The sequence below is a fragment of the Diabrotica virgifera genome, chromosome 3, assembly GCF_917563875.1.
Source record: "Diabrotica virgifera virgifera chromosome 3, PGI_DIABVI_V3a".
Classification (NCBI taxonomy): Eukaryota; Metazoa; Arthropoda; class Insecta; order Coleoptera; family Chrysomelidae; genus Diabrotica; species Diabrotica virgifera.
In genome coordinates this window covers 220,791,462-220,863,550 of record NC_065445.1, presented here as the reverse complement: position 1 = coordinate 220,863,550, position 72,089 = coordinate 220,791,462, and positions in this window count along the sequence as shown.

The window sequence follows — 72,089 nt, the reverse complement described above, 5'->3', positions numbered from 1 at the left end:
TATTCTACATTTTACTTCTTGTGAGTGATCCCATTATTCATGGTAGTAAATCGTATTAATTAATGTGTGTATTATTTCATATAACAATACGAAATATAACCTTTTATACATATATCAATGCACTACGCTTATGGACGATACAATATAAAAATTTATGTTACCCACCACATGTTCGAAGAATGTCAACTTATCAAAATCAAACAACATACAAAATCGTTACTTGGAAACAGCCATAAAGTCTTAATCGGTTGACTACAAGTCGCTTCTTTTATTGAAAGAGATTTCCGCATTTTTTTTACGAATTGAACCTTCTACATTACTAAAAAGATAAGTTGAGTGCGTTAATCATTATAAAAGCTGCATTTCCAGCAAAATGTGTGGCAATCTTTGTGACTCATTAATGTTTAAATATAGTTTTAAGAGTTTTGTTAAACACGTCTTCATAATGAGCTTATCTAGAACTATAACGGCATTTACAACAGGTACAAGAGTAGACTTAAGTTGCCTTATTTTAACAAATTTATAAAAGAGAACAAACACTTGTAGATTTTGATACTGCAGGTCCCCAAATTTGTAAAAATTCAATTATTAATAATTAGGAATTTTTTAGGAAAACCCACCCTTTTTTTCTTCTGATTCTGACGACGTACGCTATGCTGCGTGTAGGTGTTCATGCTGGTTTGTAAGAAATGTAGCGGCATAGAAGAGAAGAAGGTAACCCAGAGATGAAGTTTATTAGCTTCACTGTAAAGGGAGCGTTCAAGTACTACGTATCGCAATTTTTGAGGATTTTTGACCCCCCCTCCCCCGCATGTAACGCACCGTAACGTTTTTCTGTACCCCCTCCCCCTACCTAAACGTTACGTAACACCCAAGTGGCCATTTGAACCTAAATGGAAAACGAGGTTGCGAAAAGTACCGGAAACTCGGTAAAAGAACTTTGTTATTATTTTAATGGCATTTGAGGTAATAATAAAAACTTACAATCATCATTCAGCCTTAAATTTCCACTGCTGAACATAGGCCTCCTCCCCTCGTTTCCAACCACGTCTATCCTGCACCGCTCTCATCCAGTTTTTATTTAGCTTTCTTAAGTCGTCAGTCCATCTTGTAGGCGGTCGACCGACGTTTCTCTTGTCTTCGCTTGACCTCCATTCCAATAACCTTTTTGTCCATCTCCCATCTGTCATTCTGGCAATGTGTCCTGCCCATCTCCACTTTAACCTGGCTAGCCTTTCGATGACGTCAGTCACCTTTGTTCTTGCAGAGTTATTCCTAACATTGAGCGCTCCATTCTTCTCTGCGTTACTCTTAGTTTGGTAGCCGAGGCTTTAGTTAAGGTAAGTGTTCTGATCCGTACGTCAAGACTGGGAGGAAGCACTGATCAAATACCTTTCTCTTTAGGCATGTGGGCAACTCACTTTTAAAAGTTTCTCTCAGTTTTCCAAATGCTGCCCACCCAAGAACGATTCTTCTATTCAGTTCATGTGTCTGGTTATCCCTGCCTCTCGTAATTTTATGTCCCATGACATGAAATATATTCAAAACTTACAATAATAATCTTTTATTAATAATTTTACATTTACATTTAATTTACATTTACATTTTCCCTACTTGTCCCCATCCTTACATAAATTTTTGGTTTCATTCTTTATTGTTCTTCTCATGCATTCTTCTATTTTATCTTTTTTAATAAAAGCTTAAAATAAAATAACATATTTATAATTTCAACATTTTATTTTGCTTAGTAAAAATTTTTGTATAACGAATAATATACGATGTTACCAGTAGTTTCGGAAAAATAGTGAAAAAAATGTGTAAAGCTTTTTGTTCTTCAACGCCCTGTATCGTGAAATCAAAATTATTTAGTAAGCAAACCCCAATTATTTTTTAATTTTTCACCTATCCTAGAGATCGTGTTACCTTTCTCTGGAACACCTTGTATATATATAAGAAGGCACTTATGAAATAAAATTATTTCTGTCCTTCTTTTAAATAATTTTAAAAAACACTGGGACAAGTAGATTTTCATATATAAAAATGTGTGCTTTTTAAACATAAATTTAAATGTACAGGGTGATTCATGCAAGCCTAGCGTAGTCCATTATCTTTAATTTTAATTAAACACCCTGTATATTTTTGTTTTTAGAAGCTGCTTAACAACCTAATCTCAAAAATGTGTATTATGTAGGGTCTATTATGAATAATGCAAGGTGAAATTTTGAAATTATGTATAATTTTCGTCAAGATGTTAATCACATAAAACTTTGAAATTAATAATTCAGGAATCACACTTTAAATAAGGGTATTATTTTTTTTATATACTTTCTAAACTAAGTATCAATATAGTGGGTTTTGTATTTAATGCTTTTTATTTAAAGACATTTTTAAATAATTTGAAAATTTGCGTACATATTTAAAACATTAATGAATACCTACCTACTGCTGAAAACCATACTGCATGTTATGGACTTAAATTACCCATTTCATTTTCACCAAAATATAAAGTAGGTACCTACCTATCTATTCATCAGATAAACCCATAAATAACTCCGAGGGAACAGTTCCGGATAGTGGAAACATAATGGTCTTTTGAAAACAAAACAATTCTCAACGAAAGAATCCCTTTAGGTTAGGCGCTTGACATCATTTTGACTTGACCCTGAAAATCCTATGTCGCTAAACCATCAAATATAATTTAGGTGAAGTGAAACGAAAGAAGATTATGCGCTGTTGGATGTTGGGCTTTGGGTTGTATAATATAAATGAGAAATGGTTTACATTTGAGCAATGAATTTTTTTAGAGTTTTCGGTTGATTTTATACAGTTTTCAGTAGATAAGTAGATTGGAGTTCAAATCAGTAGGTTTTATAAAGTTTTCAGTAGATCGGAGTTCAAATCGGTAGGTCTGCTGAAAAATCAGTAGACAAATCATAATACAATTCAGGGGTCTATGTAAAACATAAAAGAAATTATGTAGTTTTTTTTATTTAAGTTAAAAAAGAATGTTACGTAACGCGCTGTTCGAACCCCCCTCCCCCCCATGTAACGCGCCGTAACGTTTTACAAAACCCCCTCCCTCCCAAACTGCGTTACGTAATACTTGAACGCTCCCAAAGGGGGTTCGGACAAATAATCCCCGGACAAATAATCCCGGACAAAAAATCCCCACAAATTATCCCTGGACAACAAATCCCCGGACAAAAAATCTCCGGACAAAAAATTCCCACAAAAAATCCCGGACAAATAATCCCCACAAATTTTTTTGGACCAAATATCCCCACAAAAAATCCCCAAGAAATATTTGCTGCCTAATAGTTATCTAAAAGTTTTCCAGAAATAACAAATTTCGAATTCCAATTCCATGCTGAAAACTTCAAATTTTACATGACAAAAGAGTGTGAGTTTTTTCAAAAATCGTGGAAGATATGGGGAATGAGCTAAGGCCCCGTTTTCATGAGAGGCGCTTAACGCGCGTTTTGATAACGCGCGATTACAACTACATACAATTTACTGAAGACCGTTCGCATGCTAACGCGCGTTTTAGGTCATTAAGACGCCCGGTTGGCATGTGAACGGTCTCAAGTAAAATGTATGTAATTGTAATCACGCGTTAAGCGCCTGTCATGAAAACGGGGTCTTAGCTCATTCCCCATATTTTACACGATTTTTGAAAAAACTCACACTTTTTTGTCATGTTTAAACAAATAATGTTAACAAAAATATAACACAAATAAAGTTTTCGGCATGGAATTGGAATTCCAAATTTGTTAAAATTTCAGGAAAACTTTTAGAGAACTATTCGACAGCAAATATTTCTTGGGGATTTTTTGTGGCGATATTTTATCCAAAAAAATTTGTGGGGATTATTTGTTCGGGATTTTTTGTGGGGATTTTTGTCCGGGGATTATTTGTCCGGGGATTTTTTGTCCGGGGATTTTTTGTCCAGGGATAATTTGTGGGGATTTTTTGTCCGGGATTATTTGTCCGGGGATTATTTGTCCTAGCTTCCTGTAAAGACCTTCTTCCGCGATGTGTACTGTATTTAGTGCATCTAGGGTTGATTTAAATGCATAAGCATTTGAATTATTGAGATACTTTCTTTAGGAATTATTTTTGAGACAAGAAGCAATTTGAATTTATGCGTGTTTCAAAAATATCTTGCACATTAAGTTACTTATCATTTGAACTTTATTTCTCCAAATCTCCAGACACAATAGCAGAAATTATCTACTTCATAAATTAAATATTCTATACTATACCAATTTTCCGCATGATTCGTTTGTAAACAATTCTATTTTGCTATGCTACTTTGTTACTTCTTAAAACTGAACTGTACTCTGTAAGCCCTGATGAGAAAATGTTTTCATTATTTCCATGCACAGTAAGTACCCATAACTTCTGTATTTCTTTGACGGTCATGCAGTATATTGTTGTATGTTGTATTCCATGGTGTGGTGTCATAATGGTAAAAAACTGCTGTCAGATATTTGTACAGCGGAGACTAATATTTAAGATCGTTTTCTTATGAGATGATTTGACTTTTGACATTTTATGAGTTGTAGGAAAAATAATTCGAACATAAATTTCGCATTTGAATTGTAATTGTTGTCGACATGTAAATATTGTTATATAATTTTATGGGAAAAGGTTAGAAAATTAATTTATGTCAAAGACCACGAGATCATAGATTTTCATCGCCCTGTATATGGCCAAAAAATTGTAAATAGTATTAGTTAGTCGTAAGCAGTGTTTCATTGAAAGTGAAAATCGTTCAGTATTAATGATTCTATGAATGGACTTATACAATTAATACAGTCGGATTAGAAAGTACATGTATTCGCTTAGAAGGAAATAAAAGACGGTAAACACAATTGTTGAATTTTAGAATATCGGTTTTTTTATAGCATGTAGAAACACAAAAGTAATTTTGGTATTTCCTGGAATTTGACGAAACGGAAAAGTTGTATACAAAAATAATTTGTTCTGAAGAAATGAAAGTAGGGATGTAATGTGAAGAGAGGACGTTTTGTGATTAGCGAGAGAGACGGATGGAAGGAGAATAGAGTGTGTGAGTCTGAGTTTGGGGAGAAAAAAAGTTTCACTGTGTAATGACGATCTGAAGAGAGCAGTCCAGTTTTTTGAAAAGTAAGAAGTCTGTGTAAAGTGGTGAAGTTGGCGGCCGTGTAAGCAGAATCGTGTTGAAACGAAATCGTCGATCGAGTTGAGAAGTTAAATCTCCTTGTGTCCGAAGAGATTCCTGTTTCTGTCTGGAACGAGTAGTCGGTTGGTATCAATTTGCACAAGATATCGAGCAGAGAGAAAACTGAGGAGAGATTTCGAGCGAGTGCTGTTCGCAGCATCCGAGGGAGACGTGTGGGAGAATCGAGGACTACACAATCCATGAGAAGAAGTAAAGTTCTATAGCATAATTTAGTCATTTATAAATTCAAAGAAGAAATAAGTAATCTATTCAAAAGGTGAAAAGTAAATTTTGTTTTTTTTATATAATAGTAAGAACAATCTAACGAATTATTTAAATGAAAATTTTGTTAAAAAAAGGAGATAGCAGAATTAAAGATTAATTTATTAGATAAGAAATAGTTGCAACAAATTTGAGTTTAAGCATAGGTATATTTAAATCTTATATTTATGGTATATTGGATAAATAAATAATATTTATAGAATTTATATGACATTGAGTATATTTATTTTCCCTGTTTTGTCCTGGATGAAGTAAGCAACTAGAGATACTAGGAGCCTCAAACCAAAGGTAATACATTAAAATAAATTAGCACTGAGAATAAATTTTATTGGAAAGTTTTATTTAATTTTGGTTTTGTTTTCCATAAGTAGTAATTAAAATAATTAATTAATTAATCAAAATAAGAATATGCTGATCAATCTCATAACAGAGAGGAAATACAGAGCATAACAATACATTTACTTTTATTCACTTCATAGTTTTTGAGATAATTAGTTAATTGGTTTAATCATTCAAAATTTTCCTCGACGTTCAATACTTTCTCATTCCGTTCTGGATTTGTGTCGTTATACCTTGACTTCTGTTTTTTCTGTTTAATACCCTTCCATATATGTACCTCACGCCATCATGTTCTAAGGTAAGTTTTTCTCCTTATCCATAAAAGTTTATTCAAAATTATTCTGTCAAGTATCCACATTTTTGTTGTCTCCAGCATTTGATTAGTTTTTGGTCTTCCTTTAGGCGTTATCGGTCGATAGGCGTGGGATTATTATATTCATTTTTACAACTGATGATTTGCGGGTAAAGATTCCAAAATAAAATATTGATGGAACTGTAAAAACCAAAACCATCTCCAGAAAAGCTTAGAAAATCTATCTTTAAAGACGAAAAAAAATATCACCAAAAAGTACCTATTTTTTTTAACTAAGAGGAGAAAGGCATTGGAAAATTCTACCAAAATTAAATTTTAGCTAAGAACATAGTAAATAGTTTCAACTAATCAAAAATATACAAACTGTTCCAACGAAAATGGGAAACCAGCAGCTTCTTCAAAATAAAAAAAAAAAACACGTCAAATTTTAATGGGGGGGGGGACGAATTTTCATGTAAAATTCATGCCCTCAAATGTAACCCCCTACTGCCCCGCATTGACCCCAACTTTTTAAAGTGAAAACTTCTTTAGGGACGTTGTGCGATTTTTGGATAGAGGAGAAAGCATTGAATTCGCGACCGTTATCGCGACCGTCATCGCGACCGTCATTGCGACTGTCATCGCGATCGTCATTGCGATCGTCATCGCTTATGCTACATATTATGTGTATGTATATATAAATTGTGTATAGGTATTTAAACTTAAAATAAATGTAAAACCTATTTTAGGATGGGGAAAAAGGATTGATTTCGCGACCATCATCGCGACCGTCATCGCATCGGCAAAATAAATTTTGTACATATAAATATAGGTATAGTATGTGTATGTATATATAAATTGTATAGAAGTATTTAAATTTAAAATAAATGTAAAACCTATTTTAGGATGGGGAAAAGGATTTATTTCGAGACCGTCATGGCCACCGTCATCTCTTCGGCGGAATAAATTTTATACGTATCTATATTATGTGTATGTATACACAAATTGTATAGAAGTATTTAAATTTAAAATAACAATGTAAAACCTATTTTTGGATGGGGAAAAGGATTGATTTCGCGACCATCATCGCTTCGACGAAATAAATTTTGTACGTACATTATTATAATCTACGTATAATTATAGTAATATTATTATTGAAGTGAAAACTTCTTTAGATGGGGAAAAAGTATTAAATTAGCGACCGTCATCGCGACCGTCATTGCTTCGACGAAATAAATTTTTGAAGCGAACACTTCTTTAAGGACGTTGTGTACTTTTTAGATGGGGAAAAAGTATTAAATTACCGACCGTCATCGCTTCGGCGAAATACATTTTTGAAGTGAAAATTTCTTTAGGGACGTAGTGCACTTTTTAGATGGGAAAAAAGTATTAAATTAGCGACCGTCATTCCTTCGACGAAATAAATTTTTGAAGTGAAAACTTCTTTAGGGACGTGGTGCACTTTTTAGATGGGGAAAAAGTATTAAATTAGCGACCGTCATTCCTTCGACGAAATAAATTTTTGAAGTGAAAACTCCTTTTGGGATTTTGTGCACTTTTTAGATGGGGAAAGATATTAAATTGGCGACCGTCATTGCTACGACAAAATAAATTGTTGACGTGAAAATTTCTTTAGGGACGTTGTGCCCTTTTTAGATGGGGAAAAAGTATTACATTAGCGACCGTCATTGATTAATTTTTTTAATGAGTGCTTAATTTTTTTTAATAGCAAATGTGGTCGAGTGGCACATCATTTGAAAGGTTACTTTTTTCTCTAAACGACGCTCTATTTTTTTTTTAATTTACGTAATAAGTTTGCTGAAAAATATTGAACTGACTATGGACAAACCATAGGTATGCCTCACTTAAAGGATTATTGGTCGGCCCAAAGAGAGGCGCAACAAAAGTGTATCACCAACCCAACTAAAATACGGGACATTTAGGCGTCCCGGGAAACTTTTTCGGGACCCTGAGTGCGATTGGACAATCCCGTTTTTAAGGGAAATTTCGTCACCCTACCATAAAGGCACCAACCCACCAATGAACAAGGAAAATTGGTTATAATATAAAGGAAGGAGAAAAAGAGGAACATTTTAAAATATTTTAAAAATATGTTTGAAACAAATAGATCGTACTGATAATTTCCAAATATTTGTTTATTTTATACATACTTTGGAGAAAGATCTCTAATCAATAACTTACCCGAGGGTACGCCTATTAGCCCAATAAATGACCGTTTTGGAGTGTAATTTTCAGGGGCAACTCCGAATTGCATAAAAATTTGGATTTATGTTCTACTTACCCTCAACTTCAAAGTTGAATTTGTCCCATTCGTTGCTTTTACTTTGGGGGTGTCAGTCACCCCTTCTTAGGGGGTGAAAACCGCGTGTTTAAAATAAGCCCGGAAATGGATAAATTGACCGATTATAAGCAACTTTAGTTCTATAAAAATTTTTACCTAAGTCAAATACTTTTCGCGTTATTCGCAATTGAAAATGTTGATTTTTCGACAAAAAAACTACGTTTTCAGACCGTTTTTCGCAAATAACTCAAAAAGTAAATATTTTATCGAAGAAAATATTCTTAGCAAAAGTGTAGCTTATAAAAAAAACAAAAAAAATGGTGTATCAGTAAAGTATATAAATTGAGAAAAAGCAAAGTTGTAGCTCATGAAAAATACGTTCTTATTCGTCTAATTCCAAATCGAATAAGTCAACGCGAAATCACCGAAAAATTAAACACTTTTCGGGAAAAGCTTATTAACATTTTTAAAGTACCTAAAAAAAGATTTATATTTGTTTTTTACAAAAGTTTTTAGCACCAAAAATAAACGAGTTACACTGAAAAAAAAGTTGGCCCCTTTTTTTGGTAAAAAAATTGTGAAAGCCTCTCTCTATTTAGCACCCTAAATAAAATTAATCGTTACCGCTTTACCATTTATTTTAACTGTATGTATATTGTTTATATGATCTGTAAGTTTGATTGGCTTAAAGTGCTTATTTTTGAAAAAATTTGGTTTTATAGTAAAAAAAAATTTCTAAAAATTTTTTAAAAATATCCTTTTTTCAAAATAACTTAAAAAGTATTAGTGATAAGAAAAATCTTAAAGAGTAAAAAAATATAGGTTTTCTTATTATAAATATGTTAGTTTTATTTTGTTTTTCCGCAAGACAAAAATTGGTTAAGATATGGCTGTTCAAAATTTGCATACACTCGTGATTAGTGACCCGTTCAAGCTTTTTTAACTATAACCCTTTCAAAAATAAGCACTTTAAACCGGTGAAACTGACAGATCATATAAAAAATAGATAAGTAAGTAAATTGTTTGTAAAGCGGTTGCGATTAATTTTATTTGAGGAGCTAAACACGGGGAGACTTGCATGATTTTTTTTACAAAAAAAAAAAGAGGGCCATCTTTATTTTGAGCATAACTCGCTTATTTTTAATGCTAGCAACTTTTATGAACAATTCAAATAAAGCTTTTTATAAACACTTTAAAAAAGTTTAAAGAGGTTTTTCCCGAAAAGTGCTTAATTTTTCGGTGATTTCACCTTGAAATATTCGATTTGGAATTAGACGCACAAGAACGTATTTTCCATGAGCTACAACTTTGTTTTTACTCGATTGATAGACTTTACTGATACACATTTTTTTCAGTTTTTTAGTAGCTACATTTTTGCTAAGGATATTTTTTTCGATCAAGTATTTACTTTTTGAGTTATTTGCGAAAAACCGTCCGAAAACGTAGTTTTTTTTTGTCCAAAAATAAACATTTTCAATCAAAAATAACTCGAAAAGTATTGACTTACATAAAAAAATCTATAGAGCAAAAGTTGCTTAAAATCAGTCAATTTATCCATTTCCGGTCTTATCTTGAATATATGTTTTTTCACCCCCGAGAAGGGGTGACTGTCACCCCCCAAGTAAAAGCAACCAACGGCACAATTTCAACTTTGAAGTGGAGGGTAAGTAGAACCTATATCCAAATTTTCATGCAATTCGGAGTTGCCCCTGAAAATTACACGGTATCGCCGAATTTCCCGTTCATTTACTGGGCTATATATCTGCCAATATTAATTGTGATAACTTATTTCTCATTAATTTGGAACTTTTAGAGAGCGAGGAAGAAAGTTTATAGAAACTTATTTAAATATTTCTACTTTGTAAGCGTTTTTCATACATCCAGTTCAGAACTTTCTCCCAATACGAAATAAAGTGTAAGTACTCTTAGAGAAAGGTGCAATAGTTATGATATTTTGTCTGCATCAGAACTGAGCTCTCAAATACCAGATGTCACAATGCTCTTCCCTGATTCCTGCGGCACGTTTCTTGTATTTACACTGTTTTCAAAACATCTGTCTATTTTACATCCACAAATCATGAGGGAACAGAAATTTGTAGAGATCAATCTATACCACGTAAATGGTGTTATGTTACACTTAAAGGGGTCCCAGATAATTGTGTCTAGCATGTTTGATTTTATTGATGTAATGAATGGGATACTAGAAGGGAAGTATGAAAGTCAAATAAAATCTTGTTATTGTTTTAATAAATATCCTAATACTGGTTGTTTAAAAGATGAAATGAAGTACTGATTATGATGTCCACTGATTATATATTTTACTCACATTTCTTGATGACATTTTATATTATTAATATACAGGGTGAGTCTGTAATTTGGAATAAATTCAATATCTCCAATACTAATTGCTTTTTTGAAAATTGCTCAGACCCGTAGTATTTCAAATTGTCCTTTTTGACATACAACAGAAGTGGAAGAACAAGTGAATAAAGGAAAAAGAGTCGCAGGTTGCCTGAATGAAACAATATGAAGAAATAAAGATATCGGAAAAGAAATAAAAGGCAGAATTTACAAGATAATCATCAGAGTAATAATGACATACGCGGCAGAAACACAACTTGACACCGAAAGGTCAAAATGATTAGTTGAAACAGACGAGATGAAAAACCTTCGAAAAATCGATGGTAAGACACTATTGCTTGATTTCACCAACGATACCTAAATATTTAAGAATTACCTAAGTGGATTTAGGTACTTCCTAACTCTAAAACGGATTTCACCATACCATAAGAATTGCCTAAAGCGCTTAAGCATTACCTTACATTAGGATACGGTTTTCGATCTCCCTAAACTTTAGGTATTACTTATCGGTGACAGTCAGGTTATATTTTTACAATTTTGACTAATGTACTTGTGACGTTTGTCAATAATTTGTTTCTTACCTTAATTTTTCTGTTATTCTGTAATATTAGGTATATTAGTGGTAATTTTGTGTTATCTTTTATATTAATAATATAATGTGTTGGAAAATATAGAAAATCGTTTGGAGTTTCTTACAGGTCTATTGTCAAAATTATGTAGTCTACCTACTACCTAACAAAGTAGTGTTGTGTTTCAAAAACCCATTCATGATATCACTAAAAGTCTATCATTAAAAATTAATAATAAAAGAAGCAAATTTTAACATGGTATTTATTTTAAAATTATTTCATTAATGACAATTTACCTAACTTTCATTTTTCGTCATAATGTGAAATTTACAACTCTTTTCTTTTCCTCCATTTCACTGTACATATAAATACAAATAACATACAAAACTTAACAAACTGAATTCACAAATAACTATAACTACTAAATAAAATAACTATAACAGTAGGTACAAAACTGAATAAAACCAAAAAGTAAGATAATGTCATCTTATTCTTCTTTTTATTTATCAAAAATAGTTCAAACGTACCCGAATTAATACCTAGGAAAGAATTTCCTAGATAAACAGTTCTTTTAGTTGTGAAACGCTATTGTTCTTAAGTACTGACTTAGGAAGTTCCTATCGATAAGAATTACTTAATAAGGCAATTGTTTAGGTATCGTTGGTGAAATCGGGCATAAGACTATGGGACCGTTCAAGTATTACGTAACGCAGGTTGGGGGGGGGGGTCAAAAATCTTCAAACATTGCGTTACGTAATAGTTAAACGCCCATTACAGTGCGTTACGTAGGGGGGAGTGGGTCAAAAATCGCGTTACGTAATACTTGAACGCTCCCTATGGGACAGAGCTGGACACTGGCGAGGCGTGACTTTTTCTAAAGTGTTACCAAGACCCAGAAGTAAAAAAATCTTATTTAAAAAAAATTATTTTGAACCTCCCAAATATAAGTTTTTGTTTTCAATCCTGTGGGATAAAACTAAACAAATCACTATTCCCAAATTATAGATATGTATGTAATTATGTATACAGTCCCTGGCCATATTATTATGACCACCTATGAATTTTTACAAAAATCCACTACTCCACTAGGTAAGTTTTGTTTAAAATATTATTTGTAAATTTAGTTTTGTTATGCAATGTTAATGTTATGCATTAACTATAATACATTTAATAAAAAACAACAATAAAATATTTGAAAATATTACATATTTATATTTTTTTTAAATATTTTTTTGAACTTCTGACCTTAATTAAATGGAAAATATTTGGGAGCTTTTAAAACTAGAAATTTCCGATGAAAAGGTCACTAGCGAAATTGTTTTGATTAGAACGAATATATCATTGAAACCACAATGACAAATTAGAGCAAAAAAAAATTAACTGCATTCAAAGTATGCCAAGACGGGTACTAGCGGTAATCAATGTTAGAGGGGGCTCAGCAAAATATTTAAAAAAATGCAAATATGTGATATTTTCAAATGGTTTATTGCTGTTTATTATTAAATGTATTATATTTGATAATAAACACCAATAAAACATTTAAAAATATCACATATTTTTATTTTTTCAATATTTTGTTGAGCCCCCTTTAACTTTGATTAGCGCTTGTATCCGTCTTGACATAATCGGAATGTAGCTAAATTTTTTTTGTTTTAATTTGTCATTGTGGTTTCAATGATATATTAGTTCTTTAATCAAAACAATTTAGTTAGTGACCTTTTCATCGGAAAATACTCGTTTTAAAAGCTCCCAAATATTTTCCATCTGATTAAGGTCAGAAGTTCAACAAAATATTAAAAAATATATAAATATGTAATATTTTCAAATGTTTTATTGGTGTTTATTATTAAATATAATATAGTTAATGTATACCATTAACATTACATCACAAAATTTAATTTAAAAATCATATTTTAAACAAAACGTACCTAGTGGAATAGTTGATTTTTTGTAAAAATTCATAGGTGGTCATAATAATATGGCCAAGGACTGAATATGTAACAGGTATAACAATAAATATGAAACAAACTAAACATTATTCTACCATAAAATTAACATAAAAATGAACAAGTAGGAAAAATATTTGAAAACTATTGTTTATATTTTAATTCTTCCATTTTCAATAATCTCATTTTTTTCTTGAAAATTATATATATAAAAAAATATATACAAGGAGAATGACTTTTCAAGTAGTTGATCAATTACGCAATATGCAGCAACACTCTTCCATGTTTAAATGCACACACACTGTAATCTGTAATAGGTACTAAAGCAACGTTACCAATCCTCAAAATGGTTACAATACTGATATGCACCGCGTGCCACCGCGCCGTCTCTAGATCCGTCGCTCCTTCAAAATTTTCGGAAACGAGCTATTTAGTCCCGCGCGATAGCGAGGTTCCTCCTTCCTCTTGCGTTACCACTGCCAGAATTGGTAACAGTATATTATAACGTGCCATGGATTCACATATCTCGCCAATATCTTCGTGCGTCTAGTTGGCTATTTACTGAATTAGGTAGATACTATTAACAAATATTTCTGTTGGTAAAAAATATAGATGGAATTATTTTATAGTAGTCATAAAATATTTATTTGCAAGATTTTTAACTGTTACCAATGGTAACAGTGGTTACATGGACGCCTCGCCAGTGGAGCTGGAAGTACAGATACACGACGAAGATGGAAGGTGGAGAACATTAACAACTGAGTAAGAAACAGGAGAGTAGAATGGAATGACCACATAAGCCGAATGACAAAAAACAGAGTAGTAAGAACGGCGAGAGACGGTTCGCTAATAGTAATAGGAAGACGATCAGTGGAAAGACCACGAAAAGGATAGAACGACAACTTACTGGTGGCACATTGAAAAAAACAGACAGAGTTATGTCTACACAAAAAGAAGAAGAAGAATTATTAATGCCCAAGGCCCGACAAAATAATACGATAAAAGAGGAGTTGTTTGAGTTAAGTGCGTGTAGAACTAGTCTTTTAAGAAAATACGGCAACGATGCGATAAAATGACAACGACAAATTGGATGACGTGCGAAAAATTTTCGAAGCAATCACATATCTACTATATATTTTATGTAAATTCGAGACTGTTCTCGAAGAATAATAAATATGTCTTGTGTGCAGAAACTCTTGCATATTTAAATGAAATTGGCTCCTTAATCGTCGCTTTAGTGCATTGTTTTGGTCATATATTCCATTAACGTAAAATCCTAAATACTTTTTATGATATAAGTTATAAGTGTAATTTATAATCATATAACCACGGACCTTACAGTTAATTTTTCCCATATTGCTTTTTATTCCATATTCCTCATTCCAACTTTTTTAGTTATTGTAGAACTATAGAAAGAAAACCTACCTGTTTTCTGCCAAGTGTTCGCAGCCGTTTCGAGTTTATTCTTAACAATTTAGTGTTAGTGCAAAACACGGGATTTTTCGATTTTTTTGCACCTCATTAAAAAGCTAATAATAGTAGGGTGGCCTTGGATGCTAATTATTACTAATGCTAATATTAGGTCCTAAAACCATAAACAGTTAAGTTTTTCATTTTAGTGGGGATTTTCCAATTTTGAATTTAATTTTCCATTTCCAAAAATCGCTTTTTTCGATTATAGCGCCATCTATCCAGAGTTCGAAAAAATGTTTTGAATAAAAGTAAAAATACTCTGTTACGCTGATGACACCGTGTTAGTAGCAGAGTGCGAAGACGACCTACAAAGATTACTGCACGAATTCAATATTAACGCAAAATAAATGAATATAAAAATATCAGTCCAAAAAACAAAAAGCTTAGTAATAGCCAAAGAACCAATAAGATGCAAATTGGAATTAGACAGTCAAATTATACAACAAATAATGACTTTCAAATACCTGGGAATTAATCTATCTGCCGTCAACAATATCGAAGAAGAGATAAATAGACCAGGGTAATAAGCTAGATATAGACCATGTTCGGGACGGACTGGGAAGTTTCGCCGTCGCCGTTTCGCCGTCGCCATTTCGCCGTCGAGCCACTTCGCCGTCGGCCGTTTCGCCGTCGAGCCAGTTCGCCGTCGCCATCCCGGCATTGGTTAAGTTTACAAGAACGTAATAACATACTAATTTTTTATACTAAATGTCGCAATAACGTGATAACATACTAACTTTTTTATACTAAATGTCCCGGAAAATTCCCGGAAATAAACAATATTGAGAAAAGGGATTTCAATTTCAATTGTTTTTACTGTATAAAAAATAAAAAACTTCATTATGCAAAAGTGATAAGTGATAGTATATAATCGTTCGAAAACCATTGAAAACTTAGATACAAGTAATGATCATCCCGAAATTATAAGTACGAAAGCTAACAACGAAATGGCGACGGCGAAATGGCTCGACGGCGAAACGGCGACGGCGAAATGGCTCGACGGCGAAACGGCGACGGCGAAATGGCGACGGCGAAACGGCGACGGCGAAATGTCCTAGACCCGTTCGGGACACTCAAAGATCCATGTAGCTGACTACTTTTTTAGTTATTGTATACCTATATGATGAAAACCTACCTGTTTCCTTCCTAGAGTTCGCGTCCGTTTTTTAATTATTAACAATTTAGTGCAAAAATCGCGATTTTTTCGATTTTTTGCACCCCATTCAAAAGCTAAACAGTTGACATAAAATTACAAATATTAATATTTTAGAACATTAAAAAACCTTCAAAATGCCGATTTTTGAAAGTAAAAAAGTTAATTTGTTGCTGCGCAAACTGCAAAATTAGTGAAATTGGTTATTTGTTAATAACTTTTACTAAAACTACCTTAGAACTTTAGTGTTTCACTCAAAGTTGGGTATTGGGGTACTTAACAAACCCTCAAAATTTGAGACCGATTCATTAATTAGTTTAAGAGTTATGCTATTTATTTATCCCAGAGACCTTTATTTTGCAATAACATAAGACAGAAAATAATGAAGATAGGGAAATTCTGAGTATGCCAAATGAAAGTAGAAAACTGATACTATCAAAATGTACTAAAAAACGATAAAAAGATTATCTAATATAGTCAAAAATCCTAATGCTAAATTTGTGAAATTTTGTAGTTTAAAAACATTTAGAATAACTTTAAAAATATTGTCTGTAGAAAAAGTTATTTTACATATTAGAAAAGCTGGTATTTTACACGAATTTTTAAAAATGTAGTTTAATTGGTGACTAGTCGTGGTAACTGAAGGGGGAGCTGGGAGCCGACAAATTCGAGTTTAAAAACTATAAAAAGCAACTTAAAACTACTATCATTTTCTATATCTCGGGATCTACTGAATATATTTTGATCTTTTTTTTTTTAATTTGTATATAATTTTTCTGTACATTACAAATATACAATTTGTCTAGACATTTATTAATTAATAAACAGTCTAATTTGTTTAAACAACTTTTGAAAAAATAATTTTTCCCAAAAATCCATGATTTTAATCATACTACTATCGTTATTAATCATAGAAAAAGTTAAGGTATGCTTTAATAAATAAATTATCTTCAATAAATAATTATCTAATAAAAATCATTTATTTATTAAAGTGTACTTTAACTTTTTCTGTGATCATTAATGATAGGTACTATAAGTAAAAAAATAGATTTTTGTAAAAAAAATATTTTTTCAACAATTGTTTAAACAAATTAGACTGTTTATTAATTAATAAATTTATAAACAAATTGCATATTTGTAATGTATGTAAAAATTACATAACAATTAAAAAAGAAGAAAGATCAAAGTCCATTGAGTTGATCCTGAGATACAGCAAATTATATTCGTTTGAAATTGCTTTTTCGGTATTTTAACTCGCTGGATTTGTAGATTCCCCCTAGTAATCGTTTGCACTACATTTTTGAAAAATTGTACAGGGTGCTGTGAAGGTATAATGTTTGTGCAAATTTCTTAAGAAAAAATACAAATCCCATTTTTTAAAATGACATTAATGAGATTCCTTAATTATTATAAACAAATTAGCTGTGAATTAAAAAATAACATATGGCTAACTTTGTACCAAATGAGCCCAGGCTAAATTTCTTTATTTGAAAATTCGTGTTAAAGTACTATCTTTTCGAATATATAAAAACATTTTTTCTACGGACAACATTTTTAAAGTTATTCTAAATGTTTATAAACTACAAAATTTTAAAAATTTGGCATTAGGATTTTTGACTATGTTAATTATTTTTTATCTTTTTTTAATACATTTTGATACTATCACTCTTCTACTTTCATTTGGCATACTCGGAATTGCACTATCTTCATTATTTTCTGTCTTATCTTATTGCAAAATAAAGGTCTCTGGGATAAACAAATAGAATAACTCTTAAACTAATTAATGGATCGGTCTCAAATTTTGAGGGTTTGTTAAGTACCCCAATCTCCAACTTTGGGTGAAAGACTAAAGTTCTAAGATAGTTTTGGTAAAAGTTATTAACAAATATCAATTTTCACTTATTTTTCAGTTTGCGTAGCAACAAATTAACTGTTTAACTTTTAAAAATCGGCATTTTGAAGGTTTTTTAATGTTGTAAAAAACTGAATTTTGTAATTTTATGTCAACTATTTAGTTTTGAATGGAGTGCAAGAAATCGAAAAAATCGCGATTTTTGCACTAAATTGTTAATAATTAAAAAACGGACGTGAACTCTAGGCAGGAAACAGGTACGTTTTCTTCCTATAGGTCTACAATAACTACAAAAGTAATCATCTAACTGGATATTTGAGTGTCCCGAGAAAATCCGTATTACCCTGGACTAAAAAGACCAAATAATTAAAGCCAGTAGAACGGCAATTTGGAAAAACAAACATCTGAGATTGGAAACAAAGGCCCGAATATATGAGTCAGTTATTAGGCCAGTTATGACGTACACAGCGAAACAAGACCAGATACAAGCAAAACACGAAGACATCTGGAGACCAACGAAATGAAGATCTTAAGAAGAATTGCTGGAAAAGGACTACAGGACAGGGTAAGAAGTTAGGAAATCAGAAGCAAATGTGGGGTAGACAATATAAATACCTGGGTAAATAACAGAAAAGAAGAGTGGAATCAACACATAAGGAGGATGTCTAAATCAAGGATAGTAAGAATAGCCAGGGAAAAATCACCGTTAGGCAGAACAAGTATAGGACGCCTAAGGAAAAGATGGAATGACAATTTAGGGGCGGAATGAAAGGCACCGTTGAAGAAAAACAGGCAGTACTGCCTATATAAAAGAAGAAGAAAAATAATAAAGTTACTTATTTTTACATAAGGAATCCAAATCTGGCGCTTTCTCAAGTAAAAAAGTCAATTTATTGAAGTCAAACTTCAAAATAAGGCCAAATTATTATTTGTTAATGACTATTATTAAAATTCACCTAGAACTTTGGTATTTCACCCAAAGTTAGGAATTAGGGGTACTTAACACAACCTCAAAATTTGAGACCAATCCATCAATTAGTTTAAAAATATTTGTTTGTCTCATGCCTAGTTGCACCAACAGATCTTAAGCTCCAGCTCAGCTTATAGTATGACTCTCTAGATCAGGGGTCACCAATTGGCGGACCGCGGGCTAGTTTTGTGCGGACCGCCATTGAATTCAGAATATAGTGCTTGGCAATTTTGAAAACGTTAGCCCATGAAATTGTGTATTACGTTTGGCTCAACTTTTGTTTGCGAAGCCGCTTTATCAGGAATGAACTTTATTAAAAATCGGTACAGATCTCAGCTGACAGATGAATATCTTAACTCCTCCCTAATAAGAATCAGTTGCACTAAACTCACTCAAAACTTCAGACAGGTTGTACATAACAAAAAATGTCATTTTTCTCCCTGGTAATTTAATTTTGTAAAGAGTTTTTCCCTTATTGTTATATGTACAAACTTATAATCATTAATTTTGACTGCTACATAAAATTGTCACGTGCGATTTTTATATTCATTTCCTCTCCACTATAAGTAGATTAAGTTGGAGTACTTTTCAGCTGGGCATTTAATTAAAATAGTTTTCAGATTTAATAAGTTTACAATAAGCAGCTTGCATTGAAACTAATGTAGAAAATATAACATATTAAGTATCATTTTGTACTATGATTTTTTATTTTACATTTCTCAGTTTCAATAATTTGATTTAAAGAAAGGGTCATTAACATTCGCAATATAAATTCTTAACTTTTAAAATATTACTTTGTTGCTCTGTCCAAAATAAAAATTTTCTGATTCGTTTTTTTTGCGGATTCCTGTTCAAATATGTTCCCTTTAAACAAATCAGAAGGGTGCCGGGCTAAACAATTTTTTTTTCCAAATTTAAAATTACCTTTCTGCCTTTTTTGAATTATTTTAAATAAAAAAGGTCTCTTGTCATATTTCTGAAAAGTTGATAGTTTTCGGGTTATCAGCGATTAAAATCTGAAAAATGCGAAAATAGGCATTTTTGAAACTTGAAAACTCGATATGATATGATACTTGACATGCAAATTATTAGTTTTCAGGTGGCCAAGTACCTAAATTGAAGTTTATTCATTCAATTTCAAGATTCTAATGAGTAATCGGGGCTTATTTCGCGCGGATTATAGCGCATAATTAACAATTAAAAACGAAGTTCTAAATAATTAGAATAACTCCCCATTACTGATTAGAATATTGAAATTGAATGTTTAAACTTCAATTTTGGCACTTGACAACTGCAAAAATAATAATTCAAACACGAGTCTTCAAGCTTCAAAAAGGGCTCATTTTCGAATAAGCAATTAAAAAACAACGGTCTAAATAATTAGAATAACTCCCGATTACTCATATTAGAATATTGAAATTGAATGTTTAAACTTCAATTTAGGCACTTGAAAACTGCAAAAATAATAATTGAAACACGAGTATTCAAGCTTCAAAAAGGGGTTATTTTCGAATTTTAAATTGCTTAAAACTTGAAATCTGTCACGTTTTGGAAAAATGACAGATCTTTTTTGTTTAAGATGACCCAAAAATGCTAAAAACATATTTTCGCGGACAAAAAGGGTGATGTTTTCAATTTGTTAAAAAAAATTGTTAAACAATTTCGCCCAGCACCCTTCTGATTTGTTTATAGGGGATATTTTTTAACAAGAATCCTCAAAGAAACCGATTCAGAACAACCAGACACAGGTAGCATTAAATCCGGTATCCGGAAGTGCATAAGTTTTTGAAACGGACCCTCAGGGAAACTAATTGGTGACCCCTGCTCTAGATTATGTTTTTAAACTCAGACAGCAATTTAAGCTGAGAATAAGGGGGACTTAAAACTTAACATCGGTTCAAGCTGGAAATTGATTTAAGACTCAAGGGTGCAACGTGTATGTTTCATAAGTTGAGCTTAAGGCACGTCTTAACCTTAAGATATGTTGGTGCAACCAGGCCTCAGAGATCTTTTATCTTTTTTTTGCAATGACATAAGATAGAAAATAACGAAGATAGGGCAATTCTGAGGGCGCCAAATGAAAGTAGATGATAAGAAAATCTACGGTTTCGTTTTGACTTAAATTTGTCTCCCTCCATCCTCCGATAGTCCTATTTCTAGGTCTACCTGTTGTCAGTCAAGGAGGCTCTGATGAAGACAAATTTACACCAACACGACCGTTAGTCCAGAAAGCCACTGCGCATCCGTTAGGAAAAATATTCTAATTGGGATTTTTTGCACAGTCTTACTCAAAAAGGACTCCTTTTAACAAATTTTCATGTTGCCAGGACCAAAAGGTGGTCAAAAATTTTTTAAACGTTTTTTTTGTTTTTTCCTTAAATTATTTTTTTTTGCATGGAACAAAGTTTTTTTAGGTTTATTGGATCATTCCAAACAGAAAAGGTCTTTAGTCACTTTTTCCTAAAAATGATAGTTTTTGACATATAAGCGATTAAAAATTGAAAAATTGCGAAATCGGCCATTTTTAACCCTCAAAAACTATGTGAAAAACTGAAAATTTGAATGTTGCCAAGGTAGGTAGATATTCCTTAAACATCGATTGATGAAATCCTGAAGAGTTTTTTGCAATATAATGTTCAAAACTCCTTTGTTTTTAATTTCTAATCACGCGTGCGCGACACTATTTTCCACCGTTGCATGTGTATACAGTATGGTGCAAATGAAAGGAATAAATTCGTTATTTCGTAAACCGGCTACTTTAAGCAAAAAACCGGAAACATGTCGATTTTTATTTTTAAGTTATGATATTGTGGCATGTATGGTATACTAGTGACGTCATCCGTCTGGGCGTGATGACGTAATCGATTATATTTTTAAATGAGAATAGGCGTCGTGTGGTAGCTCATTTAAAAGGTTCTTCAATTCTCTATTCAGTAATGTAAACATTTACACAATTATTTATACAGGGTGTTCAAAAACTTTTTATTAAATTAAATTAGTTGACAAAAAAAGAAGCAGAAGGACACCCTGTATAAATAATTATATAAATGTTTATATTACTGAATAGAGAATTGAAAAACCTTTCAAATGAGCTAGCACACGACCCCTATTCTCATTAAAAAATCATCGATTACGTCATCACGCCCAGATGGATGACGTCACTAGTATACCATATATGCCATAATATCGTAACTTAAAAATACAAATCGACCTGTTTCGGGATTTTTCCTTAAAGTCGGCGGTTTACGAAATAACGAATTTATTCCTTTCATTTGCACCATACTGTCGGTGGAAAATAGTGTCGCGCACGCTTGATTATCAATTAAAAAACAAAGGAGTTTTGAATATTGTATTGCAAAAAACTCTTCGGGATTTCATGAATCGATGTTTAAAGAATATCTACCTATCTTGGCAACGTTCAAATTTTCAGTTTTTCACATAGTTTCTGAGGGTTAAAAATGGCCGATTTCGCAATTTTTCAATTTTTAATCGCTTATATGTCAAAAACTATCATCTTTAGAGAAAAGTCACTAAAGACCTTTTCTGTTTGGAATGATCCAAAAAACCTAAAAAAACTTTTTTCCATGCAAAATAATAATTTTAGGAAAAAAACAAAAAAAAAACGTTTAAACAATTTTTGACCACCTTTTGGTCCTGGCAACATGCAAATTTGTTAAAAGGAGTCCTTTTTGAGTAAGATTGTGCAAAAAATCCGAATTAGAATATTTTTCCTAGCGGATGCGCAGTGGCTTTCTGGACTACGTAGCTTCTCGATATAAATTAAAACTATTTATATCGCAGTATGGTTAGTACGCCCTCTAACGGGGAATAAGTGAAATGAATTTCGACTCGATTTTCTCTCGAAACAGAGAACTTGAATCGAGTCTAAATTCATTTCGAAAGTAGATGACTTATACTATTATTATTTATTAAGGAAAGATCAAAAAAAAATTATAGTCCAAAATCCTAATTTATACATACAAATCAAAAAAAGAAAGATCAAAATCCATTGAGTATATCCGGAGGTATAGAAAATTATAGTATGTAGTTTGAAGCTGCTTAGCTTGTTCAGTTTTTGAACTCTTCCTGATTTCTAGGTTCCCCTCCACTTACTACGACTAGTCACCACCAACTAAAAATGTCAATAATTTTGCATTAAGATTTTCGACTATAATAAATCATTTTCTGTAGCTTTTTTTAATAAATCATAATATCTAGTATAAGTCTTCTACTTTCATTTGGCGCCCGCAGAATTGCCATATCTTAGTTATTTTCTGCCTTATGGCATTGCAAAAAAAGGTCTCTGGGAAAAACAAATATCCATTTATAGTACCCTCGATGTGTATGATTCAACTAGAAATTGTTTCAATTTAGATAAAACCTTTGAGTGGATGGTTCACTATACAGGGTGTCCCGAAAAGAATGGTCATAAATTATACCACACATTCTGGGGTCAAAAATAGTTCGGTTGAACCTAACTTACCTTAGTACAAATGTGCTCACAAAAAAAGTTACAGCCCTTTGAAGTTACAAAATGAAAATCGATTTTTTCAATATATCGAAAACTCTCAAAGATTTTTTTATTGAAAACGGGCATGTATCATTATTATGACAGGCCCACCTTAAAATTAAATTATAGTGAAATTTGTCCACCCCATAAAAAATTTATGGGGATTTTGTTCCCTTGAACCCCCCAAACTTTTGTGTACGTTCCAATTAATTCATTATTGTGGTACCATTAGTTGAACACAACGTTTTTAAAACTTTTTTGCCTCTTAGTATTTTTTCGATAAGCCAGTTTTTATCGAGATGCGGCTACTTTTTTACTATATTTACATAAAAAATGTATGGGGGTTTTGTTCCTTTAAACCCCCCAAATGTTTGTGTGCGTTCCAATTAAACTATCATTGTGGTACCATTAGTTAAACACAGTGTTTTTAAAACTTTTTTGTCTCTTAGTCTTTTTTTGGTAAGTCAACTTTTATCGAGATGTGGCTTCTTTTTCAAAATATACCAAAATATTTAAGTTATAAATAAATTTTCAGATTATTAACAGGTGTCTATAATCATACTTAACCATATACAAATAGGTGGTGGATTCGAAAAATATTCAAAATATCTCGATAAACACTGGCTTATCAAAAAAGTACTAAGAGGCAAAAAAGTTTTAGAAATATTGTGTTTAACTAATGGTGCCACAATAATAATTTAATTGGAACGTACATAAAAGTTTGGGGGGGTTTAAGGGAACAAAACCCCCATAAAATTTTTATGGGGTACACAAATTTCACTATAATTTTTTTTTTAAGATGTTGCTACGATAAGGATTCCTCATGTCCATTTTCAATAAAAAAAAACTCTAGGAGTTCGATATATTAAAAAAAATCGATTTTCATTTTGTAACTTCAAAGGGCTGTAACTTTTTTTGTGTGCACTATTGTATATAGGTAAGTGAGGTTTAATCAACCTATTTTTGACCCCAGAATCAGTGGTATAATTTATGACCAATCTTTTCGGGACACCCTGTATAGTGGTGTCACTGAAGGTGGATATGAGCTATTACTTCCGATTTCGTTGAACCTCCATCGATTTGCATGAAAATTGGTGAGTGGTTAGAGGATATCTCAAAGAACAAAGGTGATGTGGTGCCAACTTGCGCTTTTACTGTGGGGGTGGATGCCACCCCTTTTCGGGGTGAAAATTATTTTATTAAAAATAACGGGAAATAAAATAAAAATAAAAATAAAAATAACAAGCTGAAATAACGGGAAAATGATGCATTTTATAACATAAACTTATAAAACATTTTTGTCAAAAATGTCTATTAAATGAGCCCCCGAACATGTTGATAGCGTTAAAATTTATGCTCCAAAATTTTTTCAAAATTTATCTTTTAAAAATTTTTCCAAAAAATGTTATTGTTTTTTTTTAATAACTCCGTTCGTGTTTAAGATATCAGGTTTATCTAAAAACTGTTTGAAAGCTAATTTCAAGTGCTATTTAAGCACGTTGAACCTAATCTTTTAAACACCTTACTTTTTAAAAATAAAAGGTTAAATTACCCTGGTTGCATGGTTCCCACAGTAAAATTTAAGATTTGAACGTTTCTATCTCGGTTATTTCTTAACCTATAGAAATAGTACAACAGGTAAACTATTTGGCACACAAAAAACTAAAATTTGGTTATATATAATTTTTTATGTATATTGAGTATTTTTGGAGTTATTATCAAAAGAATATGAGAATTACAATATTTTTAAAAATTATGATTTTTTTAAATCATATCTTTTTTTCAAAAATATGCATTCTAAACCGGTCAAAATTATTAAAAACATTAATTATGCTAATATAAAGAAGTTCTCATAAGGATTACTATCAATTTGAATTTTTATGGAAATGGCGTATGTTTTATTTTTCACTTTTTCCTAAAAAATTCTAAACGGTTCTTTTATTTTCATTATAACTTGCTTAATTTTGACGCTATTACCTTGTTCTGAAGCTTATTTGATAGGTATTCCGAAGTACTTTGACAAATGTTAAGCAGGAATATTTTATACATTGCATCTTTTCCCGTTATTTAAGCTTGAATACTTAGATTTGAGTACTCGCCGAAAAAAATACACATTCAATTGCCAATAACTCACTTTGAACTAACATTAGTTTAGTTCTTTATGTGAGGAATGTATTTAATCTTTTATTGTCTTCAATTTCAGTACTAATTACTTTTTTGTAAAAGCTTATAGTTTTTGATTTATATGTGAAAAACCGATTTAAAACATGCATTTTTTTTTACGAAAAAATTAAATCTTTGGTCTTTAATAACTCAAAAAGTGTTGTTTTATTTTAATAACTTTATATAACAAATTTTGCTTGAAATTTGTCCCCCTATCGAATTATGGGGTTATTTTTAATAAAATAATTTTCACCCCTGAGGAGGGGTGGTATCCAACCCCAGGGTAAAAGCGCAAGTTGGCATCATGTCACCTTTGTTCCTTGAGATATCCTCTAATTACTCACCAATTTTCATGAAAATCGATAAAGGTTCAACGAAATCGGAGGTGAAAACCTTCAGTGACTGCACTAATAGTTAGAGTCTCTGTCGTTTTCCCCTATTTTCGATGAATGTGGGAAGTTTTGGTTGAGATTTGGTCTAGCTCTAGCACCATCATCCTGAATTAAAACAAGATGCTAAAGAGTAGTAGAACCTAGTTTTTTGGCTCCGAATCGAGATCGTGTCCAGAAATGGCTAAGAAGGTTTTAACATCAGTTTTTGGAACGCGAGAGGAAATTTTTTTGTGGATTACTTGCAAACTACAATAAATTATGGATATTATTGTAACCCTTTAGACCAGCTGAATAAAAAAATCGTGTAAAACACCTGGTTTGCAAAAGAAGAGAATCCTTTTTCATTAGGACAATGCACCATTCCGTATGAGCTTTTACCAATGACTAAAATCCACGTAGACAAGGCGAAAACGGCGGGTTCTTTGGAGAAAATACTCCCATGAGATTTTTTTGCATAATCACATTCGTGAGACATTCCAGAATAAGATTCAAAAAGTCGGCCACGCGAAAAGTGGTCCAAATTTTTTTTAACAATTTTTTTTTAATAAAATTGCAAATATCAATAATTTTGGCACGAACAATTTTTATTAGGTTTTTTGGACTATTCTGGATAAAAAAGGTCTCTTATAATTTTTCTCTAAAGTTGATAGTTTTCGAGGTAAAAGCCTTTTAAAATTGAAAAAAAAAACGAAAAATGGCGATTTTCAAGGCTTAATAACTCGGTTAAAAGTTATTACTATGAAAGTCAGAAAGTGACTAAATCAAAGTTTAAAGCCCCCCCCCCCTACAAGATTCTGAAGAAATTTTTGTCATTATTTGATTACTATAAGCTGTTATTTTTAAGTAAAAATAATGAGCGCCATGCACGTATTAGGTGGCTGTCCATGATGAGTGCGAAAGAGATGCCATTCAGGCATTCCAATGGCGCATCTCATTCGCACTCACATTTACAGCCGCGTCAATACGATCTTACCGCTCATTATTAATAAATAAAAATAACGGCTTAGTAAGAAATTAATGACACAAATTTCTTCAGGATCATGAAGGGGAGGGGGGGGGCTTTAAATTTGATTTAGTCACTTTCTGACTTTCATAATAATCATTTTTAACCAAGTTATTAAGTTTAAAAATGGCCATTTTCGCGTTTTTCAAATTTTAAATTTCTTATAACTCGAACACGATCAACTTTAGAGAACTAAAAACAATTTGACCGGGCCGAAAATATTGATTTTTGCAATTTGATTTAAAAAAATTGTTAAAAAAAATTGGACCACTTTACGCGTGGGCGACTTCTTGAACCTTATTCTGGGGTGTCTCACGAATGTGATTATGCAAAAAAATCTCATGGGAATATTCCTTCCAATGAACCCGCCGTTTTCGCCTTGTCTAACGAATTAAAGTTCGAATTGTTGGAGCATCCAAATTATTAATCAGATTTGGCTCCTAACGATTTCCATTTATTTCTATACCTAAAAAAATTTAAGTGTGGAAAGCGTTTTTCATCAAATGATAAGTACATAACAGCTATGGAAGTGTATTTTGCAGCCCTTCCAGATTCCCCCTTCAGGGAGGGATTTTATAAATTTGAATCAGGGATACCATACTGAATAATAAATTGATGTTCAGGGATGCCATACTGAATAATGAAGCGTATTTCAAATTATACATAATCATAAATAAATAAATAAATTTGAAATTATAAAATTGTGTTTTTTTATCCTCCGCAAAACTTATCGAACAACCTAGTATTCTGCAATTATTTGATTTTTTTTCTTGTATTTAATCTAGTTTTCCCCAACTTATTATTAACACTTCATAGTTTAATGATTAAACTTTAATCAAATATGATTGCAAAAATTATAGTCCAGAGAAATAAGATTTTTCTCATGGCACATCGCCTCCAGGCCGAAACCCAATTTTTTGAGTAGTATATACCTAGTTATAAACAAATGAAGATCAAAAAACGGTAAATTTTCGCTTTTTTCGTCTATTACTAAAAAGTGAAGCATTTTAAACAAATTTGAGATCAAGAAACTCACAAATCATGTAAAAGACTGCAATATGACGTTCACTGAATATGTCTATCTTTATTTGTTGCTTAGAAAATTTCAAGATAAGTCATAAATTTTGAGATTTTATAAATGTTTATAACTTATGTAAAAATTAACTTAGTATTGCTGTTACAAAATCTCGTGAACCTAATTAATTCATTTGGTGAAGTCAATATACGAACGAAACGATTGAATCCGATATTACTGAAAATATCAGGGTGCTGATGGGACCCTGTCGCACAATTCGCAGCAAATAAAATAGTCGTATGTTTTTAGGCTTCATTTTATTTCGGTTATACATACGCATTTTCAAGGTTCACGAGGTTTTGCACCAACTCTACCTTCTTATTACACGGAATGCTAAGAGTTCTTGTGCTTAAATTATATTTTAAATTTCAAAGTAATTGGTCAAGTAGTTTAAAAGTTATGTAATTTGTTTTTCCCAAATTTTTTTTTGCAACACAGGAAATTATGAGGTTACAGTAATACTTCGGACAGTTTATGAAAGAAGAACATTTATACTATTAACTTAATTTAAAAAAAAAATGACAAGAAGTAATTTTAAACAGTGTAAAATTATTTTGCAAAAACATGTCGATTTTTTGTTTACTTAAAAACAATTAGAATAACTTTTTAACCGTTTCCCGTAGAAAAATATTTTTTTCATTTTTAGAAAGACTGAATTTTTATATACATTTAAAAAGAAAAACAATTGTCCTAGGACAATTAGGGACGAAGTTAGCCCCCCCCCCCCTTTTTAATTCACATGTTCTCGGAAAATAATTTTGCAATATTTAGAATTATTTTTGTCATATTTTTTAATTAAATTAATAGTGTAAATCTTCTTATTTCATAAACTATCTAAAGTATTACTGTAATTTCATCATTTTCTGACTTATAGTGTTGCAAAAAAAATAAATTTGGGAAAAACAAATTAAATATCTTTTAAACTATTGGACCAATTGATTTGTTTAGGATATTATTTAAGCACCAGAAGTCTCAACATTCCGTGTAATAAGAAGGTTCTAAGTTAATTTTTACATAAATTATGAATATTTATAAAAACTCAAAATTTATGATTTATTTTGCAATTTTCTAAGCAACCAATAAGGATAGACATATTCAGCGAACGCCATATTGAAGTTTTTTATACGATTTATGAGATACTTACTCTCAAATTTATTTAAACTGCTTAACTTTTTGGTAATAGACGAAAAAAGCGAAAAGTTACCGTTTTTTGATCTTCATTTGTTTATAACTATGTATATTATCAAAATCGGCTGCATTATAGGTTATTATTATAGATGTCCATAATACTCAAAAAATTTGGTTTCGGCCTGGAGAGGGTTGTGTCACCAACAGGATATTTTTTCCTTATTTCTCTGAACTATTACTGAAATTTGACGGCTGCATGGTAGAAGGGTAATCTATTTAAAGTTTCCTCGATGTGTATGATGCAACTAGAAATTGTTTCAATTTAGACAAATCTTTTGAGTGGATGCATAATTATTAATGGTTCACGATAACACGATCTGTCGTTTTTCCCTTTTTTCGATAAATGTGGGAAGTTTTGGTTGAGATTTGGTCTATCACCATGATCCTAAATGAAAAGAAGAGGCTAAAGAGTGGTAGAACCTAGTTTTTTTAGTTCCGAAACGAATTCGTGTCCAGAAATGGTCAAGAAGGTTTTAGATACTACTGGGTACTAAATAGACAACACAAAAGTAAGATACAGGGTGCAGAAATGAGGTATCTTTGCAGAGTTCAAGGAGTCACTAGAAGGGACAGGATAAGGAATCACTACAAAAGAGAAGCACTGAAAATCAAGACAATGGTGGAGTATGTTGAAAAAAGACAATTAAGTTGGTGGGGGCATTTACAACGACGACAGAAAGAAGTACCAGTTAAAAAGATATGGGAAACGAACTTGCAGGGGAAAAAAGTAGAGGAAGACCGAGGCAGACATGGAACGAAGTGATGGCAAGGATTCTTGACAAAAAAGGAATATCATGGAACGAAGCAAAGGCTGTGGCACAGGACAGGAAGCAATGGAAGAGATTTGTGCACTGTTAACAGAGCACAAGTCATACCTACTCCCGAGAGGGTAGAAGGTCTAAAGATTAATATAATTGTTGGAGCATTCACATTATTATTCAGATTGGGCTCCTAGCGACTTCCATTTATTTCAATACTTAAAAAAATTTAAGCATTAAAAGCGCTTTCCATTAAATTATGAGTATATAACAGCTGGGGAAGTGTATTTTGCAGCCCTTCCAGATTCTCCCTTCAGGGGTGGAATTTATAAATTGGAATCTCGTTTAAACAAGTGTATTCATGTTCAGGGATACCATATTGAATAATACTTATAGTGTATTTCAAATCATAAAATTGTGTTTTTCTTATCGAACCGCAAAACTTATTGAACAACCTAGTATTCTGCAATTATTTTGATGTACATTTTTCTTGCATAATATAATGTAGTTTTCCCCAACTTATTATTAACCCTTCATAGTTTAATCAAAAATGATTGCAAAAATTAGTGAAATGTGACGGCTGCATGGTAGAAGGGTAATCCATTTAAAGTACCCTCCATGTGTATGATTCAACTAGAAATTGTTTCAATTTAGACAAAGCCTTTGAGTGGATGGCATAATTAATGGTTCACGATAGAGATCTGTCGTTTTCCCCTATTTTCGATGAATGTGGGAAGTTTTGGTTGGGGTGAAGTAAATGAGACCTAATTCAAGGTTATCAACTAGACCGTCTAGTTAATTTTAATAAACGAACCAATCGTTGGAACGGGAATTCACGCTTCACATATTTTCTGTTATAGGGTACTTAGAATGGTAGTCAAATATATATTTAAACTAAAGGTAAATAAATAGTCAAAGATTTTGTAAATACATATAACCACCATACTCTTGGATAAATATGCGCTGATATTTCCTACTTTATCTGACCATGAAGAGAAAAATTGACTTAAAATAATACGATTTTGACACTGAATACTTTATATTTTGGGATTTTTTTTGCAATTTAAGGCTTCAAATATTAAACAATAGACAGAACTGATGTACCTATGTTGTTCTGAAGCTATTTCCTTGTGGCATTTTTATAATCAACTATTTTTAATCGGAAATAAGCCACAATTTTACCAAAAAATTATTTTATTAACGTTTCACGCCCAAGTCGGGTGTCGTTGTCAAAATACAAAATACTACTACTTAAATTAAACAAAAATGTTGTTGCTTAGTAAAAAATTTTTCTAATAATTTATTTAATCGGACTCATTTATATTGGCAATTCAGGCATGTATTCTACATTTTAAAGTAGAAGACTTTAAAATGATATTGCCAATATTGAGATGTTAGTAGCCAATAGGTAGTAGTATTTTGTATTTTGACAACGACACACGACTTGGGCGTCGAAACTTTAATAAAATAATTTTTTTGGTAAAATTGTGGCTGATGTACCTACTATAGAAACTATGAATTGAGATGAAAAGAAAGAATAAAGGAAATCATGAATAATGTGTCATGGATAGAATTAAAAACAGGAACAGATGATATCTTGAAAATATCCATTACCAGTATTACGACATAAGTAATTTTTATAAAAACAGACGAAATCTAACAAGCATAATAAATACAGAAAAAGGGACGAAAAAGACCAAGTACCTGTAGAGTTGTAGAGATAAACACGGAAGCAGCAGAAATTTTTTTTTAAGAACTACAACAGGAAACAATTGCAGTGCTTATGGGATGGAACCAAAAATGGTAAAGTGGTTGTGAAAATATTAAAAATAATGGCTGGTGCAATTATATCACAAGACATGTTCAACCAGACAGATTTCAATAGAAAGGGGAATCGGCATATAAATAACCCATAATTACAAAAGGATACCCAAGTCAATGTGATAATTATCAAGACGTACATGTACTTGGGCTCATGTAAAATATACACAAGAAGTTTGTATTAAAGGCATATGATACAGATACGAAATAAAATATGAGATCAGTAAGTTGCATTTTTTTTTCTATTCTGGCTGTTCGAAAAACAAACGAATGATAATAAACAAATAAATAAAAACATAGGAAAGAAAGAACAACTAAAAACGGAGGTATAAGTGGCCTACTAGCTTGACATTAATCTGTCCCCGTTACTTAAGGGCACTAGCACTAGATGGCACCTGATATTTATTAAAAAATATCTACGAACGCTAATCAAGTAGAAATAGTTGCGACTTTTTACTTCAATTAAAGTATGAAAATGTTGTATATACAGGGTGTCCAAAAACTCTACCGACAAACGAAGACAGGAGATTCCTCAGATAATTATAAAATATTTTAACCCAATTCACGTAGTCCAAAAATGCTTCCTAAGGGAGCTAGAACTCTTTGAAGATGGCGTATTGTAACTAGTTTTTCTTAAATAACCCAAGAACACTTCTATTGAGAAAAACAAAAATTGGTACACATATTTAACTTCCAGAGATAAGACGATTCCGTACCTTGCGAATTTATAGCACCGGTCATAGGCGTCCGTTTTGGGTAGGGCAACAGATATTTTGTCGCATAACTTTTTTATCTTTAATTTTTAAGCATTTTTGACACTGGATTATTAAATTGTGAGGTATTTTACAACTAAAAGGTACTCTGGTTTTAAGTCGATAGGATACACCGTTTTCTAGAAAAATCGATTTAAAAATTTTTCTTTTTTTGAATTTTCAAAAAAAAATTCAAAAAAAAACTATTTAGAAATCCGAAAACTGGTAGGTACGTTTATATGTATTTCTAGTATGGTATAGTTAGACCCAAACCCAGACATCCAAAGTGAAAGTTATCCTCCAACACCAAATTGTTCTCTATGGTCCACATAATGTTCAGAAAGTCACACCATTTTGAGCGTCGGGTTTGGGGGGGAGAGGGGGGAGAAATCTGCAAATTCGTTGTTTTTTAAGTTTTTCGTCAATATTTCTAAAACTAAGCGGTTTAGCATGAACAACCTTCTACACAAAATTGTTCTACATTAAATTTGAAATAAAAAAGGCCCTATGCATAATCCTTCTAAAATGAACGGTTCCAAAGTTACGGAGGTAGTATAGTATAATTGGTTCAAAAAAAGGCCTAACCCAGACATCCAAAGTAAAAGTTTTCCTTCAACACCAAATTGTTCTATATGGTCCACATATTGTTCAGTAAAAAGTTACACCATTTTGAGCGTCCGGTTTGGGGGGAGATGGGGGAGAAGTCGGTAAATTATTAGTTTTTTAAGTTTTTCGTCAATATTTCTAAAACTATGCTTTAGCGTAAGGAATGTTCTATAGAAAAATGTTCTACATAAAATTTAAAACAAAAAAGGTTCTATACATATTTGTTATAAAATCAACGGTTCCAGAGTTACGGAGGGTGAAAAGTGGAGGTTTTCGATAGTTTTTATATTTACCGATTTCTCCCCCCTCTCCCCCCCAAACCCGACGCTCAAAATGCTGTGACTTTTTTCTGAACATTATGTGGACCATACAGAACAATTTGGTGTTGGAGAATAACTTTCACTTTGGATGTCTGGGTTTTTGGTATAGTTAAATCATAAATATTGCCCAAAAAATATAAAAAGTATCGAAAACCTCGACTTTCACCCTCCGTAACTCTGGAACCGTTGATTTTATAACAATTATGTGTAGAACATTTTTTGTTTTAAATTTCATGTAGAACATTCTTGTATATAACATTGTCTACTCTAAAGCATAGTTTTAGAAATATTAACGAAAAACGTAAAAAAACTACTAATTTACCGGCTTCTCTCCCATCTCCCTCCCAAACCGGACGCTCAAAATGGTGTAACTTTTTACTGAACAATATGTGGACCATATAGAACATTTTGGTGTTGGATAAAAACTTTTACTTTGGATGTTTGGGTTAGGCCTTTTTTTGGACCAGTTATACTATACTACCTCCGTAACTTTGGAACCATTCATTTTAGAAAGATTATGCATGGGACCTTTTTTATTTCAAATTTAATGTAAAACAATTTTGTATAGAAAGTTGTTCATGCTAAACCGCATAGTTTTAGAAATATTGGCGAAAAACTTAAAAACTACGAATTTACCGATTTCTCCCCCCTCTCCCCACCAAACCCGACGCTCAAAATGGTGTGACTTTTTTCTGGACATTGTGTGGACCATATAGAACAATTTGGTGTTGAAGGATAACTTTCACTTTGGATGTCTGGGTTATGCCATCTTTTGGATCAACTATACTATACTATTCAGAGATGAATCGATTTCATTAATTGCGAATTTCTAGTACGTGTCATATGCGTCCGTTGTTCACTCAACGAAAAAGGTACGTAATATCAAAAAAAATGTTAATTCAGACAACAAACGCAATTCTTAAAATTTGTCCAATTCTTGGTTTTATTGGAACAACAAAGCGATGTTCATCAATTCATTATTTTCGTTAGTTGAGCCAATGTATTACGTTTATTGAATGGACGAACATTCATTATGTATACCATAATATCATTTTATTGATATTACGAACTCAGTTCATTGAGTCAACGAACACTATTTATTGAAACAACAACGTCGTTAATTGACCGACGAAGACCATTCGTTGTGCCAATAACAGTGTTATTTCTCCTAACGTATTTCGTTTATTTCTACAATTATTTCCGTTTATTGTTACAATTAATTCCGTTCATTGGCACAATAAATACGGTTATTCTGACAAGCAATTCTATTCATTCTTACAATCAGTTTCGTTCATTCCTACTATGAACGTATTTTATATTAATAATTACTGAATGCATTAGCCCAATGTATCATATTAATTGATTAATAATAATTTTTTAAATCCCCTTTTTTGTCCTTAACCTTTAGGACTTTACACTGTGTGATTTCTCATAATTATTATATCGCTTATACAGTGCACTGGAATAAGTGTTACACTCCCCCCCCCCCCCCCCCTTATCAACTTATTTATTTTTAGTACATAAGCAAAACGCTCAGACAGGTCGATTTTTAAAATTATCAAAGTATATTATAACATCAATGTTTCGAACTTTACACGATCCCTCTTCAGGTGACAGGCGTAACTTTGATTTTTTTTAATGGGAAAGTACATCATATGACAGCTCATTTAAAACTGTTTGAAATGGTGATTTCAAAAATGTATAACACTTTAATCATTTTTGAGAGCGCAGGGGCAAAATTTCGATCGAATTATTTTTAAACGCATTCATTTTTTTGGAATCCTGAGAAAACTAATAAGTATTTTTGAAAAATTTAACTTCAGAATAAAAGACTACATTATTACTGAGGGCTGAAAGTCCCTTAGAATAAACAAAAAGTTTCTTTTGAATATTATATTTGAAATAAAAAAATCATACTAAATTTTCTATTTTTCACCCCTGTGACTTATTAAAATAATCATTATAGAAGTTCTCAGGGACGTCAGACCCTCTATAATACTGTCATATTTTATTCTGCGTTTAAATTTTCAAAAATACTAATAATTTTTTCCCTTTCAGGATTCGAAAATTCATTTTCAGTTCATCTTATAAATAACATCACAAGACAATATTAAAAGTAAACACTTACAAACATAAGACACTGACAAGTTTATTTTGAATTAGAATGTTCTCCCGTATTTACCTTATCAGAAAAAACTTACTTTTATTCAAATATAAAAAATAAGTAATATCTTATCCTTATCTTCCTTCTACTACGGACTACACTTGGAGACAAAATGCAATTATTATTTGGCACTTTCAAGGAAAAGCCGTTACATTTCAAATGGTCAAGCAAAACATTTATTGTCTCAACAACCACGATTATTGTCACAAGTAACGCATTGATTTTGGGAATTAAAGGCAGTAGTAGATTAATTAATGCATTCGTTGGCACAACAATCAGTGTACATCTATTCAATAATCATATATTACTCTATATTAACAACATTTGTACATTGTTTTAATGAAATCTGTACGTTGTCACGATAAACCAAGGTAATTGCTTGTCATCTACGAAATCAAGAACGTGAGTTGCTGCCACAATTAACAGTATTTATTGAATATACGAAACTAAGTTATTGGCTGAATAAATTGAGTGTTATTGATTAATGTACTCTAGTTATTCTCACAATTATTATTCAATCATTGTGACAATAACCAAGTACATTCGTCAATGTCTAAAAGTTCGTTGAAACAACAAATTAAATTGTTGTGAGAACGAAATACTATTCAATAATCACTGTTAATCAATATTACGAACAAAATTTTTTTGAGTGTTGGTAGGTCAACGGTTATGTTATCGCATAACATTTTTGTCTTTGACTTTTAAGCATTTTTGACTCTAGATTATTAATTTCTGAGGTATTCTAGTACTAAAAGTTACTCTTTTGTTAAAAATATTTTCAATTTTTTTTTTCAAATTCAAAAACGAAAAATTTTCAAATCGATTTTTCTAGAAAACCGTGTGTCCTACCGACTTAAAGCAGTACCTTTTAGTACTAGAATATCTCACAATTTATTAATCCAGTGTCAAAAATGCTTAAAAGTTAAAGACAAAAAAGTTATGTGATAAAATAACCGTTGCCCTACCCAAAACGGACGCATATGATCGATACTAGAAATTTGCAAAGGATAAAATTGATTTATCTCTGGAAGATAAATATACGCACCGATTTTCGTTTTTCTAAATTGAACCGTTCTGGAGGTATTTAAGAAAAACTAATTACAAGGCGCTATTTTCAAAGAGCTTCAGCTCCCTTAGGAAGCATTTTCGGACTAGGTGAATTAAGCTAAATTGTCTTAAAATTATCTGAAAGATCTGGACACCCTGTATATGAAAAGCTATATTCATACCTCATCTAACCCGTCATTCTGTGACACGCGTTTCGATATTTTCAGTTATTCAGGCAGAACTTGAAAGACGATGTAAGGAGAGTATTCTTTTGTATATCCATGGTTAATACACAACCATGCAGTCATTCACAGACAAGTGCATACTCAATTTTCGATGATGTGTTATAATTTGCGGTCCATGTGACCAATTTATACAAAGTTGTTAGACAAGTAATTGGGCGATACTTGGCTGAATCGTGGGTGTTATTTTGATCCTCTGTTTCCTCACTCAATATCTGAATAGCATGACTATTAGTACAGTATGCGCCAAAATAAACAGTACTGGCATGAATATTGAAGTGTTTATGATTCCTTATATATCTATAATACATGATATAGGCTTGCAAACATTATTCACGACGACGAACGTTCCCGATAATACAGATGTTAAAGATGTCCTCTGGTCAGTGGCGGATCTACGAGGAGGAAAAATGAGGAAATTTTCCCCCTAACAAGGTCCAAAATTAAAGAAAAAAATTGTTCAAACGTAAAAATAAATTAGCTCACATGAAACCAAAACCACAGAAAGACAAACTCAACCCAATAAACACATTAGTTAGGGAAAATTAAGGGAACTTAATGCCTATAAGTTATTATTTATATATTTTATATAATCTGAGTTTATCTTTTTTATGTCTTTTGGTTGGTTTTTCATTAAAAGTTCTCCCCCAAGGCAAATTTTTAGACCTGCCCCTGGCTCTGGCACGAAAAAATCTTAAATTCTAGTTCGCAATTCAGAAATGGCAGACGATGGATTTGTCTGACTCCTTCAGTATTCCCCATATTACGCATTTGGTGGCGTTAGTTCTGATGAGTGGCAACTCCTAAAATGATCACTCCACGCAGTATTCGAAGAGACTCCCTGGCAGTGTTACAGGTTGTTTCGTCCTGTTAAAACCATTGTTGATTTTAAGCTTTTACCGTTTTCGTGAGTTTTTCCGTATGACCAAAAATAGTACTTCACTATAAAAATTTTTTCTGCCAAACTGAGAAGGATCCTGAAGTACCTGACATTAACATGATATTCACAAACGTTATATCAACGTTCAGAAACCAGAAACCACTCAATACGTTTTAGTACATGACACATACAAAAGAGGCATACGAATTTCAGTACTGTTTATTTTGCAGCATACCGTAAATGCTGATAAACACTCATGAAGACTCCAGAACTTCTTTAGCCAGAAGTTTTGAAATCCGCCTAGTTCATTTGATTTCCAATTATAAAGCTTTTTGATAATATTTGAGACATCTTCGGTAGTGAAGGGTTGGTAGGAAGCAGTAGCTGCTGTAGTTTTATCCGTCCAGCGTTGGTGTTAAGAGAAGCTGGCGTGGATCGTTGATTTCCCAAAAACTCATGAATTTCTTCTTGGCTTGAATAAAACTTAAACTTTCTACAGTCGAATTGAGTTTCTGATAGAACACCTTCTCAGCCAGCTTAAAAAATGCATTGTCGCATTTTCACTTGTTACAACTTGTACTAACTTCCTACCTCCTTAGACGTCTCGAATAAATGGAGAAGTTTTTAATTTAATGCATCCAGGCACTGTTGGGGAATGTTGTTTTCTGGATTCTATTGTGAGTGTCTTGCAGTTCTTAGCATTATTTCTTTAGTAGCTCTTTTTAGTAGCTTTATAGCTCTTTTAGTTACTTTTGTACTTGTTATTCATCTCTCTAAAGTATTCCGTAATTTGAGCAATATCCCTAAACATTGAGTCAATTTTCCTTAGTAGCCGTATGTATATCATAGTAATATCTAGTAATATTGTTACTTTATTGCTTCTGGTATTTTATTATTGCTAATTTCTTTTTTAGTACCTATTCGTAACCACATGTTCCTGTATTTTATTGATGCGCTTCCTAGCAAAATTCTGCTGCTTTAATTTCAATTTACAACATATATATGTATAAGTGTTGTGCTTATTAGTCTTCTCCTTCTTCTTCTTCTTTTTGTATAGACATGACTCTGTCTGTTTTTTCAATGTGCCTCTAGTAAGTTGTCGTTGCATCGTTTTCGTGGTCTTCCCACTGATCGTCTTCCTATCGCGGAAGCAGAACCATCTCTCGCTGTCCTGACCCTGACTACCCTATTTGTTGTCATTCGGCTTATGTGGTCATTCCATTCTATTCTTCTGTTTCTTACCCAGTTATTAATGTTATACACCTTGCATCTCCGTCGTATATCTGTACTTCGAGATATCTGTACCCATAGAGTCTAACCATAGATTTTTCGAAGGGTTTTCATCTCCGCTGTTTCGAGCAATTTTTTGGTCCTCTCTGTCTCGGGTCGTGTTTCTGTCGCCTATGTCATTATTGGTCTGATGACTGTTTTGTTTCATTTTTTTCCGATATTTTTGTTTCTCCATATCGTATCGTTCAGGCAACCTGCGGCTCTGTTTGCTCTATTCACTTCTGTTTCGAGCCTTCCGTAGCTAGATAGTGTGATACCTAGGTATTTAAACTCTATCACTTGTTCTATTATCTTACCTTCCAGCTCCAAAATACATCTTATTGGATCTGCTGTTATAACCATGCATTTTGTCTTTTATAAGGAAATTAACATGTTAAATTTTCTGGCGATTATGTTGAATTGGTGCAGCATACGTTGTATTCTATATCTTCACTTTGAGAGATTAGTATTGCATCGTCCGCATAGCAGATTATTTTAAGTTGTCTTTCTCCCATCCTTTGGTATCCTTTTTTAGTTCTTACTTTTTTTATTATTTCGTCCATGATCAGGTTGAACAATAAAGGACTAAAGGAATCCCCCTGTCTTATCCCATTGCCGGCTTCAATTGGGTCAGTTAGTTCATCTTCCTCTTTTACTTTTATTGTGTTGTTCTGGTAGATGTGTGCTTATTAGTATGTAGTAAAAATATGAGATGGGTTTCACGACGATATTTCACTTCCGAACAGACATTGAGCGACTCTCATTTACCCAATTCGTGTTTAAATATTTGAAGTATGTTTCTACTTCTGTACATTTCCGGCCATAAAATTCTAAATCCATAACTTTAAACAAAATATTGGTACCCGCATATTATTATACATATATTTGGTCTGGAGGCATTTATATTGTTTACTGTTATATATTGCAGATTTTAAAGCGATTTACCTAACTGATTATGATTACCATTTATTTTAACAGCCATATCATCTAAATAAATGTGGTTCGTGTCTGTGTACCTATGTCGCCAGATTACTGCGGCGATGCGGCACCGCGTGAAACGGTTAACCAAGACATGAAGACGAAGACAGTCTGAGAAATGTGGCGGTATTTGCCGGAAGTCTCCCGACAGAGTTATTACAACTAAGGAATTTCAATTGATTTAAATTTAATATCGGATTGCCGGATAGACTGCTTTTTTATTTATTGAAAATTTAATTAATGTATAGGACATTTCAAATTAAAAATGCGCTTACGAAGTTTTGACATTCATATATAGGTCTGGATCCCGCGTATGAAAAAAAAGTTGATTAATAGCAAGCTGAAAATTTGTTAACAGCTTAAGGGTGTCTAGTCGGATAAACTTTGATATATGGGAACACTGTAACAGGGGCAGTTTTAATTGTGGAACAGGTTAAAAATTTGGAACGGTCAGACCACGAAAACGGCACATTTATTTTGTCCGACAGAACAGACTTAAACTCTCCGAACAGAGATTAAACTCTCATGCAAAAATCAGACTGCTATTTATCACCTGTCATAATTCCTGTCATTTGACATATTCTACATGTTCCACTCATTAAAACGCCCATTTGGTGATAAATAGCAGTCTGATTTTTGTATGAGAGTTTAATCTCTGTTCGGAGAGTTTAAGTCTATTCTGTCGGACAAAATACATGTGCCGTTTTCGTTGTCTGACCGTTCCAAATTTTTAACCTGTTCCACAATTAAAACTTCCCCTGTTCCAGTGTTCCCATATATCAAAGTTTGTCCGACTAGACACACTTAAGCTATTAACAAATTTCCAGCTTGCTATTAATCACCTTTTTTTTCATACGCGGGATCCAGACCTAATAGCTTTTGATTTCTGAAATTGCATGTATTTGATTTATAGTGGAAATAATGTTGTTGCGTTGCTACTATAATGCGATTTTTTCCATTGTATTTGGATAAAATCGCGGATAAAAATAGGATACGAGGTTATTAAAAGTAAGAAAGAAGAATAAATAATACCGTCTGCTTTTTCACACTGACATTTTTTATTATTTATTGTTTGAATTACTTCCAGCACTTTCAGTCCAAAACGGTTTTTCTGAAAACCTAAATTTATGTTTTCTTGTACTTTTAGTACTTATTATTTATTTTCAAAAATGCCTTATAATTTAGAAAACGAGAAGAGGAGAGCTGAATGCCATAACAGAAGTATATTTTGTAGGTACTATAGGACTGCCTATAAGAAATTCCAGTTGTTTTAATTAATTTCAGAAGAAGCGCAAGCGCACGCACGTACACACACACGCACCCCTTTACACATACAGATAAGTGAATCCCAGCTCGTGGTAACATGAGAGCCCCCAAAGTAAGGACTTCTCATTCGTTGGGCAAACGAATAACAACCCAATGGAGACGGTACCATCCTTTCCCTGAAACCCTGAAGCTATCCAGCCACCAGAAATGGGGCATCCGAGAGGCCTTTATGGTAGTGAAGTCGCTTAAATGTAGAAACGACCTTGATAGTTCATTGGCTCTCTACTCTATCCAGGGTTATGGATGCCGTTTGATCAACTGCCGATTTGACAAAATATAGCTTGTTTTCAACAAAGTGACCATAGCCATTATGATATCCAACCTCCGATAGGAGATGGAACTTTAAGAAGAAAAAGCTTGTTTTCGCCGCCAACTGGTTATCCGGAGGTCTGGCCAGAGAGGCCGTATCTGTCGGTACGTCATTTCGATGTTTAAAATAATTATCGAGATCCTTTGCAGTCCTATTCCACAAAAAAATCTGAGAACGAAACGTGTTAGTAAAAGATGATGTGTTTAATAATGTTGTAAAATATGCATGCCCAGGTGTACCGAGGCTCCAAATCCGCCGTGTAGATTTTTTTAATTTTTTTTATTTTGGTTCTGGTTCTAAAAATTATGATTCAATTTTTTAATGGTTTCATTAGTAATTTACATATAACAAATGGTGCAAAGTGTGGTTAACAAGGTACAAGATTTTTTACTGGTGTAAGTAAAAAAATCCGTTATCTTTCTTGGATTATATTAGTAAATTAGGAATTTAGTATTTTTAATCACCGTACGACGTACGACGTATTAACGTTATGCCGGCGTACCAAAATGCGGAAGATTTTTTTAAATTAAATTTCTTTGAACTGAATTTAACATTAAATGTATCTATTAAACATAGCTCATTTCTATAAGCCCACAAGAATACGATAAATAATGAGATCAATTAAATTTGACTAATTAAGGAAACTTAATATTAGTTAATACAGCTGCTGCAGCTGCAATAACAATTTCCTTGTGACCATTCACAAAACTAATTTTATGACGTATTTATTTGGCAATTTAAGCCTATCTTCTACTTATTTTCAAATGTCTTTCAAATTTTAAAATTTACGATTCACCAACATGTGTTCCGAAGTGGTAGGTCGGTTGGGCGGGGTTGCAAAAGACCGAATCATGGGGGAGAGTGGGGTGGTGTGTTATTTCATCTCGCATCTTCCGGTTCGGCGTGTGCACATCTGCCGTCGCCCCGTCGGGTGGCTGTAGAGTTCAAATTTATGGAAAAGAAACAACTGACCATCTTTTAGGCCAGGATAGTCAAAAACTTTTAATTTAATTTATTATAATATCTTTTAATTTATTATAAATTTATTATAATATCACTTATTACAATATTACTTTTATAATATTATAATATTACTTTTAATTTATTATAATATCATATTTAGTTCTTGTATAAGCAGGTATATTATCTTCTTGGCTATGGCTTTTGTGATAAGGTGAGTATTATTAATACATATAGATATTTTGGGTTTGAAGTCATCTAATGGCATTGTGAAAACCTTTTCCTGGACGTAGGTACACTCAAAAAAATTTAGTTCGTAATATTGATTAACAGTGATTACTGAATAGTATTTCTATTAGAAATAGCAGATAATAAAAGGTACAAATAAACGTAAACAAACTATTTATTTTATAACCGTATTATAACAACATACAAACAAAGAAATTAAGATGTGTCTTCTACAACGTATACTTCTAGACTAAAAATCAAACTCAAAACTCTACTAACATCGTTTCCACATTCATAATGTAACTCGACACTTTTTCGCAATTTTACGTAAGAATGTTCGACCTAAAAGGTTCGGGGAATCAGCCCGCCCACTTAGACTGCATATGTCCATTTTAACACTAATAAAAATACCATAATTTATAGTTGAATATATTCTAACATCCCCTCGCAACTAAAATTATTTTTGAATTAGTCAAACAGAAAATTATCTAAACGGTAGATGTCAAAAAACTAAAGTAAATAATAATATTTCAGACGAAATAGGTACTATATATGGAGTTCCCAAGGAAGCGTTCTTGGACCATTATTATTTATTTTATATATAAATGATCTACATCTCTATCTTAAAAATTAATTTGTAAATCTGTTTGCAGATGATACATTAATTTCTGTCTCTGGACAAAATTTTAATAATTTAGTTCAAACAATAAATGATGAATTAGATATTCTTAATAATTGGTTGATGGCAAATAAATTGAAACTAAATGCTCAAAAAACTAAGTGTATGATTTTGGGTACTAAGATAAATTGTTCTAAATTTAATCAAGGAAATTTTAGTATTAAAATAGGTGAAGATATAATAAGTTATGTAGATGAAATTAAATATCTTGGAATTTTATTTGATCCACAGTTAAATTTTACCAAACATATAAATTTTCTGTGTAAAAAAATTGGTAAAAAAAATCGGTTACTTCTCTAGAATATCTAAATGGCTTTCCCGATGGTCTAGGAAGGTTGTGTATAATACAATAATATTTCCGCATTTTAATTATTGTATGTCACTGTTTATTTCATGTTCAAATGAACAGGTATATCGTTTGCAGTTGCTTCAAAATAAAGCTATGAGAATTGTCCTTGGATGTAGCAAGTATGCCTCTATAAACTTTATGCTGGAAACATTAAATTTTTTAGATTTTAATCAGCTTATTACTGAGTCATGTTTGGTGTTAATATTTAAAATTATTAACAAGCAAGCTCCTCAATACTTCAATAATTATGTCATTAAAAGATCACTTTTGTTAGGTCAATATAATTTAAGATTTGATAATTATCATATTGAAAGGTTCAATACAAGTGCCATGGAAAAAACTCTTTTTGTTGAAGGACTAAGAATATATAACAGTCTACCATCTAGCATAAAAGAGTCACCAAATGTTAAAGTCTTCAAAAGTAGGTTAAAAAAATTGTATTTTAAGAATTAGTTGATTTTTCGTTTTTAAGTTATAGTTATTTAAATATATGTAAATGTTTATTTGTAATGTAATAGCTAAAAAGCTAAATAAATCCTATTATTATTATTATTTTATTAGACCCCCTTTACTACTTAAGTACTCCAACTTAATCCTATTCAGCGGCTTAGTCAACATATCAGCTGTCATATCCTCGGTAGGACAATATTTAAAGTTAACAACCCCTTTTTCATGCAATTCCTTTACGAAATGGTACTTTGTATCGATATGTTTTGTCCGATTACTGAATTTGTGATTTCCTAAAAGTTTTAGACAGCTTTGATTGTCTTCGTATACGACTAATTCCGGTTCTAAACCCACAAATTCCTTTATAACCTGTTTTAACCAAATTGCTTCCTGACATCCTTCAGCCAATGCTATGTACTCTGCTTCAGTTGATGATAGAGACACGCAATTCTGTTTTCTACATCCCCAATTTATAGGCGAACCCCGTAATAAAAATATATACCCGCTATTTGATTTTCTGTTCCCTTTGTCTTCTGCCCAGTCAGCGTCTGCATAGCCGTATAATGCACTATCTGTTCCTTGTTGTCCTAAAATAAGCTTTTTATATTTAGTTTTCTTTAAATATCTCAACACTCTCTTTGCTTCGTTCCAATCTACTTCTTTTGGATTTTTATTCTGTTGACTTAGTATGGTGACGCTTGCCAATATATCCGGTCTAGTATTTACCGCAATATATAATAAACCACCAATCAGTTGTTGGTATATTTCACTGTTTTTCATCGGCTTTTCTCTGCTAAGCTTGTAGTATCCAACATCCAGCGGTATATTGGACTCTTTTGCATCTTTCATCTTAAACTTCTTCAGCAATTTGTCAATATAACTGGCTTGATTTAAACTATATATCCCTTGATCGCACCTTTCAATCTTCATACCTAGATAATTTTGTAATAATCCCAAATTCGTTATTTCAAAATTACATTTTAGATTCTCTTCAAATGTATCAATTACCTGTGTATCCTTTGCTGCTATTAAAATGTCATCCATATATATAAGTACGTAAACCCTTTCATTATTTATTACCTTGATATATAAACATGTAGTGGAGTCAATGAAGGTGGATATGAGTTATTACCTCAGATTTCGTTGAACCTCCATCGATTTTCATAAAAATTGGTGAGTGGTTAAAGGATACCTCAAGGAACAAAGGTGACATAGTGCCAACTTGCGCTTTTTGCATTTTAGGGGTGAAATACACCCCTTTTTTAAAAATTATTTTTTAGATTTCTGAAAGTGCAGTCACTGTAAGTTTTCACTTCCTATTTTGTTGAACCTTCATCGATTTTCATGAAAATCGGTAAGTAGTTAGAGGATACCTCAAGCAATAAAAGATATATAGCATCAACTTGCGCTTTTGCATTTTAGGGGTGTATTACACCCCTACTTTTTAAATTGTAAAAAATGCAGATTTCCGCATTATGGCGCAAGTAATCTCGTTTAATTAAGAAAAATAAATATTTTTTTATATTTATGTGCATGAATTACACTTTTTTTTTTCATACCTTATAGCAACCAAAAATCCGAAAATTAACAAGTCGAAAATCACGAAAACCTTATTCTTCTATATTTCTGAAAGTGTAGTCACTGAATGTTTTCACCCACGATTTTTTTGAACCTTCATAGATTTTCATGAAAATTTTTGATTAGTTAGAGGATACTTCAAAAAACAAAAGTGATATGGCACCAAGTTGCGCTTTCTGCATTATAGGGGTGAAATCCACCTTTTTTTTTAATGATAAAAATGCAGATTTCAGCATTCTGGCTCAAGCAATCTCGTTTAATTAAGTAACATAAATATTTTTTTACATTTATGTGCATGATTTATAATTTTTATTAATTTTTTAAACCTTATAGCAACCAAAAATCAGAAAATTAGCAAATCGACAATCACGAAAAAAATTAATCTTTTATATTTCCAAAAAGGCAGTCACTGAAGGTTTTCACCCCTGATTTCGTTGAACCTCCATCAATTTTCATGAAAATTGGTAAGTAGTTAGAGGATACCTCAAGAAACAAAAATGATGTGGTACCAACTTGCGCTTTTATCCTGGGGGTGGATGTTACCCCTTCTCATGGGTGAACACTATTTTATTAAAAATAACCCCATAATTAGATAGAGGAGTAAATTCTAAGCAAACTTTCTTTTATCAAGTTTATAAATTTTTTATTTAAATAATACTTCATAATTTAATAAAATATTATTGGTACAGTAAAACCTGACAATAACGGCCACTAAAAATAGAAAACAATTGGCCGTTATAGAAATGTGGCCGCTAATGCTAGGTTTCCTTTTCCACAAATACATAAAATATAATTGAAAATTTATTTATTTTAGTAATTAAAGCAAATCTAATTAAATATAATTCTAGAAACAAACGGAACATACTAAAACTAAATTCAATTTACTACAATATAAAACAATATCTATACGAAAAAACAACTACAAGAAAAACAGAATTTTTGTTTGTTTTACATTTTTTTAGATAAACGAAACATACTAAAACTAATTTAATATAGGTAATACATAATATAAAACAACATACTATAGCTACTACGAAAAATACGCTTATCACTAAAGTATCGTCGTGTTTCCATGCTATATTCAACAAAACCAACTTGGTAGGGCCTTTAATTAGATATCGCAAATCACTTTGGCTGATTTTGTCTGCATATATATTATGTTTGAGGAATCCCTTTTTTTTTTGCGAGACTGGATATAGGACATTTCTCAAGTATGAATTCACATTCATGGTATATCGTTGCTATACAGGGATAATAATCTGTGCAATGTTATGGTACAGGCTACGTTAAATTGAAGTAAATGTGGAAGATATACACTGGTTATTCATTTCAATTTAATTTGATTGTTTTTTAATCGTTTACAATATTTAAAATAATTAAAGACATAAAGTTAGGGATTTCAAAAATAAATTCAGTTCTCACTGGCCGGGTGGGAAATAATAAAGTGCCATACAATAGCATTTCATTACAATGCTCATTACAGGCATTACAGGCCGCTCCGTTTGAGAAAACTCATACTCTCAAACTTTGAGAAAACACTCATTCAGTTTCGACCAACCCTGTATTAGCTAAAATTAAACGTTTTGCTAGATTAATAATTTTTAACAATAATAGATTATATTAAAAATCACTTGAACATAAATTGATTTTCTGATGTCAAATCACTACAATTATACAGCGGGTGAATCTTGCTATGAAATTTGAAAATAAAAACATAATTATCTTTTAAACTACTTCGTATAATATCACAAAACCTGATATTTTAAGAAATAAAACATAGAGGAGAATCCAAAAATGTAAAAATATACAGGGTGTTCCATTAAACAAAAGATAATTTTGTTTCACCCTGTCAATATGGGTGGCCCTGTATATTTGGAAATGTATTTAAATTCTGATATTATCTATGCCCCAATGTCACCTAAATAAACTTTTTTCGTATCTCCTACAACAAACGACTAATTGGACTTCCCACAACCTGTATACATACAAAATCTCCGCTATAAAATTTTTTCAAAAAAAATGTTATTGGTTTTTTTAAAATAACTCCGTTAAATTTTGAAATATGAGATTTATCCAAAAACCATTACAAAGTTAAGTAAAAGTTCTATAACAGTGTATTAAACATAATTTTCTAAATCCTTTATTTTTTTTTAATACAAGGTGAAAGGGCCCCGGTTACATGGTTCTCGCAGTAAAATTTAGGTTTTAAATGTTTCTATCTCGGTTATTTTTTGTCGTAAAAAAATATTAAAAAAGAAAAAGCTTAAATAAAGTTAAAACTAAAATTTTGTTCTCTACCATTTTTTAAGTATATCGAGTATTTTTGGAGTTATTATCAAAAGAAAATGAAATTCACGAAAATTTGAAAAATTCTAATTTTTTTAATCGTATTTTTTTTCAAAAATATGCATTCTAAACCGGTCAAAATTGTTGAATTTATTACTCATGTTAAAATAAATAAAGTTTTAAATGGGTTACTATAAATTTTAATTTTTGTGGAAATGACGTATGTTTCATTTTTCATTCTTCCCTAAAAAATCTGAAAGGGTCCTCTTATTTCCATCATAACTTGCTTAATTTTGATGCTATCGACTTCTTATATAGCTTTTTGATAGTTACCTTTAAGTACTTTATTAAAATGTTTAATATCTATATTTAACAAAGTGCATCGTTTTCCTGTTATTTAAGCTTGAATACTAAGATTTGAGTACTCGCGGAAAAAAAATATACATTCAATTGCATATAACTCACTTTGTATATGTAATAAAGGATTTTTCGAATAAGGAGCTTATTTATTTTTATATTATCTTTGATTTTGGTAATAACAACTTTTTTGAAGAAACTTATGGTTTTTGAGTTATTTATGAAAAACTGCTTTAAAACATGGATTTTTTTCAGGAAAAATCAAAACTTTTGATCTTTAATAACTCAAAAACTATTGATTTATTGAAATAACTTTATATAACAAATTTTACTTATAATTTGTCCCTCTATCGATTAGTGGTATTATTTTTAATAAAATAATTTCCACCCCCGAGAAGGGGTGGCATCCTCCCCCAGGGTAAAAGCGCAAGTTGGCACCATGTCACCTTTGTTTCTTGAGGTATCCTCTACATACTTACCAATTTTCATGAAAATCGATGGAGGTTCAACGAAATCGGAGGTGAAAACCTTCATTGACTCCACTAATGTATCATATTGCTTTTACAAAAATTTTCTTTAGATAAAACTTCATCAAGCTTTTTGTTCCAAGTTCTGGCAGATTGTTTCAAACCATATAAACTTTTATTTAATTTGCAAACACAACTTGTATCCTTTTCTTCAAATCACTCAGGCTGTTTCATAAAAATTTCTTCTGACAGTTCTCCATTTAGAAAGGCTGTTTTTGCATCTATATGCCTTACTATGAGATTTTTACTCCATGCCTCTGTTAATAAAATTCGAAGAATAGCTTGCCGCGCAACCGAGCGAACACTTCATCGTAGTCTACGCCGAATTTTTGGCTAAACCCTCTTGCTACCAGCCGTGCTTTGTACTTCTTCGAGCTTTGATTTTCGCCTGTTTTTAACTTGATTACCCATTTACATGAGACTATATTCTTTCCCTTTGGTGCTTGTATTAAATCCCAAGTTTTATTTTTCCTTAATGACGTGATTTCCTCTTCCATAGCTTGCTTCCATTTTTCACTATCACTTCTTTTAAGCGCTTCTTTAAAGTTTCTAGGTTCTACTTCTTCGAGTTCTGTCAACTTTGCTATGTAGCGCTCAGGAGGAATACATTTATTTATTCTGCTAGATCTACGATCACCTGAATTCTCTATATCGAGATCTGTATCTAATTGATAGTTAGAATCACCGTCATCGTCATGGGATTCTTCCCAACTTAAGCTCTCATACGTGTTAGATGTGTCCGTAGAATTTTCTATTTCCTCCGTGTTTTCAACATTTGCAACCTCTCTGTCTTCTACGTCGTTTGGCTCTATTCTCTTCCGTTACATCATGGACCCAATGGATATTTCCTCACTTTTTGCCTCCTTTTTCTCGACGCATATATTTCTCTTGGAAAACACCACACTACGGCTAATTGTAATACGTTCTGTATCTACATTTAACAATCTATATGCTTTTGATTCATCAGAGTAACCTACAAATATCAGTGACTCACCTTTTGGATCAAATTTATCCTTCATTTTTCCTTTGGGAATGTGGCTATAAACCGTAGACCCAAATATTTGCAAATTCGACACATTCGGTGTTACTTTATGCCACAATTCATAGGGCGTTTTTTCTTTCGACTTAGTAGGTAATCGATTTTGCAAATAATTGGCTGTCACTATCGCTTCCCCCCAAAATTTCTTTGCTAAACCCGCATCGATTAACATGCACCTATCCATTTCAACTAGAGATCGATTCTTTCTCTCTGCAACCCCATTCTGTTCTGGAGAGTACCCTGCTGTATATTGAATTTTTATACCTTTACCCTTTAAAAATTCCCTTAAATTATTATTTACGTAGTCGCCACCCCTATCCGACCTAATTACTTTTGGAACCCTACCTAACTGATTACTCGCAAATTCTATAAACTCTTTTATACATTTTACCGTTTCATTTTTATGATTTAATAAATATATAGTTGTATATTATTTTGTATTAATTAATTTTGTATATTTGATGAAATAAATTCTATTCTATTCTATTCTATTCTATCTAGAAAAATCATCAATTAAAGTCAAAATATAACGTTTACCCCCTGGAGTAACAGTCTTCATGGGCCCGCAAATATCAATATCCGAATGTAATAAGTCAAGAATATTAAATGTATTGCTATGAGAAAATGTTGGAAAACTCTTACGTAAAATTTTACCTTTCATACAGCATTCACAAGTTTCCCTAATCCTACAGTCTGTCATATCAATCCCGACTGCCATTTTCTTTTCCATTAAGTGTTTGACTGCATCCATGTCCCTGTGTCCAAACCGTCTATGCCATGTATGTTGACAGTTGCTGGAGTGCTCCAAAGCACTCAATCCATGGTCCACAGTTGAAAGTTTGTATAAGTTCGGTGAAGGCACCGCACTCGCGACGACTTTTCCGTGTAAAACGATTTTACACTCGTTTTTATCGAATTATATATTATGTCCCGCACTTGTTAGCTTTTTCACCGAAAGCAGATTTGAGTCTAATCCCGGCACATACAACACTTTGTCGATTTTTAAATTTTCCACTCCCGATCCAGTCACGCACTCAATAAGTCCTGTCCCTATACCCTGAACCTCGGAGTATTGCCCTTTCTCCGCCAAACTTACAACGCCCTTTCTGCTACCGTCAAATTGGGTATAGAATCCTTTGTAATTAACCATGTGGCTCGAAGCTCCTGAGTCCACATACCACGAAGCAGAATCCCTTTTTCCGTCCCTTGAGCTATAATTGACCATAAAACATGCATCATCAGTACCTTCAGTGACTTTATTGGCCTTTTCTTTTTAAACGCTTTGTACTTAAAGCAATTTCGTTTAAAATGGCCGTTACGGTTACAAAAATAACACTGCCTTTCTTCTGCCCTTGCAGTACCATTATTTTTGTTACCCTCTTATACTGATTTCATCACGGACTCCTCCTGATTTCTTCCCAAAGCTCCCTGACGTCTCCTGTACTCATCTATTAATTTACTCGTAACAAATTCTAGAGTAAATTCACTCGATGGCCTACTTTCCAGCTCTGTAATCAAAAAACTGTATGAGTCTGGAAGACTTCACAGCAAAATTCCTGCTGAGAACCTGTCCTTAATTTCCTCCCCTAAGGCGGCCAGTTTATTCAACGATTCTAGGAATAAACTAATGTGTGCTTCCATATCACATAACAAAAACACCATACTAGACAAACTTGATTTCTGATGATACTCCCTTAGCGCTACCCACGCATCGCGCGCGAATTCCCTGTTCCGGATATGCACTAATTGATTAACGTCAACAAGTAAGGCTATAGTTGACCAAGCCTTATCATTTTGTTTTTTCTAAGAACTGCTTCGATCTGCTTCTAATGGTAACTCACTCGAAACTATTTCCCATAGATCAGCATTGATGAGTAACATTTTCACTAAATAACTCCACGATCGATAGTTCTTGCCGTTCAACTTTTCGACGTTATATTTCGCACTTTCCGCCATATCATGTGTATCGGTTATGTAACGCGAAAACTTCGCGACTGTACACTTTTAATTATTATCTTAATACAGGTGAGCTAAAAACGTAACTGAGGCCCATAACCTATTAGAAATAGCAGATAATAAAAGGTACAAATAAACGTAAACAAACTATTTATTTTATAACCGAGCCGTATTATAATAACATACAAACAAAGAAATTAAGATGTGTCTTCTACAACGTATACTTCTAGACTAAAAATCAAATTCAAAACTCTACTAATATCGTTTCCACATTCATAATGTAACTCGACACTTTTTCGCAATTTTACGTAAGAATGTTCGACCTAAAAGGTTCGGGGAATCAGCCCGCCCACTTAGACTGCATATGTCCATTTTAACACTAATAAAAATACCGTAATTTATAGTTGAATATATTCTAACAATGTCGTTGTCACAACAATTTAATTTGTTGTTTCAACGAACTTTTAGACATTGACGAATGTATTTGGTTATTGTCACAATGATTGAATAATAATTGTGAGAATAACTAGAGTACATTAATCAATAACACTCAATTTATTCAGCCAATAACTGAGTTTCGTATATTTAATAAATACTGTTAATTCTGGCAGCAACTCACGTTCTTGATTTCGTAGATGACAAGCAATTACCTTGGTTTATCGTGATAACGTACAGATTTCATTAAAACAATGTACAAATGTTGTTAATATAGAGTAATATATGATTATTGAATAGATGTAAATTGATTGTTGTGACAACGAATGCATTAATCAATCTACTACTGCATTTAATACCCACAATCAATGCGTTCATTGTGACAATAATCGTAGTTGTTGCGACAATAAATGTTTTGCTTGACCATTTGAAAGTTAACGGCTTTTCCTTAGCGTGCTACCCCTAGCTTCTCTGTGTTACCGAAGTGCCGAATAATAATTGCATTTCGTTTTCAAGTGTAGTCCGTAGTAGAAGGAAGTTCTTGTGTGTCGATTATCGTGAAATTTCGGTCGAATTCTTTTTAAATGTATTCATTTTTTTTCGATTCCTGAGAAAACTAATTATTATTTTTGAAAATTTAAACGCAGAATAAAATATTATCGAGGGTCTGAAGTCCCTGAAAACCTCTATAATGATTATTTTAATAAGTCACAGGGGTGAAAAAGAGAAAATTTAGTATGATTTTTAATTTCAAATAGGCATACCATTCAACAGAAACTTTTTGTTTATTTTAAGGGACTTTCTGCCCTCGGTAATAATGTAATATTTTATTCTGCGTTTAAATTTTTCAAAAATACTTATTAGTTTTCTCAGAATCCAAAAAAAATGAATGCGTTTAAAAAGAATTCGATCGAAATTTTGCACCTGCGCTCTCAAAAAGGATTAAAGTTTTATACATTTTTGGAATCACTATTTCAGTCGCTTTTAAATAAGCTGTCACATGACGTACTTTCCTATTAAAAAAAATCAAAGTTACGCCGCGCCTGTCACCTGAAGACGGATCGTGTAAAGTTCGAAACATTGATGTTATATTATACTTTGATTATTTTAAAAATCGACCTGTCCGAGCGTTTTGCTTATGTGCTAAAAATAAATAAGTTAATAAGGGGGTGGGGGGAGTGTAACACTTATTCCAGTACACTGTATAAGCGAAATCATATGAAAAATCACACAGTGTAAAGTCCTTTAGGTTAAGGATAAAAAAGGGGGATTTAAAAAATTATTATTAATCAATTAATATCATACATTGGGCTATCAGTCAAATAAAATAGGTCTCAAAATGAATCTTCAGAAAACAAAAATAATGAGTAATGTACAAACTAATCTTGTTATTGACAACGTCAGTCTTGAAAATGTAGACCACTATATATATCTTGGACATACCATCAAAATCGGCAAAGAAAACCAAATAGCCGAAATAAAAAGACGCATACAATTGTCTTGGGTAGCTTTCGGCAAGTTAAGCTTTATCTTGAAGAATAGAGATGTACCAATGTGTCTAAAACGTAGAGTTTATGACAAATGTATCTTGCCTGTAACTACATATGGACTGGAGACCATGGCCTTTACAAAGAAAACCTTAGAGCAGCTCAGTACAACTCAAAGAGCGATGGAGAGGGCCATGCTAGGGATTAGTTTGAGAGACAAAATTCGAAATATCGACATTCGTGAAATAACAAAGATTACTTATGTAGCAGAACGCATAGCAAGGCTCAAGTGGCAATGGGTCGGACATGTTGCCCGAGATAATCCCGAAAAATGGACACAGAGACTAACAAACTGGAGACCAAGAGAGAACAGGCGAGGAGTAGGCAGACCGCAGAAGAGGTGGGCAGATGATATCAAACAAGTCGCGGGCAAACAGTGGATGAGAATTGCCAAGAGTAGAAATCGATGGAAGCAAATGGAAGAGGCCTATGTCCAGCAGTGGACGAACACAGGCTGAAGAAGAAGAAGAAAGAAGATTGGGCTATAGGGCTTTTCATCGATTGTCATTTGTTTCGAGCTTCTGTCATGTGTCACATAATATTAATATATCTACGTCATACGTCTTCGGTTTGTATCATTGGTAATACCAATAACGTACGACGTAGATATATTAATATTATGTGACACATGGCAGAAGCTCGAAACAAATGACTGTGAATGAAAAGCCCTATTGCATTCAGTAATTATTAATATAAAATACGTTCATACTGGGATGAACGAAACTGATTGTAAGAATGAATAGAATTACTTGTAAGAAAAACCGTATTTATTGTGGGAATGAACGGAATTAATTGTAACAATAAACGGAAATAATTGTAGAAATAAACGAAATACGTTAGGAGAAATAACACTGTTATCGACACAACGAATAGTCTTCGTCGGTCAATTAACGACGTTGTTGTTTCAATAAAATAGTGTTCGTTGACTCAGTGAACAGAGTTCATAATATCAATAAATAGTGTTCGTTGACTCAGTGAACAGAGTTCGTAATACCAATAAAGTGATTTTATGGTATACATAATGAATGTTCATCCATTCAATAAACGTAATACATTGGCTCAACGAACGAAAATAATGAATTGATGAACATCGTTTTGTTTTACCAATAAAACCAAGAATTGGACAAATTTTAAGTATTGCGTTTGTTGTCTGAATTAACATTTTTATTGATATTACGTACCTTTTTTGTTGAGTGTATGCATTGGATAATCTTCCAGGAATTAGTCGGGAAGATTAACAGCGCACATGAGTGACATTAACTTGAATAAAGTATATGCCTTGTAAATTAACCCTTAACCACTGACATGCGGTATGCCATACCGCGCCGAAGGTAGGTATATTTTGTTGTAAAACTTGTTTTATAAAAGATTCCTAGGTCACCGTCTGTGTACCTTCAAGTGATGTGTAATTAATTATACACGTTCCCAACTGCTGCAGTTTTGGTGTGGTTTATGGGTTTAGTTAGTGGTGGCTGGTCAGAGGAGGCAAGGAAGGCTTAGCCTCCCCATACATTTTTTACACATGCTACACTGTTTTGTTTACTTTGCTATTTTGTTTCGCGTTAGAGATATCGGAAAAAGTTGTTTGAACAAGTTGTTGCAAATAATGTTCTAACCCCACATACCAAATTTCATCACAAAATTCGCACTTTTAGTTTTTTCATTATTTGTAGTCGGGATCCTAAAACTGGAGCGCTAGCCGGAAAATCTCACTTGCTAATGCTCCGCGCAGCCCAGCAGCGTTTACGGAGACCCGGTCTCCTTAAGCCGGACTCAAACGACTCGTGTAAAAGTTGACACCATCTATCTATCGTCCGTCAGCAAATTCAAACAAAAATATAACTTCAGACCATCTTTTACCACCTTTAGTCCAGACAAATTAATATATGTATTTAATATATTTTTAATACCAAAAATGAGATGTTTTAATCAAATATTGCTTCAAATATAATCTGCAGAATAATTTTGAATCACGTTCCGCTAATGAACTTGCTTTTTTGTCCTTAAAAGTAGAAAAAAGTTTCAATTCTATTGCTTAATATTTCATCTAAATATAATCGTCTAACAATTATAACTGTAACAATGCCCAAGTATACATTTTCAAGTGTTAAACTGATTGATTTACGATGAGTAACCCAGTTGTAAAAATACCGGCGTGTGCCGTATCAAAGGGACATCGGTTTACTCGAATTTCATAACATACAAATGTTATCTGTTTGAATTTACCGACGGACGAAATATCTATGGACCCGACTTTACTTGGCGAATAATCGTCACCTGCGTATACTGGCAATGCTGTGTGAGTGGGTTACTAGTACAATTATTGTACTATTTGTCAAACACTAATAATAATAATGTTAATACTACTATTAATTGTCAAATAATTGTTCTAGTAACCCTCCCAAAAGACATATTAAGTAACGCAAGTAACGATTATTCGCCAAGTACACGAGTCGTTTGGGCCCGGCTTTAGAGCTGCATTAAGGCAAGTTTACATGTATCCAGTAACTGGCGCCAGTCGCGCTGGAACGACAGTGATGGCATGGTAGTGGCATCATGTAAACGCTTTTTTGCTCTAGTCCAGCGCTGTCTGCCAGCGCTGTCTTTAATAGAAAGCTGGTCTATTTATCATGCCAGTGGCCCTCGTCCGCGTCCCCTTTAACCCCGTGCCAGTGGTTGTAGACACGTGTAAACACAGCGTTCCAGTCACTGGCGCTGTCGTACCTGTGGTTTCAGTGGCAGTATTAGGATTTTTAATAAGAGTGCTAGTGAGATTGGCGCCAGTTACTGGATACGTGTAAACGAACCTATCCAGCGCTGTCTTAGTCAAGCACTCGCATTCCAGTGAGACTTGCGCCAGTTACTGGATACGTGTAAACGTTACTTTATAGTTTAACGCACACGCTGCCCCAAGATTGGGCAAGGGCGGCTGATCGGCCAGCAGCCTCCTCTGCAATTTTAGGATCCTGACAACAAATAATGAAAAAACTAAAAGTGCGAATTTTGTGATGAAATTTGGTATGCGAGTGTCTAATCTTCGGGCTCAGTGGAGGATGATCGTCTGTTATAGAAACACCAATAGCACTTAGATACTTTATTGATAGCGACTGACACCAGGGTAGTAGAACCAACCCCGGGAGAACCTAGTTGTACTGATATGTGGCTCGTACGCGAATTAGATTTAGTCTGTATGATGCTACATATTGAATGTATGAAGGAATGAAGTTAAAGGCACATCTGGTCTGGTTGAGTTGATTCTTGAGAATTATTCTAAAAGTATTCTTTCTCAGCGGTGGCACTAGTATTGGTGTCAGGCCACGCGCTGAGTATGTTTACAAAATATTGAGAACAAAGAAATATATTCGATCATCAAATTAAATATGCAATTGCCCGAATTATGGTTTACAATTTATAATTCGTCAACTAAATTAGAGACCCGCGCATGTAAATATACAATAACAAATTGGTTCATGTGATATACGGGGTGCTAAAAATATACTGTTAAATATCGGATAAAAATAATGAATGTTTAACATGAGATAATGAGATTTAACAGTGAGGTTAGGGTTAGAATAATATTTGGAACAACTTGTTCAAATAACTTTTTCCTATACATGTAATGCAAAGCAAAATATCGGTAATTTAACATGTTTTTGGTTTCACAGTAGGCCGCTTTTAGAATTAAAAAAATTTAGTTGAGTATCTTAAAAAATGTGAACCTTCAACCTGTATGGACTGCAAAAGTTCAAATCTGTATTTATTTTGATATGCATATCTACTTATAGAGATAGAATTGTTACCAAATATATGACACAAACTTTGGTAATACACTTTTACAATTTGACTAACTATTTTTAAAATGATATGATATTAAGAAATTATGAATTATGATGATATTATAAAATGTAAATAAAAAATGGTCGAAAAAATGGGGCCTTAAATTATATTTTTTTGGCGGACTTTTTTGCTAGTGCAAATTTGTCTAGATATTTTACAGTTAGGTATAGCCTCCCCTATGGTAAAAATCACAGGCCGCCACTGGGTTTAGTCTTTGAGCTACGTCGACGTAAAATTTTCTTGCGTTATCACGTACCTACCGCATGTCACTTTTTACGTTTCTATTATAGTTAAAAGCAGTCCATTCAGTATTCTTAAAGTAAAGCTTAAACTTAAAGCGCCCAACAATCGAAAAGAGACAAATAGGATAGAACTCAGAAAGAAGGACGACCTTCTCCAGGAAGTACATAAAATAATGCCCTCTATTCGTAACGGCACATCACAAGAAATATGGGAGACTTTTAAACATTGTGTAACAACACCAATTGATCATCCAAAGATAAATAATCCTGTGAAACTGAAACACTGGATAACAGATGAAACCTTTCAAATCATTGAGAATAGAAGAAATCTTTGTCAAAGTGGCGTGCATAGTGAAAGGGAAAAAGCTAGTTTAAGAAACCTCAATAGAGAAATAAAACGAAGATGCAAGACAGACAAAAACCAGTACTACCAGGGTATATGCAAAGAAATTGAGAGACATGATCAGAATAATCAGCCGAGAGATCTATTTAGAAAAATACGCTACTTAACAAGAGACTTTAAAGCCAGAACTTGGGCCATTGAAGACAACACTGGAACTCTGAGAACAAACAGAGAAGATATAGCAGAGACATTAAGATCGTTATATAAAGATGATCAACGCCAAGAACCTGTTAACCAAATCTCTGACGAGGTGGAAGAAGAACCTGATATACTTGAAAATGAAGTAAGACTCGCGATCAGTAAGCTCAAATATAATAAAGCACCAGGTCCAGATATGATAACAGCAGAAATGCTCAAAGTCACAGAAGAAACTGGCGGAAAACTACTTCATCTACTCTGTAACCAAATATGGCATTCAAAACAATGGCCTGAAGACTGGACAAAATCTACAATAACCACAATTCATAAAAAAGGCAGCTTCCATAAATGCGACAATTATAGAACTATTTCTCTTATATCACATGCCAGTAAAATAATGCTACATATAATCAACGAGAGACTAAAAACATTCCTTCAAAGAGAAATTCCACAAGGGCAAACTGGATTTACCAAAGTTAGGGGTACTAGAGAACACCTGTTAAATATAAGACAGATAATCGAAAAATCTAGGGAATTCAATAATCCACTGTACATATGCTTTATAGATTATCGTAAGGCGTTCGACAGGGTCAAGTGGAGACACTTATGGCAAATACTAAAAGAAGTGGGCGTACCCCAACACCTTATTTCGCTTATAACTGAACTATACGAACACACTACTGCATCAGTTAAAGTGCTTGACACACTTTCAAACGAATTTCATCCAGAACGGGGTGTCAGACAGGGATGTATACTATCGCCACAATTATTCAATATATATGGAGAGCATATTATGAGAAGAGCACTTAAAGGATGGGAAAAAGGCATCTCAATAAATGGTCATAAAATAAACAACCTACGTTTCGCAGATGACACAGCCCTTCTTGCAAATAGTCAAGCAGAGCTGATTGATCTTATACGACTGGTTGAAAACGAAAGTCAAATATTTGATCTGCAATTAAACATATCAAAGACAAAGATCATGATAGTGGATAGACTACATAACAATCATCCACATATAACCACAATTGATCGGTTTGAGGTTGTGAACTCATACTTATATCTGGGATCATTAATCACAAACACAGGGTCACTACAGGAGGAAATAAAACGTAGATGTGATCTAGCAAAAGTCGCCACAGCCAAAATGACCACAATATGGAAGGACTCAAATTTCAAGAGCGTTAAAGATGAGGTTGATCAACTGCTTAATATTCCCAATACTGACTTACGGATGTGAATCTTGGACCCTGAGAAATTCGGAAAGAAGAAAGATAGACGCCACTGAAATGTTCTGTTGGAGACGAATGCTACGAATTCCTTGGACCGACCATAGAACAAATAATTCGATTTTAAGAGAGCTAAAAGTTAGCCAACGGCTCTCCAGTAAAGTCCATCTCCAACAATTAAAATACTTTGGACATGTTATGAGAGCCAACACAGAAAACATGGAAAGACTCATTATACAAGGAAAGGTGGAAGGCCGAAGATCACGAGGAAGATCCCCAACAAGATGGATCGATCAGATTACAGGAATATGCAAAAGACCTATGCATGAGTTAAAATAAATGACCGGAGACAGAGATCTTTGGAGACGGACAATACACGACATCACGTCGACCACTACACTCCCTCCGGGGGGTCAGGATTGAAGAGAGAGAATATCATCCAGCTTTTCTAACTTAAAGTGCTTTCAACAATATTTTACTATTTTTTGATTACCAATGTAATTTTTGTAATTCAGTTCTAAAGGATCTTGTAAGAACCTCCACCATTTTTTTAATACTATGTATATGTAAATTTTCTTGAAAAATTAAAGTTTATTTTATTTGGAGCAGTATCTTATTCTACAGCAGTGTGAAGAATCATTCCGTAGTTGATGTAAAAAACAAATACAGTGATATAAGAAAAATTCATATTGAAAACAAAGAAGAATAGGCCACGGTATGACATACTGAATGTCATAATCTACACACTGCATGTCATAGAACTGTCATCCAGCTAAAATCAGTCAATTTTAATAATACTTACAACAAATTCCCCATAACTGGCCTAATATAGTCTTAAAACTAAAAAAATTACCCATCTTTCACCCAGATGGTAGCTCCCTACAGACGACCTTCAGTTTTTTTTGGGTTCTATCAATTCTATGAGGGTAGGTAGTCTCGAGTACAAATTTGGGTTCAAGTGGAATTTAATTTGTAGACGGTTATATTTTTTAGGGAGTGTAAATGATTGAATAAACCGAATCAAATTTCTCTATTGGTTTTATCTACCGTTACATGTAGGTATGTTGTTTGTTTCAGAGGGATGAACAGCATAAAAATATAACCAGATAAATGATATAGAAAAACGATACTTATGAAAAGTGAAAAAACAAAAATGATGAAATATTATATTTATCTGAAAGTATGAAATAAATAAATAAATAAATAAATAGAAATAGAAAAGAAATAAATAGCAATTATTGTGCTCGCAATTTTTGAATAATTTAATTGGGCATATTTTAAAATAAATTTAAATTTACGATTTTTGTTGTTGGGCTTCTATCTTCATGCGAAAATTATGAAATGCCATATTTATTTATACAAGCCTATTCTTTTTTATCCAAATTCTTTCTTTTTTGTTAAACTCTTTATTTCTTTTTTCAATTTGTTCTTATTATTGTTTTTGATTCGTCTATGCAAGATGTCCTGACAACGGAAGACTGGAGATTCCTCAGATGATTTTACGACAATTTAACCCAATTCACCTAGTTCGAAAATGCTTCATAAGCAAAGGAGCTAGAGTTCTTTGAAGGAGGTGTCTTGTAATTAGTTTTTTTAATATCTCCAGAACGCTTCTATTTACAAAAACGAAAGCTGGTTCGCCTATTTATCTTCCAGAGATAAATCGATTCCATCAGTTGTGAATTTGTAGTACTGGTCATAGGCGTCCGTGTGTATATTTGCGGTTCTCCTGTCTCTTCATGAACCGAAGATATATACCCCCAAAAATTATGCCGTTTTGTACCTACCAAGTCTTATAGCTGGCTTATGGGTGGTCAAAAGTCACAAACTACACCGGTTCTGAATCGGCCCTGACCCCCTCTTCAAACACAGAAAAAAAATTCAGATCGGTTTAACTTTTCCACACACATACATACACACATACATACATACATACATACATACATACATACATACATACATACATACATACATACCAGTGTTGCCAATCGGCGGATAATTATCCGATTTGCGTACCTTTTTGAGAGTTGTCGTATCTTCTTCGTATCTTTAAATAAATCGGATATTTGCGTATATTTTTCAGTGTATCTACCATCTACTAAAACTTTCTCATCCATATATTCCCAACACCAGCAACACATTAATTTTCTTTGGTTCCACCCAAATTTTTATACTGGATGAATGTTAGTTAGTGACATCCGATACTTTTCATCTTTTGACAAAAGGTAAATGTGCCAATTCTTTTGTTTAGAATTTAAATGCACAAGTGCGTCCACTTAAGGTATACTAATCCAATTCAAATTTCAAAAGCCGTCTGCCGTCCGATGTTATTTATGAGTTTTTAGTTTTTAGTCTTTAAACTTATGAAAGCTAATTCACGCACGATTTAGTTTTATTTTCATTTTATGTAGTACAGTGCTTAAGTAAACGTCTGTTGAAATAAGTTTAGGTTTGTGAAAATACTTTCCGGCACAGAAACGTCACTTTTCGGCACACTACTGTCAGTTATTCTGTGAGAAAATATTAAGTTTGTTAACATAAAATTGTGCAGAAAAATGCATTTGGAATAGTGGTTGTAGAAAAATCTACTTATTTGAAACTAGTTATATCTAGATATCTACTAATTAACTCAAAAATTCTTCAAATTTTTTCCTATAAAAATTATTTAGTCGGGCATTAAACGTTGAACGCACCACGGGTATTATGGATAATAACCTTGATATCTTAATAACTACAAGACTGTCAAATACATTTCTATTGTTTTAGTTGTAATAAATCTTTAGTTGTTAAAAGAGCGTAGGCGCAAAGTTTCGGACCAATAATCTTAATACGTATTAATTTTTTTCGAATCCTGAGAAAACTAATAAATATTTTTTAAAAATTTGAACGCTGAATGAAAGATTACATTATTACCGAGGGCCGAAATTCCCTTAGAATAAACAAAATGTTTCTTTTGAATGAGATATTTGAAATTAAAAATCACACTCAATATTCTCTTTTCCTTTCACCCCTGTAACTTACTAGAATAAAAATTATAGAAGTCTTCAGGGACTTTCGGCCCTCGGTAATAATGTAATATTTCATTCTGCGTTTAAATTTTTAAATAATACTTATTAGCTTTCTCAGCACTCGAAAAAAATAATGCATTTTAAAAGCATTGACCAGAAATTTTGCGCCTATGCTATTAATGTAGCTGTAGTTTTTTTGTATTGATATAATAATAGTAAGTAATAACTATTTGTATAACAAGGGAGAAAAGTGGTACTTTTCCTCCCGAGAATGAAGTTTACTGCCCGACGCGTAGCGGAGGGCAGTAACCATTTAAGGGAGGAAAAGGCACTTTACTCCCATGTTATACATATGGTTTTTCCACCTTCCTCCAATAACAAGTCATTTTTTCATTTTTACTTAATTTATTTATGTAACTAATCAACAAAATTTATTAGAACTAAAACTAACAAGTAGGTACAATATAACTGTCAACTGTCAAAAATATAAGTCAAATTATTAATGTAAACATTGTTAAATCAGAATAACAATTTACTATTTTTTACCATTCTGCAAAATACAGAGTGTTTTTAAATAAACGTTAAAATGTATAGATACTTACGTAATAGAAAATATATATTGTACAGGGCGTCAATAAGTTATATTTCATAAATGAAATACCATGACGTCACTTTTACTTTTACTCCCTAGGGAGGAAAAGTACAACTTTGCTCCCTACAATCAGGTCCGGAAAAGTATACTTTCGGTAGAGGTAGGTGGAAAATAGTATTTACATACCTACATGAATTAGGTAATCAGCTAGGATACGAGATTTTCATCTATAAACGAAAATTTTTTAAACTGTGAAACAGAGAATCCAGTAGATTAAAGGGCCGATTGTTCGAACGCTACTCAGAAATGGAATCAACTGATCATTATCAAATATTTAATTACTGTCAATGTCAACTTTGATTGGGTTGCTGAAAACATAATTGATTACAATTATGAGATTAATTGATTAATTAATTATGATAAATATTGTAACGTTAATTGACAATTAATAATTAATTAATTAATTAATTATGTTAATTATCATAATGATAATTGATTACAATCAACTGATTGTCGTACGAACAACGGATTTTGTTATTTGATGGTTGTTAAGGGGACTAAAAGAATAACATTGGCAACATTGATTTTAATAACAGAATAATTTTTGACCTAGCGTACCTTTTCGTGACAAATCGGATATTTTTCAAGCGATCATCGGATAATCTAAGAGAAATGCGATTGGCAACACTGATAGATACATAAATACATACATACATAGATACATACATACATACATACATATCCACAAACATTTTCTCCTTTTTAAATAAAAATTGAGTCATATTTCTGAGCTCGGTAATAACTTTTGAATGGTATAACCGATTTTCAAACTTTGACATGCGCTGGAAAGGTAATGATCAGTACTATCATAAGCCGCAAAGGTCGGACTTAAATTTTTGAAATTTTTGGGAGTTTTGGGGACGAGAACGAAAAACAGACCCTAAATGGGAAGGGCCGTAAAATCCACACCCTTGGACCAAAATGGATGGTTGACATAAGAATGGGTGAGTCTTTCCCTGAACTTTAAGATGGGAGTTGGCCCATTTTCAATTCAGTCAATTCAGTAGAGCGAGAACTGCCGTTCTCTGGTAATACTACACACATCGGCGTACGTTTCACTTTATGTTTTGACTTAATTTGTTTGAAAATGAATCGTGACGCATGGGAAAAGTTATAGCGGACGAACTATATTATACTATTAGTCAGTGTTATTTTATGTAGAATACCGGTATCGGCTGAAATGCTTTCTTTGGCTAATAAGTCGACATGCTCATTAAAGAACATAAAAGATTAATTTTGCCCGTTATTTTGATCGTTATTTTACTATTTTATTTTCTCCATGTTTAATAAATTACTTAATATAAATATTATCACAAGACATGCTCTTTTCCAAATTCAAACACCAATATTTCGTTATATAATTTATCATTTTTGTAGCTATCTGCAAATCTGCACCGGAACGTATGCTGTATGCAGTCCGTCAAATTTTGTACATTCTGTATTCATTATTTTATCGATATCATATTCATGAACCTCTTGAAATACGATATTCTCCATATAACATAATATCAAATCGGAAGTGATCCTGAAGCAAAGCATGCACGTGTTAAAAATATGCGCTTCACAATTGTCTTTAATACCTTCCGGTGCATTTTATTGTTACCATAAGTTAAAATTTAAGTACCGACTGTCTTGTTTTGCATGGTTTCACCCCCTTTTGTTTTTTTTTGCCTTGTGTCGTTCATTGTTCCGCTGAGACAACTCAGCTAATAGGAAACGATGCCGGCCAGATGTTTTTAACTGTGTCTCCTGTATCGGCCTACTTTGTTAAGAAAATTTTAAATTTGTGTTTTGTTTTGAATTAACATGAGAGTAAGACACTACTAGGAAATAATGGTTGTAGAATTGGATTTTTCTCGATGGTTTGTGGTTAACGAAAATATATTAACATTTACTGATCCGAGAAGCGCCGATGTGGGAAATACAATAGTTATAATTTTGTTCCTAATCATTTTACTCCTTTGATATGAAGAATAAAATAAGGTAGTAATTACTGTCAATAAAAATGTAGTAATCTTGACAGATAGCCTTATGCATTTAAAAATTAGGTAACCAAACAATATTCTAAATATAAATATATACAGTGAGGACATTTAGGTTGGCATAAATTCATTTTCTCGAAAATGGGTAAGATTTAACATTGAATTTAAGCGAAAAACAATATTTACGAGTATTTTTCAAATAAATATTTCTTTCTGTTTTCTGACAGAACTAAAATCTATTTTGTATTAAATGAATTACATACATTCTTCTTTTATCTCAATTTAATACGAAAAAAAATTTTTATACACCCTGTATAAATAATTATGTTACCCTTTATATGACTGAATAGAGAATTAAATAACCTTTGAAATGATCTATCACACGATCCCTGCTATCATTTAAAAAAATCATCGATTACGTCATCACGTCCAGATGGATGACGTCACTAGTATGATATTTAAAAGTAAAAATCAACCTGTTTCTAGATTTCTCTCAAAAATCGCCCATTCTCGAGAAAATGAATTTATTCCAACCTAAACGTCCTCACTGTATAAGAAATATTAATATTTGCTAACTAAAAATTTCACAAAAAAAGTTTTTTTTTTAATTTTTACCTACATTGTAAAACATTCTTAGCAGATTTACCCTCTTTCCGTACATAAATTATTTATACGGTAATTTTACTGTTATAACAAGAAAGGCATTTAAACCACGGCTGACGATGCGATGTGTAGTGATAAAACTGAAATATACTTATTACCAGTGAAGCAGTACAAAGCAGAAGGATTGAGCACTTCAAAAAACTACTTGTTAAATACCGAAGTGTCACTCCATAATAGTCAAAGTCTGGGAAGAAGAACAAATGAGATAACAGAGGAAAAGCTCAAATCTTATGTCTACTGCACAAAAAGGGAGATTTGTTGGAATGTAAAAGTTCTAGGAGTATACCTACTTCTTTTAACACTCGGTACTCAGCTGCTTAAAGTACGTACGTGGAAGAACTCATTGTAGACCGGACAGTATCGTCGCCCCCGCTAGCGAAATTATTTCGATTCGATTTTTTTGCACAAACCTACTCAAAAAGGGGTCCGTATAACATATCCACAGGGTGCCGGGCGGTGCCGTGGTCGAAAAATTGTTTAAACAATTTTTTTTAAACAAATTCACAAAAATATTTTTTTCATTTCGAACAATTTTTTTGGCTTTTTCTGAGAATTTTTTTTTTGGAATTTTTTTTACATAATTTGGCTTATTCTGAGCAAAAAAGGTCTCTTGTCATTTTTTTCTAAAATTTATTGTTGTAGAGTTATATGCGATTAAAAATTTCAATAATGCGAAAATGGCCATTTTCAAGGCTTAATAACTCGATTAAACATTATTATTATGAAATTCAAAAAGTGACCAAATCAAGTTTCAAACCCCTTCTTCAAGGTCCTAAAGAGATTTTTGTCATTATTTTATTATAAAGCTGTTATTTTTAATTATTAACAATTAGCGCTATAGTCCAGTTGTATCGTCACCCCCGTTAGTGAAATTATTCCGATTCCATTTTTTTGCAGAAACTTCTCAAAACGAGGTCCTTATAACATATTCACAGGGTGCCGGACGGTGCCGAGGTCGAAAAATTGTTTAAACAATTTTGTTTAAACAAATTCGCAAAAATATCTTTTTATTGCGAACGATTTTTTTTAGATAATTTGGGTTATTCTGAGCAGAAAAGGTCTCTTGTGATTTTTCTCTAAAATTGATTGTTGTCGAGTGATATGGCCATTTTCGCATTTTTCAAATTTTAAATCGCTTATAACTCGACAACAATCAATTTTAGAAAAAAATCACAAAAGATCTTTTTACTCAGAATGTCCCAAATTATCTAAAAAAAAATTTGTTCGAAGTGAAATAATTATTTTTGTGAATTTGTTCAAAAATAGTTATTTATGAAACGGTTCGTGAAGTATGCTTTTTGCGAACGCACGCGATTTTTAGGGCACGAGCGACAACGGAGCGAGTGCTATAAATCGCGTAAGTTCGCAAAAAGTACTTCACGCAGTTTCATAGAATATTTTATCTACTCTTCGATAAACAAATAAAAAAAAGAATGTGTGTGTACTTTGTACGCACGTAAGAAGATATTCTTCTATTATATAATAGGTAATTTAAACGAAGTAAAGATACTTAAAAGGTTATTTGTACTTATTTTATTTAAAAATCAAACTAACTTTCTTATCTACCACTTTCAAAAAAGAAGAATATCTTCAAAAATTATATAATAATATACTTACAATCATAAAATCTATAAAAAAAATAAAAAAATAATAACTTGCTTGGGGCTTGAACCCACTTCACGTCTACCGCTCCGTACGAAAGTTGACGCCATTTCAAACTGCACCAAACTCTCGTATACGTCATGTGGGAATATACACAAACTAAACGTTTACACCATAAATTTATATGAATGTAATAAAATTATTAGTTTGATTTTTGTCGAAATAAAATACAACAAAATATAAAGTAAGAAAACGATATATGAGATGAAGATTTGTAGAAAGTTTGTTCGTAATCAGATTATGTAAATTAAAGCATTGCCTACTAATAGGTAACTACATTATTTTGTTTACATTTTCCAAATAGATAGGTATTGAAACTATTAGGTATTTCCAACTGAAACATTTAGAATTACGTACCTGCGGCTTTTCAAAACTATTTAAAAAGTCACTATAATTATAAATTTGATTTTATTTCTGTCCACACATCAATAAAAACTAATATTATACAATATTTTTGTTTACCGATAACCTCCATATTGAACAATTATTGACAGATCATTTCAAAATTTCAACACCCAATCAGAGCCCGTATAACAACTAATACCATACTGTCGGTGTGCGTATAAGCGCGGATCAATCAAATTTTACCCTCAATCGATTCGCCGCTAAAGAAGAATATCTTCAAAAAGCTGTAACTCTTCATCACAGGAATTTATTTCTATTCTACAATTTTTAGAACTTTGACATTTAAAAATTCTAACTACTTTCAAACCACAAAAGTGTCAAAACTTGTTGTAATTCATTGCTCATATTGTCATCACCATGACAACGTGAAAGTTAAGGATTGTCACCATGACAACTCGAAAGTTACAAACAGTGCGAAAAAGTAAATCCCATTTAAAGTACATTGTTACTTCACGCACACTTTAAATCCTTCACGCACTGCTATCTATAATCACAGTTTTCACAAACTAAAAACTTATACATAATATGACATAGAGTAGATAATAATTATTTATGAAACAGTTCGTGAAGTATGCTTTTTGCGAACGCACGTGATTTTTAGAGCACGAGCGACAACGGAGCGAGTGCTATAAATCGCGTAAGTTCGCAAAAAGGACTTCACGCACAGTTTCATACAATATTTTATCTACGATAAACAAATAAAAAAACTGTAACTCTTCGTCACTGGAATTCATTTCTATTCTACAACTTTTAGAACTTGACATTTAAAAATTTTAACTATTTTCAAACCACAAAACTGTCAAAACTTTTGTTGTAATTCATTGCTAATATTGTCATCACCATGACAACGCAAAAGTTAAGGATTGTCACCATGACAATGCGAAGGTTAAAACAGTGCGAAAAAGTAAATCCCATTTAAAATACATTGTTACTTCACGTACACTTTAAATCCTTCACCCACTGCTATCTATAATGACAGTTTTCACAAACTAAAAACTTATACATAATATGACATAGAGTAGATAAAATTGTTTAAACAATTTTTCGACCACGGCACCGCAGGGCACCCTGTGGATATGTTATAAGGACCTCGTTTTGAGTAAGTTTCTGTAAAAAAATGGAATCGGAATAATTTCACTAACGGGAGCGACGATACATTCTGGACTATAGCCCTAATTGTTAATCATTAAAAATAACAGCTTTGTAATAAAATAATGACAAAAATCTCTTCAGGACTTTGAAGAAGGGGTTTGAAACTTGATTTGGCCACTTTTCAGATTTTTAATCGCATACAACTCAACAACAATCAATTTTAGAAAAAAATGACAAGAGACCTTTTTTGCTCAGAATAAGCCAAATTATTTAAAAAAAAATTGTTAGAAAGGAAAAATTATTTTGTGAATTTGTTTAAAAAAAATTGTTTAAACAATTTTTCGACCACGGCACCGTCCGGCACCCTGCGGATATGTTATAAGAACCTTTTTTTGAGTAAGATTGTGCAAAAAAATCGAATCGAAATAATTTCGCTAGCGGGGGCGACGATACTGCCCAGTCTATTGGTGAATATGAAAGCGATCGGCCAGACTTTTGAGCTATCTGATATTCAAGCTTTCGAAAAAGTTTATTTCCTTTTTCCAAAATTTGGTAAATAATATATAACACAGTTTATAGCGTCCCGCGTTTTCGGGTTATTATTTTCCAGCTGCGTCGATCTGTTCAATCTCCTGGTCGTATATCTCTCTCAGATATTGCTTTTTGGATTCCACTTATCCAGGTAGTTTTCGGTCTAACCTGAAAAAACTAATGAATTTAATATTGACAACTTTCGTCTCTTTGTGGTCTAACATGTAAATTATATGAAGCCATGAATGAACTTAACATTCCCCATAAATAAGGCTTGTAAATGGGACTATGAGTAAAGTGTTCTACATAGTGCTAATACAAGACAATCTGTCAAGCTTTTGAATCACATGCAGGAGCAGGGTTGCGGCAGGGAGACGCATTGGCACGTCCTCAATACAATGTCAATGCAGAGTTACAAGAGATGCAAAGTTACATAATAGGGAAACAATATTTAATAAGTCAACGCAGATTATGGCCTACGCTGGTAATTTGGATTTGATCGCACACACCACACGGGTATTTCCTGGAGATGGTTTCTATTTTCTAACGGCTGCTCAAAATATGGGCTTTAAAGTAAACGAGGAAAAAATCGAAATACTGGCATTGATTCCGAATAACAGAGATAAAGCTAGAAACGCCGAACAAAACTTCAGCATAGACCAATAAATTCAGGTCGTAAATAGGTTTACCTGTCTAAATTCTCTCATAACAAGCAATAATGACACATCTGAAGAAGTCAAACTAAGGAAACTGGTAGCGAATGAATATTATTTTAAACTTAACAAGACTCTATAAAGTAGAATTTAGTCAAAAAAACTAAACTAACTATTAGCCTAATAAAATAAAAAAAAGTCAAAACGTAAATTCGTACAGGTTAAAACAAATTTTATATCAAATTTTAGATGGGTACAAAAGATATTTTCAAGAAAGTATCCAAATCATACAAGGGGATCATTGTTTAAATAATTAAAAAGGGGTCATTTTTGCAAAAAATATACTTTTTTAACTGCTGAGGTAATTCACTTATTAATGAAGGTCTATGAGATTTTTTTCTGCAAAGTTGAAGGGTAAATCTTTCACATAAGACTTACTAAATTAAATTCGACCCCCTATTTATTTAAATAATTGTATATAAATCTTTAAAAACAAATTTGCAAAAAAATATTTTTAGCGTTTTAAATAAGCACTATAAAATATCTTATTTTACGGTGTAAGTTGCGCTATGTTACCAGTATTAATTAAAAATAAATTGGTCGAAAAATATTTAATATTTTTTGAGATATTGAATTTGTTTATTAAATGTTACTATATTTTCAATTGCAAAAACGTGGTTGTTGCCAAAGAAATATTCACCTGCTTAAGATCCCATTATTTTTATTTTTATGTATATTTTCGATAAACGTATTGATAAATTCAAATTTCAATTAAACTGCCCCCTAAAATGGCATTTGAAAACTATTCAAATTTGTTTATAATATGTTTTTTTAATAACGTCGCGGGGATTGAGTATTTTGAAATGCCGTTTGGATAATTGGGTTCCTGGGAATTTTTTACTAATTAACAAAATTTTTTTGTCGTTTTTTCTTCTTCTTTTTTTTTTCTTGGAGTTATATTACTACGGGCCCTTTTAATGTAAAATTTTATTAAGAATGTCGAATCTCTGAATTGTAGATCCTAGACCTAAAAATATTCAGATTTAACTAAAATCTTCTAAATAAAATGTGGCTACTTACTGAGTTACAGGGTGTTTTATTTAAAAATTTAAAAATCATTTTTACCAACTACTTTAAAACTATTTGACGTATCCTTATCATACTTGGCAGAAAGTGTGGCTATTATACACCCTACTAAATTGTGATTAATAAACGTTTCTAGCTAGTGCCAGAGGCGTACAACAGGGGATAGTGAATTATTGACCCTTCCCAAATTCTACGCCACTGAGTGAATTACTATTTTAACGTAATTTTTCGATTTTCCGATACTTTGTATGTAAATAGCTTTATTGGTATCGATAAAGTCATCAGTTTGAGAGATATTGGAAGTTTAAAATGAATGAATGAATGAATCAAAATAACTATGCTGTTTCATTTTTAACGTCCAATATCTCGAAAACTAATGACCTAATCGTTACCAGTAAAGAGTATATTATTTACATAGAAAGTATTAGAGAATCGAAAAATTTTGCTAAAATGGCAATCCCCTCAGTGGCGTAGAATTTGGGAACGGTCAATCATTAACTATTCCCTGTCGTACGCCTCTGGCAGTAGCTAGAAACTTTTATTTATCACAGTTTAGTAGACTGTATAGTACC